Genomic DNA, 56,693 nt, shown 5'->3' with positions numbered 1-56,693 from the left:
TCCCAGTTGGATATTGGCATGGATACCAGTAGAGAAGCCTGAAGTAGATTCTTAGCCAGTTATCTAGGAATGGTTTGATCCTGTTGCTCTTGAGGAAGTTGGCAAGATCTTAGGAAACATGAGCTTGGCAGCTTGTGTTTTAGATCTATGTTCCCTCTGGTTGGTAAAAGCTTCCCAGGAGGCGACATGCAGTTGGGTACTGGTGGTATAGTCAATGCATCTTTGGATGAGGAGTGATGCTCCAGCCCTTTAAAGAAGACAGTGGTTTTGCTGTTTTCTTAAAGAGCCGTCAATAGATCTCACTGTGATGGACAATTTTTGTCCTAACTAAAACCTTCCCTTTTGAGGGAAGGTTATTGAGAAGATGGTTTGCTGCAGCTCCATAGGATCCTGGATGGAAAAAAAAATCTGGATCCCATTCAGTCAGATTTCTGGTCTGGATACAGAATGGAAACATTGGTTGCACTTTTTGATGACCTCTGGCAGGAGTGGAATGAGGTTAGTGAATCTGTCCTTGCATAACTTGATTCTCTGTAGCTTTTGATATCATCTGGGACAGCTTTGGAGGTGGAGTGGGGACGGAACTGTGTTGTCCTGGTTCATTTTCCCCATTAAAATCCATTTTCAGTTGGCTTGAATGAGAGCAAGAGGTCCAACTTGCAGCCCCTGCTTTGTAGTCTTTTGCAGGTCTCCAGTCCTGTTTAAATCGGTGAAACTTTAATGACCTGGAGGAGATTATCTGTCACTGTGGGGTGAGGTATCATCAGTATGCTGGTGATACTCACCTTTATATCTCTGCCTATGATGAGTTAAGTGATGCCGCAACTGCCCTTTCTTAGTCCCTGGAGGCTGTTGAGATCTGGAGATGCGGTGGAATGTAGACCAGATTCCCAGAAGAGGGGAAATGCATTCCAGAGAAGAAAAAGACAGCAGAGTTTAGGTAGTTTGAGTGGGAGGAGGATAGTTGGAATAACTCCTCCCTAGGAGCTCTCAGAGTATTGTTTCATGGTGTAAGTAGTTTGCTTTAGTTTAGCAAGATTTCTGTCAATACAAAGGAACAATAAATGAAATTGCTTAGAAGAAGCTCAGCAGAGGTGGTATTCAGCCAATTTGTACCGGTTCAGGTGAGCTGGTAGCGACGACTGTGGGTGGGCTGTGGGTGGGCCCCTGCCCACCTGCCCCAACATAATGCCGTCCTATTTAGCCACGTTTTCGAGGCCGGATGCATGCGCAGAAGACATGTGCGCATGAGCAAAGTGCATGCACAGAAGGCCAAGCACATGTGCAGAAGGTGTGCATGTGAAGCAAGCGCGTGTGGGTGGGGCGAACGGGTGGTAAGAATATTGGAAACCGACTGCTGAAGCTCAGCATGTCTTTCTTGGTTTTTGGACCTTCACAGGATAGGGAGGAATAGATAAAACTGAACACTAGCAACACAGAGTGGCTTTAGGTTTGGGGCTTCTTGATTCTTGGAGAATTAACATCTTTGGTTGTGGATGGGGTGGCACTGCCTGAGACCTGGTACATAATCTGAGAATTCTCCTGGACTTGCAACTCCTGTTCGAGGAACAGATGGCAGTTGTGGCCAGAAGGCCTTTGTACAACTGCAAGTTATGCATCAGTTATCCCCATTCCTGTACCACGCCCTTCTCATAATCACCAATGCCCTATTACCTCCCACTTGGAATATTGTAAGGCGCTGTATGTGGAACGAATATTGAAGAATATCCAGAAGCTTCAGTTGGTTCAAACTGCAGCAGCCTGCATGGTTTTACACAAATATAGATTTGCACATGCATCACCACTTTTGTGGGAGCTACATTGGTTGCCAGTTTATTCTGGGTTCAATTCTAGGTGCTGACTATCACCTTTAAAGCTTGGGGCCAGGTTATTTGAAGGACCACCTCTCCCCAGTTACTTCTACTCAACCTACCAGAACTGGAAGGCAGAATATGTTGTGGGTCCCATCTGTCAGAGAAGTGCATCTAGTGGGACCAAGAAAAAGGGTCCTCTCTGTGGTGCCTTTCTTCCTATGGAGTATTGTTTCCCTAAATATAAGATTAATCCTACCTTGATACTTTTCTGGAAGGCGCTGAAGATGTGGTTCTGTCAGCAGGCATAGGAGACCCCAGGTTGACACAGAGCCAACCAAGTAATTGGTTTGATTGTGTTTGATACTGCTGCAGGGAGTCAGGGAGGTTATGAGTTTCTATATTTTGGATTTTTAATTTTGTAAGGCACTCACAGTCACTCTGTGTGTGCAGCCATATAAATTTGTTAAACAAAAAACAGATAGACAGACACTGCATGGTATTGTTTTTGTACATACCAGTACCAAGAAATAAGTATTTCAGCTTAAGCATTGCCCTCATTTCTTTCTGTGATGTCTTAGCTCACTCTTTGTCCTGTCTGTAATTAATTATCTTAACTGATTGCATAATATTTTTGCACTCTCAGGTTTGAAAGCCAAAAAAAGCTGTAAGAGATGCATATCAGATAATTATCAACAATTCCTTAATGACTTGGCCTCAATTTTCAAGAGCCAGAATAATTCTAAGTACATTAGGCATCTGATCCAGATGTCCTGCATCCTGCTTAGTATCCTTACTTGAAAAATATCTTTTCTGAATGTTTTAAGGGAGGCAGCAGCTAGATGATACACACTATAAATGCTAATACATTATTTCAGTAAATGGAATATTGTACATAAGCAAACTCACAAAATTAGTGTAAACTCAAATTGCCCTATGCCAATGTGTGAACCCAGGCAATGGCATAGTGTTTCCAAGTTACTAGCCATCTAACCATTGTAAGTGGGTCACGTATTCTGCAAAAGCAGTGTTAGGTACCATTAAGTCCGGCTCAACAATTAGGACAAATGCCCTGCAGTTTGACTCATCTACACATTTCAACATGTGTCTTTCCTTCCTATTCTCTGAACCTCCCAAGCATATTTTTTAGTTCATCATCCACTCACATCACATGCCCAAATCAAATGAAGTTTTGCTTATTCATCATCCCTTGAAGGGAACATCCAGGGTTCATTTGGCCTAGGATTAGTTGATTGGTTTTCCATAGTCCAGGATAACTTTCATAAGCTTCTTAAAAGGCATCTATCATATATTACCTCCGGAAAAAAAAATGCTTTAACTATTCTGATCTTTGTTACTGGAGAAATATTTTTATTTTTCACAATTTTCTCTATCGCCGTCTTCCTTAAAATCAAACCTTTTTATTTCTCTATCACGCCATTCATCTTTATTCTTCAACTGAGCAAACCAAAACTACTTACCACCTTCATTTCTTTGCCAACAGTAGTACAGTCACTAGGCATGCAGAGTGACACTCGTCATGTCACTGTTTTAACATAAGATTAATCTATTTTTGCTTTCATAATGAGGCAGTAGTATTGCAAGCTCTTGCTGCTTTTGGCAAGAGTATCAAAAGCAACGTAGCACCACAAGATCAACTCCTCTTGAATATATGAGGGAGATGGGCAGTTCTTAAATATGGTTAAATAAATAAATATGGTAATGAGCATATTTTGCATCTTTCCTTGCGTCACTCCCCCTCTCCCACTAAGTCTATGTTTTCAATAAACAAAATGGTGTGTATCTCAAATTGTTAAGTATTATAGCTCCTGTTTTTGTCTTCTGTTATCATCTCTTCCAATTTCACCATTTTTATCATAATACTCAAAGAATTGGGAATCTTATACTTCCTTGTCTCACTCTGAATCATTCTATCTCCAAGCTCAGTTCTACAATATGTTCTCATAAAGATTCTTCAGAAGAATGATCAGATATTCTAGCAACCTTCATAAGCCTTATTATACTGCACATTTTGGCATGATCTACAAAGTCAAAGGCTCTGCTATATCTGATCAAGCAAAAACAAACCTCATTTGGGGAGGGGGGGGAAAGAGTGTTATTTCTCTTATCTGATTTACATTATCGGTCTTATCTTGGGTCCTCTGTGTCAGGTTTCAATGCACTGACACTCTGCTTTTTCTGAAATGTGTCTGCTCATTTGGCATTTCCCTTTTCATGTATGACTTTATTCTTTGTAAGTTGTAAAGCAAAATTTCATTTGCAATTGCAATTTGTGCAATAGTGTGATAATTTGCTTTCTCCTGTAACTCTCTTCTTTGCTTAGGTATCACCCATGTTTTCCAATATCTGGGCCATACAGTCTTGTTACATGTTTATAGGAGTCACTAACACTTTTACTGCATTTTCTTTGTGGCTTTAAATCTCTGTATTTGTTCTTCCCATTCTGCTTAATAGCAGCAACAATCCTGTAGGTAAAGCTCAACAGTCTCTGACATCATCTAGACAGTTCTTTCATTACTTTTGATGGTAGTTAGTAGTCATTATGAAAAGAATCTACAGTGTTCATACTAAATTTAAAATCTGTAAAAATAAAAAGTTTAAATCCTTAATTTGCATTTAATAATTTATTAATTTCTTAAATTATACATTCTATAGCATGATTCAAATAATTTTCTGGTAGTTTTAGAATTATAGTGTCTAAATTTTGCAAAACATAGAAATGGTTACAGACTAAAATGCACAATTTACATAAACATTTAAATAGAACATTTGTATTCAAAAGTCATTCTACACACATTTTCATAAAAATATAAAAAAATAGTTCAATCATTGATTCATACTTTAACTAGACTAGGATATTTAAGATGTCCCCTCCCACACATTCCTCATAAAAAGACTCCCATCAAAAAAGAAATTAAAAAGAAACTGTATTGATTAATGATTACTGCCAATAGCTATAATTCATCACAATAACCTGTTATGTCTTTTCTGTAACCTACAAGAAATGGACTGCAATCTTTCATAATATGCATCTTCCATTCAAATTCATTATATATAACTTGTGCTTTGCAAAAAATAAACATTTTAAAATAAGTGACACTAAATTAGAATATGACCAGATTAATCAAATGCATGTTATAGGCTAATAATTTTTATGCAAAAATATCACAAGGGGGAATATTTAAAGACATCTTTTTTTATCCAGCTCCACTGAAAATAAATATTTTTCTCATTGTAAGTATTTGTATTTTTCTTTTAGGTGCCCAAAATAGCGTGCAGACAACAAAGCAAACAACTCAAACTCTTCCATTTTACAATGCTTTCAGGGCATATTTAATATTAGGGAAAGGCACAAAGATGAAATGTTTCAGTTGCAGCACTGAAGACTACTCTCCATGCACAGTGCAAAAACAGCTTAAAGGGAAGTCTTTAAGCTTGAACAGGTCTGATTAAAAAGATCAAAGCATTTGGCCTTGTTTCAAAGATTCTGATGCATGGTGGAGAGAGACATGTATGTAGCTGCCTGCAAGGATTTGTATTACAAAACTGAAGGTGGTCTTTATTAGTACTGGATAGTGCTGTTTGTCTTTCAGTGGACAGAGGATCACGGTTCTGTTCCAAACCATGTAAAAAAGAGTACCCTAGCCTTGTAGATAAGAGGAGGCCATTGGGTACACTAAACCACTTAGATTTGGATGAGAAGAAAAATTGCTATTACAACAAATGTTAAGCCACTATTTAAAGAATGACAAAAGTGCAGAAACAAGTGTTGCTAAAAATAATAATAATAGTACTGTTGCTGCCATATGTTCTCATGTAGCAGGCTGCTCCCTCAATATTTCCTTTAAGGAGCAATTTGCTATTCATCCTGTGTTTAAATTTGAACATGGAGAACCTCTATCCAAGCCATATTCAGAGGGATGAGGGTGTCCCACATGGCCTTCAGGTTCAATCCAAGATCTCCCTCCTTCTAGAGGGCTGGAAGAAGCAGAGAAAAAATATCCACCTGTGTCAAGTGCTGATCAGAAATAAGACTAACCTAAAATTTGCACAATTTAAAAACAGTTTTGATATTAACAAACACAGTTTAAAAGCTTAATTACTACAGCGGGGAAAGGATGTGTTGATCTGCTTCCAGAAAAGTAATTTGGAGGCAGCAAACTTGAAGTGGCCCTATCGACTTTAAGTTGCAGCATTGTCAAATGTGGCCTTGAGTGAAATAAGTTTATCATCTCTGGCTTACATACTTTTTGCAAGGGAATGCCCAGGATTATTAATTGATTTTTGAGTTAAATGTTATAACTTTCTATTTTAGAAAATGCTACTTTTTGGATATTTCTTTACTCTGCTTTTCAGTGTCATTGTGTTCCCTTTCCAATCTGTAACAAACAGAAGTATGCTCTTTTTTAAACCTAATATAACTCTAATAATTTATTCTGAAATCATTACATGTCATCATAAACAAGGATTCAGCATTTAAAGAGACAACTTAAAATGATCTGGAAAAGTATTCACTCTGATTACCAATGACTTTTACATTCCACTAAATTACAACCATAACAGCTCAAGGATTTTGGGCAGGGGGGGCGGGGACAGTTAATAAATGGCAAAAGTTAAAAACAGAGGCTTAAAAGAATAGAAACACTGCTAACTCATGGCTAGCTGGCAATATTTTAGATTTTTGCCAAATGTAAAATATAGCATGAAGTCTTCCAATAATTTCTGGGCTGAAATGTTTATCCAGTGACCAGGTTGCCAAGTTAATGCTTTACACGAGAGTAAATTTAAACACATCCCTTTCTCTGAAAGGAAGAAAAATATGAAAGTCAATTATAAGAATAGGAGGAGTCAGGAAATACCCCAAACTCTTTCTTTCTCTAACCTCCTCTACACTGGAAATAATTAATTTTTAATTTTGAAACTATAGCATAAACTATATGTATTCCTTTTGGCCACTTCTTGCTTATAGAATTAATATCTATTTCTATTGGGAACACAGTAGAATACTGTAATGAAGTTTTCTTTGCCTGGAAGAGGGAATAGATCTTACCTTTCTCTTCCCCCAGCTATCATATCCTCTTCCACAAATTTGTGTACTGTGTAAGTAGAAGGAACTAGCCAGTAATTATTCTAACAAAAGAGCAAAAGGAAGTTGTACATGGCAGTCAATCAAAACCTAATGTTACAGGACAGCTTGCTACAAGACTTTAGAGAGAATGAGCTCAATTGTAGTAAGATACACACTCCTCAGTACAATGCGAAGATCTCTACCTAGCATCGTTTTTGCAAGTCTAGAAGTGTAATTGAGACAAGAGAGTCTGGTTTCAATAGACTCAACAATCCTACTGGACTGAGATGGTAATAAGATCGGTATATAAGATATTGATTACAAAAAAATTCAATTAATGTAAATTTGATACTGAACTATTGACTACAATATTGAACTATTTTTTTTTACTTTTTCAAACAAGCTTGCTTTTCCTGTACAAAATGCAATGTTGTTTTCTTTGTAACTGAGGAGGGACATTAAATATGGCTTTGGGTATCTTAGCCATCTGAAATCAAACTTCATATTCTCCTTCCATCTTACTTAGACTATAAAACTGATGTAAACACAAGATTGCTGTATGACTATAACACAGGATGATTCAGAAAATATATTCTGCTTTCTGGCATGTAAACATCAGGATGACTGGACCTTAATTCATATAAATATTAGATTTCTTTAAAAATTAAGAAAAAAGGTAGCATTCCCTATTAAACAGTAATCCACAAAAATACTCTTTCAGTATGTATTACTTGCCATTTAACAGCTTATGGCCTATCAACTACTATAAAAACACATACCGTTTTACAACTGTAAAAACAGACAACCGGTTAGTTTAGTTTGGCCATTATGCATTTCCGATGTGAGTTATTGTTTAATGCCACCATAGTCCTAGCATCGCACTAAATTGTTCTTCTTCTTTTTCTTTGGTGGTTCATCATCTGTGCTGCTGTCTGTGCTGCTGCTGCTGCTGCTGCTGCTGGAAGAACTTGACTCTGTTTCAAAGTCAGAAGAACTAGAAGAACTACTGGATGATGGAGAAGATGAAGAACTGGATGTGCTTTCATCACTATCACTGTCATCTGACGAGGAGGAGGAGTCATCACTCTCAGATGAAGACTCACTAGCTGAGGTGATGCTGCTGCTGCTGCTGGAACTTGTTACACTTTTAGACCTGGATAGAAGTTTTAAAAGGATCAGCAGACATTATTTAGCAATTTTATTAAAAGAATTTAGATTTTTAGTAGGAAAAACACAAGTATTAGGCGACAGCTTGCATTTTCTCCCCAAATATTCCGACATTCACTCAAGGGCTGACATTTCAGTTTCCTTTGCAGTAGAGGCTTATGCAAACCATTCTGTGAGATTTTGCCTCAGCATACATTCTCTCAAAGCAGAAGCGTCTGTTAACTGCTTCAAGGTACTCCTGAGACTGAAAGAGCAAATCCTTGCATGGGGGAGAAGCATGATGCAAAGGGACCCTTATCGAATGATTTGCACAGGCTTACCATGTAGTCATCAATATTCATAAAAGAACAACAAACACCAGAAAAACAACTTTCTTTTTTTTAATTAACACATTTAATTGATTCAAGGCATAGATATCAGCCCATGCAATGATATAGAAATTACTAGAAGATCATTTCCTACTATGTCAATGATTTACAGCAGGCATTAAGTTCATGCGTCTTCCCCTGTCTCCTCCTTCCTGATGATGATAAGGCAGGAAGTATTTGCAGATATTTAAGTAAAGCCAGGTTTTTTGCAGCAAGGTTTCTACAGTGCATTGTATAAGCATCTATCCATGTTACATGATCTGAATTTATTGTAAGCTGTTTCAGGCAAAGTTTAAGGTTCTTTTTCAGTGCTTAAGACCCTAAATAGCGTAGAACCTCGCTATCTCACAACCATTTATGCAAGGTTGACAAATGTATAACAACTGGCTCTGCCAGTTCAATTGCTACTGCTGTACTGCCAAATAGGTGACTGGCATGTCAACTGTTGCAGTTCAGCTCTGCTCTGGTCTGAACTGGCTCACAACATTCCAGAACATTTAACAATTGGCCCTCACAAGCTGACTCCAGTACACTATTAGAGCTTATTCCACAGGAAAGGCTCTCTTAAAGAAGCTCTCACATTTTAAGACCAGTTTGGCCAGCAAACAGAATGGCCTTCTATATTTTTCTCAAGCTACAGAATGTACTACCTCAGAAACTGAGTTTGGTCTCTGATTTTTAATTTTTTTTTTTTTTGCTTTAAGTACCCAGGAAAAGTCTTGAGCTATTGGGGGGACCTCAGTCATGTCAGAGAAAGTACTGAGTCATTGTGGAGCAGCTTTGAAAAAGGCAGAAATCCATGCTAGGAAAGGGACTAAAAATAAAATTGTCATCATTTTAATGGTCCTATAAAAATCTATAGTATATCCACACCCATAATACTGTAAACAGTATGCCAGTTAATGGAAGGGGGAGGCAGTATCGTCGAGATGGAAAACTACTGAAGATGAAACAAAAATATTTTACGAACTCAAAAGTTTCCCTCTTCACATTTTATTTATTCAGTCAGTCTGACAAAGAAGTTTCACCAAATGCCTCTAAGACAGCTAACAATATTTAAAATAAAGGTAAAAGAAGTACAATCACAGCTACAAAAATTAGAATACATAGTAGCTGAGACAAATACAGCAGTCACTAATATAGCTAGGAGACATTAGGAAAAAGTAATGCAAGGAATGAAAATTGTTGAGCTGGAAACCAGTAGAACCAGGCTAGGGAGCACTGTTATGTCAACACAAATCAGGTGCCTTTCGAGGCCTACAGAAGAACATCCAGGTATTTACTGACTTGGAAACATAAACAGAAGGGATTTGATTTATGTATAGTGCAGGGGACACATTTTCTAGGTATATGTGGCTTCTTGCTTGTCTGGTATAAAAAAAAAAAAGACTAATCAAACCGAGTTCTCTGAAAGCTTTCTACTAAGTAGACCAATTTCTGAAAAAAAAAGGTGCCTGGAGAGCTAAGAATTGCAGGGAGCCTACATAAAGTCTGACAATTGGGGATGGGGGAGGGAAACGTTCTTGTACATTTCTTTCGCAAAGTATAGAATCAGATTTTCATCCAGTGAAAATGGCTGAAAGGAAATTCAAAATCATAAAAAAAAAAATCTTCAGAGCATGTAACTAGCCTGTGAAATTCGTTACCAAATGTGGTGATGACCTAGATATGTCTTTAAAAGAGGATTACCGTATTTTTCAGACTATAAGACGCACCTAAATTTAGAATAGGAAAAGAACAAAAAAAAGTTTTTGGCCTACCTTTTTTCGCGTCTTTTCCAGTCTTATTTTGGCCTGTTTCTGGGGCTTTTTTCGGCCCATTTTTTCGGCTTTTTTTTGGCCCGTTTTGCGGGTTTTTTTCACCCCGTTTCTGAGGCTTTTATCAGCCCATTTTTGGGCCTTTTTCGGCCTGTTTTTGAGGCTTTTGGGGGCCGTTTTCGAGGCTTTTTTTGGCCGGTATTTTGGGGGTTTTTTTCTGAAAAAACGGGCCGAAAAAAGCCCCCAAAATAGGCTGTAATAAGCCTCAAAAACTTCCAAAATTGGCCCCCAAAGCCTCATAAACAGGCCGAAAAAAGCCTTGAAAATGGGGGGGGGGGGAGAAAAGGCCTGAAAAAGGCTGAAAAAACGTCCGAAAACAGGACGTGTTGAGGCAAAAAAAAAAAAAAGGCTGGTGGGTGGGCGGGGCTTCGGCAATATTCGTTCTTAAGACGCACAGAAATTTTTGCCCCCTTTTGGGAGGCAAAAAAGTGTGTCTTATAGTCCGAAAAATGCAGTAAAATAAGTATGTAGTCGATCAAGATTAAGACTTAAGTTGTGAAGACTCAAATGTTTCTCTTGGGTTGGTAGGGTGCCTCCAAATACCAGTTACAGAGCAACAATGACAGGAGGGATAAGGTCTCCAACCACTGCTTATGAACACCTCAGAGACATTTGGCTTGCCAATGTGAGAAACAGAATGCAGGGCCAGTGTGGTCTTAGGCCTGATTTATCAGTTATTCTCATGGTTTTTTTTAGCCAGACTTTTTCAATGTGAAAAAGTTCTGACATTTAAACCATTTTATTATATTTCTGTATTGGCATTTTTATTATTCTTAGCTTCCTTGAGTTCTTTAAGAACAGAAAGAAAGGATATAAATCAAAATAATGAATAATCATGTTAAAAAGAATATCTTCTTTCAAGCTGAGAAAGGATCTGAAGTGGAGGGCATGTCAGTATGAGTCCAAGTGAAAGATAACAATACTATGAAACTATTAATGCGATGAAATCTATTTAATTTTTTTAAAAAAATATTTCTTCACATACCTTTTTTTCTTGTTCTTCCTGTCTGTAGTACATTCACCAGAGCTGATTGGGAGGAAAGGGAATCAGGTGGAAGGAAGAAATTACTTGAATTAATATATTTTTTAAAAAAAGTTCAATCAGAAAACCTGCACTAACATTAGATCAAAATCAGTTTCTTAACAAATAAGAAAACATAAAGATAAAGGTGGAAATCTAAGATATAAAAAATAAACAAAACAATAAAAAGTACTAAATAAATATAACTGCATATTTAAACTATTTAAATAAATGCTGTTATTAATAAATCATTCAAAAATTTCATAATCAAATAGCATCTAAATATTGTTCCTATATGAAAAAAATATTTTGGTATATTTTGGTTTCTTTTGACTAAGTTCAACTTAAAAGAGTATCAGTTGTACATGTTTAATTGTAATGGATATCTTAATATAAGTACTTCAGATACCATAAAGCAAGTACACTGAACTTTTTTAAAAAAAGATGTTTTAAATATTATCCTTTAATCTTAACTAATTCTTTTCTATAATCTTAGTTTAAACCTATCTGCCTAGTAATTTGTTAAGAGTTGAGAATGCATAGGTTTTGACCTTTATGCATGAAGTAGGCAGATAAATTTAAACTAAGATTATAGAAAAGAATTAGTTAAGATTAAAGGATAATATTTAAAACATTTTAGCAGCAACAAAATAACAGAATGCAGAATAAACTATAAATTATGGTATTTAAATAGCCAATAAAACTTTCAATTTTTGAAAACAAGATCTTAGTCATATAAATAGGAATATAGACTGGGTACTTCTTTGGTTAATCTAGAATAGCTATTATTTCCTTCAACATATTTCTAAAAAAGAGTAACAATCCTGACTTATTTGCTAGACTGAAATGTCCAGCGATGTTCTCTTAAGGTAAGGAAATGTGTATTATATAGAAAAAGAAAGATTATAATGTCATCAAAACATAAGTGTTAGTAAAAATTAGTCTCTTATTTTAAAAAAATCACAATAGCAAAAAAAAAATAATCACATTTATAATATGTCCACTTTGAATAATATCATTTCAGGGACTATTTGGCTGTTTCATCTGGAATGCTGTGTCCAGAACACATTGGACTACTGCTAATTCACAGAATTTATTTCTTGAAAAGGCTGAATCTCCACCCAGAATAGCATGGTCCAAACTGCCTCCCTGGAATTTGGCACAGTCCGAAGGGAAACAGAACATTCCATCTCCATTTCATAATGCATAAGCCTGAATTACATGAATACTTTTAACTATGAGGGTAAATAGTAAGAGAGTGGGCAGGAAAACAATACTAGAAACAGAAACGGAGTGAAAGGACTAAAAAGCAAAGAAAAAATAAAATGCAGAATTGCAACAAAGGGAGGACTGAACTAGTAACAGAATAAGAGATAACAAAGGAAGGAAAAAAAGCGATCACATAATAGTTTCATAAAAGAAAATTGTTCAAAACTGAACTGGAGGAAAATATTTACTGCTGACTTAAATAGCTACTGCCAGAGTTCTGTTGATCATGATAGACAGAGATATTAAAAACAGACCCCACTGCAATTGTTTTACATACCGATTCATAAACTTGACAAAGGCTTGCTCAGACTTATTTTAATTTATGTCCAAACATACCATGTTTCCCTGAAAATAAGACAGAGTCTTATTTTTTCTGAACCCCCCAAATAAGGGCTTGGCCTTATTATCAGGGGGTCTTATTATTTTGGGGGTGCAGGAGGCGGCGAGCGTAGGACTGGATGTCCGTCACTGCCGTTGCCTCCCCTCCATATTCTTCGCGCCAGCCGAGTGGCACAACACGTCCCACTTCACCCCAATGGCAACAGCTGCTTCCCTTCCTCACCCTCTTTTTATCACGAGGGGTGGCAGGTGGGGCAGGGGAGAAGCGAGACGTGTGGAGCGAGATGTGGCTCCCCTTGCTGTCTCTTCTCCCCCACTCGCCAGGAATGACAGGGCTCTTGCCCATCGCTTAGCCACCCGCCCCCTTTAGGAATGCAATTTGGGGGTGGCAGGTAGGGTGGATAAGAAGCGGGATGCGCGTCTTACCTTTCCAGCTCTGTTGCATTCCTCGCCGTTGTGTCCAGGGAAACATGCTGTAAAAGAAAGCCTTCTCACGAGTTCAATCAAACTTCTTGAACTCACGAGAAGGCTTTCTTTTACAACGTGTTTCCCTGGACACAACGGCGAGGAAAGCGATGGAGCTTGAAAGGTAAGCCACATGTTCCGCTTCTCACCCGCCAAACCTGCCAGATACACGTTAAACAGAAGAGCAGCATTTTTGCCAATACAAGATTTCATCTCTGTTTTGGAAGCAGAGAGAGAATTAATGCTTTACTGACCTTGTCAATACTTGTCAATACCTCTACTAACAAGAGGCTGTTCATTTAACTCCTGATAACCTCAGCCAGGGTTCTCTCAAGCTAAAATGAACCCTCTGTAGCAGGGGTGTCAAACTCGCAGCATCATATGGCGTCACGTGACGTATCACAACTTTTGTGGGTAGTGGGTAGCGTGTGACGCATCCATAGTGCAGAACTTGTTAGAAGGTTTTCATTGTCTTTTCCTTGTACCTATATATTTTTCTATCATAAATGACATGTAATCTTTTACATAGTAAATCATACCTTTGTTGTAGTAGCTGGTTCTCTTTTTCTTTAAGTGCTTTTTTAAATTCTGCTGTTCGTGAGGGTCTATGCAGATATTTTCTTTTCCCTGTACATTCATATGTCCAGTGTCCAAATTCCAAACATTTCTGACACCTTACATGTTGTTTATTTGCCTCCCTGTAGAAATACACAAAAGTGATTCAGACCAGTTGTTTTTTATTTAAAAAGTCAGATAGAACAAAAGTTGATCCTACTTTGATTGAAACTTAGGTGGCAGTTTTAAATTAACTCCTGCTATAGTTACATTATTTATAACTTGATGATTATTCAAATCCTCACAGTTTAATACATTTCATTTATTTAATCAATTTATATTGCCATCCATCTTGCAAATGACTCTGAGTTGATAATTTAAAAACCAAAGAAATCAGCAATCAGCTTCATATCTGAGAAAATTGCCAGGTTTTAAACTAGTTCTGTAAAGCCAACTAGTTGAGGATAACCTAACGTTGGCTTGGATGGTGTTTCAGAGGGCAGTTACTCCAATAGAAAAATCATGCTTTCTGAGACCTGAAAGATGGCTTTCACTAATCAAAGAAACTCAGTATGTTCCTCCTGATAGATATGATGGGATGGATAGAGATAACTAAAGAAAGGTGATCCCTCAAATAACCAGTCCCCATGACTCAAAGGGTTTTATAGATACAACTATATCTATATCTATATACAAGTTAAATTGCCCCTGGAGGCATACTGAGAGCCAGGATAACTTGAGTAACAAAAGTTAACATGGGCATATCAGATGTAGCCAGAATACTATCTATGACTATCAGATTCTGCAACAACTAGTTGCCCGATGTCCTTCAAATCAGCCAATGTAGTAAATCCCATTTCAGTAGCCCAATGGAAAATAATGACAGAACAAGTTACCATGAACAGTGTGTTCTGTGGATGTCCAAGAAAAGGCATAACTAGTACGCAACATAAAGCTATTCCTGGCCATAGTTGCCACTTGTTCCTTAAACAGGAGCCATGAGTCTAGGAGGACCCCCAAACAGCACATTGATTCTGTCTATAATATATGCCTATCCAGAATTAAGGATAATAAATCACTGTCATAAGGTGGTCCTAGCACCCACAGCCACTCAAGTTTTGCTAGAGTTGAGCTGGAATCTATTCTTCTCCCTCCAGATCCCTGCAACCTCCAAACACCAAGACAGAAACTGCCTGGCACTTTAGTAGCAATGATTTTATTTATTTGTATTCCACATGATCTCTAGAGCCCAACTTTACAGAAGCTCATGTCCAGTCATTTTTGGGATAGCATCTCTAAATGTCACCAGAATGCCCTAGATTATAAAAGCTAGTCCTTGCTTCCACCTCCTGGCCTTAGCTAGATATTACAGCTGAACCCCAGGCAGATAGATTTCCAAGAAGGCAATCTTCTATGTTCATCCAAGTTTCAAAAATATTTGCCAGGACAGCCCTCTCATCCTTATCACAAGTGAGGGAGGTTTTATTATAGATTGACCTAGCATTTAGTAACAGCATCCAAAAACCTGGGCCTCTGACGATTCAATGATTAAGTGTGGTAGAGAGCAGGGGGATGAAACACAGCAATGGTACAAGACACCAGAAATATATTCCCTGGGTGAAGCCCATTTCCCACCTCCTGCCATATTTCCCACAACCCAACTCCGCCATGGCAAAGGCCAGATAGTTGTCATACCAAACCAGAAGCTGTTTAGCAACCATAAGGCCCAGGCTGGTTGATCCCGTCACCAGCCTTCAATTCCTGCTTCTACTGCCAATCAGCTCTTATCATCAGAGAGAATCTGCTGTGCCCAAACTCTTGCAGACCTAGCAGAATATCTAGACCATTTGCCAAGACTCTCCAGCACCTTTTTCTTCATCCTTGTCACTGTGCCATGCTGATGGCCCCAACATCTGATTGGAATTGTTGCGGCTAGCACACCAATCAACTGAGCTAAAACGGCTCCCCTCCTATAATCTGTTGATGGTTGCTACGATCTGTCACTTTTTAAATGCATGCTTATAATGCTCGGCACAAAGAACATTTTACATTATTTAAACAGTAGTCAAATTCAAAAGATGTCATTATTAAATGCTTTATACTTAAATATCATGATAGTTGGCACATTCATTTTTTAAAAAAAAAAATCACTTAACAGCTGTGTCTGAATTTTAAGATCTATCAGTAATTCATTTGTGCAATTCTGAAATTCATTGTTTGGAATGTTATCAAAGCATTTAAAACCAGCTTTGGAGCATATTTAATTAATAATATATGGTAAGTATAGAAAGCTGCTAGGTTGAGCCCACAGTGTTGGGTTCACAAAAACAAACTAAATATTTACTTTGAGTTCAGCATGCTATTCAAATTCAGTCACTGCACTTTATAAGTCACAGTTAATGGTTCAGGAAGTTCTGCAAATGCAGCAACTTATAAATTGAACAACTCATGGCTTAGTATGGTAGGTAAATAGTCACAATAAAACCAACAGTCACTGGTTACTTTGCTATTTAAATTTTGCTAAAATATTGCTGTGAATCACTGACCTAATTGGAATTTTTTTGATTGATCCAGATTACTTGACCTAAAGACACTTGAATTTCATCAATTTTTGAATACAAAGCAACTCAATGTATCTCAATATTCATTCAAAAGTGGGTATTGTATTGACTCAAATACAGTGTTTGCTTCCTTGGAATTTTATCTAAGGGCTTTTTTTCTAGTCTGTAAAGTCATCTTTTAGTCTCAATAATAGCTATTATTATTGCTAGATTTATGGTGTGTTGTGATACAATCTTTTTCACTTAGATACTTTCATGTGATATCAGGATGCAAGTTAAAAAAAAGTTAAGAGTTTTTGTTCTGAAAATTTTATATTATTAGAGCTCCTGTGCTTATTCAGGATGCACTGCAGGGGGCGAACTAGCTCCACACCAAATTTCAGGGATAAAATTAATGTGTTTAGCCTCTGCAAGGCTTAAATAACCTATTTTTCCATTCACCCCTCACTCCCATTCCAAACAATACAAAACTAGGGTTTGGGAGACTGTAAAAAATATTGCAGTTGGAAACATATATTTTAAAAATTATATCATGATACTATCAGAAATTTTGTTGTTGTTACTAAATATATTTAATCATTTTATGAATACATTATCAATTTTTTGTGTTCTGTATTGTGTCATTTATGCAGTCATATTCAGGTATAGAGTTGCCGCAACTGAAATGACCATTATTACTTGTTGCTTGAAAGAGTACAAATAGAACTGAAATAATATAAGGATCAGCATTGAAACTTCAGAACAGAGATAGGATTTTGCTAAAAAGATTACGGTAGGAAAGGGTGAGAATTAAGATTGAATACTTAAAATCCTTTAGACTCTATTTCTAACTGAACTGATTTGATTACTTTATTAAACATTGCTATTCGGTATATGGTTATGGAAAATTTGTTCTTTAATAATGTTCTAGGTTTTTAATACATTCATTAAAGCAATTTAGCAGATAAAGACATATAGCATATGGGTTGGGTTGTTCACTTCTTAGATTCATATCTTTCCAATTAACTGGATTAGAATAAATTTGTATACAGAACTAAAGAGATTATTTCCCTTGACAGGGTGATTTTTTAGGAATCTCAAAAATAACTCTATAATTCAACTCGCTGATGGTGAAGAATGTTGAAAATTATACTTCAGCAGCTGTAAGAGAGCCAGAAAGCTCTAAACAAACTGTAGATTGAAAAGTGTGGATCGAGGAATTAAAATACAGCTATAACATAGATAATATCTGAATGGGCCATCCAAACATTTACACAGAAATTTCACCATAAATTTGCAATAAGCTTCTCCTGATGAGGTAGTGGAAAATGGCAACAGACTGTCTGAAGACCAGTTCAGATGAAATGCAGCAAAGCATCAGAGAGAGAATGTATATAAATCAAACAGTCTATTCAAAAACATAAATCTTACTGCAAATTAATATCCCATGATATTATTCTCTTATCACAAAAAGATAACCCACCTTGATTTTACATCTAAGCAATGTTTACAGAGCATGATCAATTTTAGAAAATTAAGACACACAACTTCTGGGCTCCCATTTTATGTGGTTCATTTAACCATGGTTTATTGCTTCCTTAAAGCTACGAATGTCATCCAGTCCCAGAGCAGCTGCCATTGTCTGCTTGATAATTTCAAATTCTGATTATTGCTAACAGGAATTCCAACAATTGTGAGATTAGATGATATATCTGAAAATGTTATATATGTGTGTGCGTATGTATATATGTGTATATGTATATGTATGCAGATACATATATATATATATATATATATATACACACACACACACACACACACACACACACCCCGTTTCCCCCAAAATAAGACATCCCCTGATAATAAACCCAACTGGGCTTTTGAGAGCAGGCGATAAGGCCAAGTGCTTATTTCAAGGTTCAAAAAAATATAAGACAGGGTCTTATTTTTGGGGAAACACGGTATATGTAATATAGTATTTATATTAACTGTTGTGACTATGTATTTACCAGGTTTTCTGAAGATATTGTAATATTGTAAAACAAATTATACAATACAAATATTGTATAAATAATAGTTGGGACACGGTTGAAGATTTAGGACCCTTACATAATATTCAATTCTAAGAAGTTAAGAACCTCTTAACTAATTCCAGCATTGCAAAATATTTAGTTTTACAGAGAGAAAACACTGAGAAAACACTGAGTGCCAGAACTATTAATGAAAGCTCACTATAAAATGTTTAACACAAAATTAAGAGCTAATTAGAAGACATGCATTACATTTGATATATCTAAACAGCATTACTGAAGTCTTTAAAGTGTAAGCATGCATTTAATCGTTAATTTATGAAACCATAGTTTGATCAGTTCACACAGTATACTAAAATACACCAAACAAACTACATCTTAGCTCAGTACTGTACACCGTTGGCCACTGATTCTATTCTATTTAAGACTGTGTAGAATCACATGGCACATAACATTTTAGCAGTCCTGCACAGGAAACAACTACACTTTATTTCTAACAATGTTTGAACAAATAACATTTTGTGAGAAAGTTATGGAGGACGGCACTTGCAGGTGCACGCCACCAAGCAAAGCAAAATAAAACAGGGCAAGAAGTTACGACCATAACTGTCCAGATACCCGTTAAACCGCTTACTCTGCAGGTTTTTTCACAGCAAGCGATGCTGAAAGAAACATACCGCAACACACAATGGGCCAAAAGAGGCTCTCCTCCCGAGGTTACTTATCAAGGGGGCTAGGACATCTTTCTCACCTCTCTAGTCCCTGACCCCTGAAGCAGCAGAGGGGTTCTCAGGTACTTCAGCACCTGCCCCCTCGATTCGTACCCGCGAATCCAGCCTCCTTAAAAGACCAATGGTACACATGCAACTATTTCTCGCCCTTTTAAAAAGGTCTTCCCAATTCTTCCCTCTTAGCGCTGTCCTCCCCTAACAGCTGGGGAGCAAGTGGTTTGGATTCCCGGCGCTTCGCCCGCAGGACTGCCTCCAGCTCGCTTAACGCCCCTCTCTCGAGAAGCCTGGGGTGATAGCTTCCCTCTCCGAGCCCTTCTCTGCCCTCCACACACTCACGCTTGTCTCCGAGCAATCAAACGATGCATGGGAGTCGCCATCTTAGCCATCGGCCGGGCACGGACCCAAGAGGCATGCCGGGAATTCCACCCTCCCTTTTCCTGTTCTATCGGATGACGTATTTCGGCAGCCCGTGAAAGAAACGGGGAAGGGAAGGTCCGGACGGTACCATTGGGCATCGTAGGGGGGCATCTTTGCTCTCTTTTTCTTGCCCGCACTCTTTTTCTTTCAAGCATCTATCGCCTTCCTTAGCCTTTCCCCGAGCTATTAGTAATCCTTTTTTATTGAGGATTCTGCCGGAACAGAACGGTGTTTATTTAAGTACTTTTGCTGTCCAACCAGAATGGAATAAACCATTTCGAACTGCAAGTTCTTTCTTAAAAGAGAACATTAGCTGTTAAAAAGGAGGCGGGGGAGATGCTAGCCTCTGGCATGGAAACCCCCTCCCCCCCCCCGCGCCCTTAATTCTTTGAGTGTGGTAGAACATTCAAAATTATATATATCCTTCTGCAGTTTCGGATAACACTGCCAGAGTCATAACTTCAGACAATGAGGTTCTAAAATCCATAGGTGATAAAAATGGATTACTTGAGACTGTATGTGGCACGGTTTGTGAATGTTCTGTGCTCAACAAAAGAGGAAGAAGTCATAATTAAAAAAAATAATATTTATTGTACCGCTCTTCCCTTGTTATATTTTACATATATGGAAGTATTGTGGTTCATCACACAATCAGGCAGATGTTCAGACCAGATCTGGCATTTTTATCCACCTATCAAGTCTTTCCCAATCTGGGATAGGAAGATGTGGATGTTTCATGGTGTTAAATGTATTGTCCTTCTGCTATTTTCAGGTGTTTGTATTTTGTGATTATCTCAAGTTCTTTTTTGCTATTTCCAGGTACTGTTAAGTCAACTATCATTTATATAAATATAGAAAAGAAATATAACAGAATTAAACAGAATTTTATCCAAACTTATATTAAGCTGAACATTCCTTCTATAAGTGAAGAAAACTGAGATCTCGCATACACTGAGGAAATATGGAAGCTTCGATCTTTTCCAATTTCATCTTTTGCCATCTATGTCTAGTGCCTATCCATGTTGTCCTAGCAGAATTCGTACCTTCCAGAACACTGCAGGAGGTACTGAAAAATCCTCTTGGAAGAACAAAATTCATCTGAGTGCAATTCTTACTCCAATCCCTTTTTTTTTTTTAAATTTGATTTATATGCCGCCCTTCTCCGAAGACTCAGGGCGGCTTACAATGTGCTCAGCAATAGCCTTCATCCTTTTGTATATTTATACAAAGTCAGCTTATTGCCCCCACAACTGGGTCCTCAATTTACCTACCTTAGAAAGGATGGAAGGCTGAGTCAACCTTGAGCCTTGGCGAGATTCGAACCCTGCAGTAATTGCAGGCAGCTGGTCTTAATAACCAGCTTAATAACAGGGTGCCTTAAACCCCTGTACTACCAAGGCTCTTGCTTGTGTGAATCCCTTGTGTGAAGATAGATCACATTTTGGGCACTCAGCTACCAGCCTATATTTACAGCCATTTGTAATGCTTTGGAGTAACATCACCATGATTTGCAACTTTTTTTTTCCGCTAGAAACCAGTGTTTACTTTTGGCTTCCAGCAAAGAAAAACCCATTGTGAACTATGGGCTTGCTAAATGATCACTTAACAACTGCCACAAAAAAGTTGTAAAATTGGGTGTGGTTACAGGATGACCTGCTTAATGACTGGCTGGACTAAGGACTGGGTTCAATTACTGTTGTAAATCAAGACTACCTATAGACAGGTTCTTGCCAGACTAAACCTTTACTACTTTCTCCCTAATGGAGATCCCTAGGAGATTCTAGGGTGTGCTTGTCATTTTCTTCCTCTGTCTCCTATCCAGCTCTCAACTGCCTCGTCTCCCTCCTCTTTCTGGAATGTGCTCCGTCCTTCCTATACTTCACTATAGTCCAGGGTTGGTGAACCTTTTTGGCACCAAGTGCTGAACCGGGAGCACGTGCGCGTGCCAGAAACTGGAAGAGCAGCCACACGGTGCACATGCCCGCGCCAGGAAGATGATCTTCTGGTTTCCGGTGCATACATGTGCACTGAAAAACGGAAGAGCGAATGTGCATGCCGGGAAGATCTTTGCATGCACGCCAGAAAGCGGAAGACCAGGTGGCTGGCGTACATGCACGTGCCGGAAACGAAGATCATCTTCCCTGCATGTGCACCGGTGGCTGCTCTTCCAGTTTCCAGTGCTCCTGCCCACGTGAAGACCAACTGGCTGGCGTGCCGGAACCCAGAAGAACAACGGGCAACGGCTCTGCGTGCCATTTCCGGCACTTGTGCCATAGGTTCACCATCACGGCTATAGTCCATCATACTAGCTCTCCCTTCATGGGCACCATCTCTCACAGAATGTTGTATTTCTCTGACACTTCTTAAGCCACTTCTTAACACTATAGGGAACAAGTTTCCCATAGAATTTAAAAGAGCATTAAAGTGACCATCTGAGAAAATGCCAGTTTGCATTACATGCTTACTCATGAGTAGCTGAACCATTATTTGTTCAACTAACTCCTTTTTCTCTGATACACTGAACCCGTGGTGGGATTCAGCCAATTCCCACCACTTCGGGAGAACCAGTTGTTAACTTTCTGAGCAGTTTGGTGAACTGATTGTTGGAAGAAATCATTAAGGCAAAGAACCGGTTGTTAAATTATTTGAATCCCACCACTGCACTGAACCATAAATTAACTACATGGACTGAATTCACACAACATATAGGCTATGACAGTGATGGTGAACCTATGACATGCATGTCAAAGTTTTGGTGACTCAGCATTATTGCAGTTTCCCAACACCCAAAAACTATTCTTGAAAGCACACCTTATTCTCATGAGATTTTTGGAGGCTGTAGGGGAGAACTGGTCTCTCTGGAGCCTCCTGGAGGCTCCAGAGGTTGTGCAACATCACACCCTATTCTTGCCTAGCTTCTTTCAGGTCATTAATGAATTCTGTTTGTGTTTCTGCATGCATATACTTTGAATTCTCAGTGTGAATAGTCTATTGCACATTGTTCTGAACAGAAACAGAATAGCAGAGTTGGAAGGGACCTTGGAAGTCTTCTAGTCCAATCCCTGATCAAGCAGGACACCCCATCCAGAAAAGTGGCTGTCGAGTCTCTTCTTAAAAGCCTCCAGTGATGGAGCTTCTGAAGGTAAACCTGTGGTTAATTGTTCTCACCATTAGGCAATTTCTCCTTAGTTCTAGGTGGCTTCTCTCCTTAATTAGTTTCCATCCATTGTTTCTTGTCTTGCCTACTGGTGCTTTGGAAAATAGGATGACCACTTCCTTGTGGCAACCCTTCAAATATTGAAACACTGCTATCATGTCACCCATAGTCCTTTTTTTCACTAGACTAGACGTACCCAATTCATGCAATTTCTACTGCCTCCGAAAATTGCGTGAGAATGGGGCGTGCTTTCACATGGATTATTGGAGGCTGCAGAGGCTGCCAAAGAGCATTCCCCAAAGCTGCTTCAAGAATGAAGGTCTTATGTGAACTAGAGCAGTTTTGGGTAGCTGAAGAGGCCTAGCCAACAGAAAGAGATCATTGCCTGAAGGTAAGTGGCATGTGGCAGATCCTGGGGATCACACACAATTGGACTATATATTTTAAAAATATGAATGGATATGTAAAGAATTATTTCACTTTTGTTCGGGGGAGATGTATGACATGCCAGCAGATTTGGCATTTTCCGAACTTTTTGACAAATTGAGCTCAAAAGATTCATCATCACTGCCCTTAATAGTGTATTGTTTTTAGGATTAATGATATAATGGATTTGAACATAGCAATTATGCATGTTCCTATTATGAAGTATGAATAAATTAAGAATATTCATATTCAGAGACAAAACTGTTCTTCTGTTCATGGATTTAATATCTGTAAAAAAAATAAGCTGTTAAAATAACTAAGTTACATAACCATTATATTTATAATATGGAAATCTTTTCTGAAAAAAAATGGAGCTGAAAAAGTCTTAATATTGTAACTGTGTGAGATAATAGCTCAATATAAATTTTAATTCAACAGAGTTCTAAGAACCATGTAATATTATCTGCAGCGTAATTTGAATTTGGCATCTGAGAAACATGATATTCCCAAGTACCATATGTGCATTAAGATCCCAGAATAGAGAATGAGCAATGTGCTGCATGACATGTTGCACAGTGACATCAGAATTGCATGGGATTAGTATTAGCTGTAGCTCTTGTTATGATCACAATAAACAAAGCAGAATATGTAGACATAGAAAGGGATTTAATGAACAGGCAGGGCATATATATGAGTCCTTCGGGAGTAGGGCGGTATAGAAATTCAATAAATAAATAAATAAATAAATAAATATTTCTATTTTTTAATTTCTATAATTATACAACAAAGTGCATGGAGGGAAGAGTTAATAATATTCTGAGCTTATAATTCTATACATCAAACATCATTATAACCAGGGGTGGGTTCTACTTACCTTTATTACTGGTTCGCATCATGCGCGCGCAGAAGCTTCTGTGCATGCGCAGATCACCTATGATGACATCCGGGTCAGTGGGCGGAGCCTCCCGCTGGTTTTACTACCAGTTCTTGCGAACTGGTCCGAACCGGGGGCAACCCACCACTGATTATAACTGTCTAGGAGTTCAGAATGCTGACTTCCAGCTGCATCAGCCAATAGTAAATGAAGGTTCCTGTTTCCACATAGCCATTAATTGACTTTTAGCTCAGATGCATTGTAGCAAAAATCATAAACCTTCCAGTGTAGAGGAAGGTGGTTTTCTATTGGCAGAAGCTCACTCCTCATCTTGCTTCACAACTTGTCTCTCTTAAAATAATCACTTCTTGGTTTATTGTAACAGAACCAAAGCAAAGTGCTTTGGCAGCTTGTCCATTGCTAGATAAAAAAACCCTACTACTTATTTTCAGTACAGATAGTCCTTGAGTTTGGATCACAATTGGGGTCAGAGTTTCCACTGCTAAGCTGTAAAATGAGTGATGCCTGATTTTATGACCTTTTTTGCCATGGTTGTTAAGCAAATCACTGTTGTTAAGTGAATCAGTAAATTTGGCTTGTCAATCACATGACTCTGGTACACTATAACTATCATATCCCAGTTGCCAAGTGCCCTAATTTTAATCACATGACTCTGGGGATACTGTGATGGTCGCAAATACAAGGACTGGCCATGAGTCACATTATTTTTAGTGCTATTGTAATTTCAAATAGTCATTAAACAAATGGTTGAAAATCGTGGATTACATTAAAGTTGAACCAATTACCACAAAGTAGTTTTTTTTAAAACTTCATGGTACAGCCAAACTTTATGATGTGGCCTCCATACCATTGACTTGGTCTCTGTGTTGCTCCTAGAATGTATTACATGGCCATATGTTGAACTGGATACAGTCCTGTGGTAGCTTATGAGTGATAACATCAACAACATGTATTGGAAAAACATATAGTCTATTGTTGCTTTTTCCAGATCATCATTCAAACCAAACATTTGGCTTAACCATTTGCAATAAACTGCAAGATATTGTCATTCAAGATATTGACATTTTATTATATATTTATTATGCCTTTTGTGGGACTTAAATTTACAGTTTTGCAACCAAATTTGGAAGGTTTCTGAAGTTTCAGTCTGTAAAAAAGGTAAAAAAAATTCTTCATGTATAAATGTATTGGAAGATTAGAACAATTTACTCCAACAAGGTCTAGCTGTAGGATTATATTAATATTTCCCTCTTTGAATTCTTTTAAACCGGAAAGAGATACTGTATTGCAAGATGCACTGGATCAATCAGCAGTGTAAATTGCCATTGCCTTTAGCATCCTTAGATGTGTTAATGCATATTTATTTCATAATTACAGAACACAATTTGTTTATCTAAGTTTCCTAAAGTGCCATCTGTAACTAATAATGTCTTTATTAAACACACATATATAGTATGTGTGTCTCTTCAGAAAAATATATCAATAACCTCTTTTCCTTCCTGATTGATATGTGCAGTTGCATTCTCACAAGCAGTCTACTCAGAAGAGAAAAAGAAGAGGTAGAATTTGGGCTTAAGTGATATGCAGTACTGCAGGCTATTTCTGCTGACTGCTGGCTGCCAGCAGTTCACTTCTCACTGGCTCAAGGTTGACTCAGCCTTCCATTCTTCCAAGGTTGGCAAAATGAGGACCCAGGTTGTTGGGGCAATATGCTGACTCTGTAAACTACTTAGAGAGGGCTGTAAAGCACTGTGAAGCAATATGTAAGTAAATGCTATTGCTAGTGGGTGCTTAACACTAATTTGTATACTTGGGCTCTTCTTCATGGCAGAGTCATAGTGCCATCCACCAGTCCTTGAGGCAGCAAAAAAATCTTAACAAAATAAAATCTGCTGCTCCTTGTGACCCCCCCCCCCGCGTGCCATTTGCATTTATGGCAGGCGTACTGTGTACAGGGCATGTTAAGGACATGTTTGATCCCATGGCTTTGTTTCCTTCCCTTTCCACCAAACTTCATCAGTTGGCAGGAAAATGTATACCAAATATGCTGAGGTGGAATAGAGGTGAATCCGAGGTAAGTTTTTTACGGATTGCTGGAGTAGCAACCTTACCCATTTATCAAAGCCCACTCTGGTTTGGCACAGATTACTTGGGCATGCTCAAAGCTGATGATCAGGCTCCTTTTGAAAGGGGCCTAGCACTACTAATCCTGACAATTTGTCCAAGATAGTATGATTCGGAATAGCATTAAGCTGCTGTCCAAAAGAACACACCTCTTGTAGCAAAACTATGAGATTCCTTTTTGACACTAGTTTAACTTCATTCAGATGAGCGCTACATCCACTTTCAAGAAGTGTGCACAACAACTGACAGTAGCTAGGTAAATTGCATCATGAAGCAGCAGCAAAGAAAGAAACGGTCGTCTTCTATTTCAGTAAGGAGTCCTCGGCCACTCTGCTGTTTCAGGTCGATTCAGGTCTCCGAACTTGGAAGATGCAGCCAGGACAGGGCCCTGGAAAACAAGACTGACAGACACGAAAGGTGGGGATACGCCTGCCCCAGCCTAAAGTGGTGAATAGGGCAGGGATGATCCCATCCTGGGAGGGGGGGGGAGGTTTTACCTGCCTCTTAATACCGAGGTTGACGGAGTATGTCAAATTGCACAAAAGCCTAAACTGCTGCGGGTTGTTGCCTGCTTCATACGGTACATGTTTTTGGAGACGAGATCAAAACAGTGTCATGAGGGCACGGCAGAAAAGTTGCCCGGGCACGTTCTTGACGTGCATCGGAGAAAGCGGTGAAAAAGACCCGAGCTCTGAAATTGCAATGATCCGAGCATGCGCTTTGGAGCCCTTCTTGGGGTGCAAAATCTCCCATCCCCGATTCGCCGTCTTCATTTCCTCATCGGCATCCGGGCGCGAGGATACCGTAGCGAGATTTAACCAGACCCGTACGCGGGCGCGCGCGCGGGCTCGTCAGAGCGAAAGGGAGGGGGCGGCCCGCATCGCGGCTCGGAATCTCGCGAGAGAATCTCCCGCTTCCTCCCCCCCCACCCCACTTTCCTTTAGACGGATCAGGATTCTTCGAGATTTCTCTGCGCTGCCGCTTCGCCTGTCCCTTTCCCCCCGCCCCACCAGCGCGAGGAGGCATCCGGAGTCGCGTGCTGCGGCAACCCATTTAAACAGTCGGAGCGGCCGCTCCGGGTGAACTGCGAGAGGCTCCCACGGCGGTGAACTTGTTTCCTCCCCCTCAGGCGGCGGCCGCTCAGGATTCTTCTTTCTCCTCCGCTCGGCTCTAGTTTCTTCGTCTGCCCGGCCAGCCGGCCCCGTGTGATCTTCTTTTGAAGTAGGCCTCTCGGGCCTCTCTCCGGCATTTCTCTCCCTCGTCCCCGAAGGCACCATGTCCGTGCTGGGAATCGATCTGGGCTTCCAGAGCTGCTATGTGGCCGTGGCCCGCGCGGGGGGCATCGAAACGATCGCCAACGAGTACAGCGACCGCTGCACCCCGTGAGTAAACTTCTCCAGCGGGAAGCCGGGGATCAAATTTAAGGCGAAAGCTCCGGGATATGGGGTGGCGGGGGAGACGCCGCAGAGGGGGCCAGGAAACGCCGCAAACTTGTCAGAGGTGCGGTCACCCCCGAGCGCCGGTGGCCTAGAAAACGCCGCCATCCTCCCTTAAGCTCTACCTTCTCCTTAGAATTGGAAAGTGGTAAGAGGTGATTATCACCCGTAGCGGCCACACCTTTGGGTTTTCAAAGCAGAGGGAACGGGGGGGGGGAGGAGGGAAGTGCGCCCTTAATTCGTGAGTAATGCGAGGTGCTGCTGCGCCTAGGAGGAATACTTTCCCCCCCCTCCTCCTCCTGCTCTCTCCCCTCCGCTCCACATAGAGGTGTCCCTGGAAAAAGGGAAGGGAATGGGTTCGGCAACGGCCAGTGGAGGAGCTGGCTGCTTGGGCAGAGGAAGGGGAAAGTAACCCGGTTTAAATAAATGTTTCTGAAGCTGCCTTCCTTATAACTGCGGCATGCCTCGAGGGATCGGCGCTGTGATTTGAAAGATCATCCTAACCGACAGTGAAATTGTTGGGGAAAAATAAGCTAATCCACCAGGAGCTTTCACAGTTTATATATAAATCAATATGATTATTAAGTTTGTATTTTTATTTTTTATTTGCTCGGAGAAGGCGGTATTGTTCACATAATTGAAAATAGACGGGGGTGGGAGGATGTAGGTTTCATCTAGTCTGAAGGGAATTTCATGAGTGAATTTCATCTAGTGTAACTTCAGTGCTGTTCTAGAAAGATCCTAGCTAATACTATTTTAAAGATAACGTCCTGTACAGGGTAAGTAAAGTCAACTTGTAAAATATGTGCAGTGCATATACCCTAATGAAGTAATATGGTGAGGATAGGACTGGACTTTGGATCATCAATGGGTGATTTGCAGTAATGTTGTAAAATGTATTCATTGTTTAATACTAGCATCAACAGAATGTCTCTTTCCCTCCAATCTTTCATTGTACTTTGATATCTGTATACAATTCTAATTTACAATTTTTGTATGCTGCTTGGTTCTAAGTTGTTGCACTTAAATATTTTCTTTCCAATGCTGCTCTTTCCCTTCCAACTATTTTTAATATTTTGTATTGAAATGAAAAACTCCATTCTATTTAATTTTATTTAAACGAAGAATGTAAATTGGAAGTGATCCAAAGAAGTTCATTAAAGATAATCAGAGACTGGGAATTTGGTATCTTTACTTTTGAAGAGAAGGTTGAGGAGGGATGTGAGAGCTGTTTTCTTGTATTTGAAGGAGTGCCATACAAAAAAAGGCTGTGACAGACAAAGCATAATTGTATTACTGTTACAAGAAAAAAGGTGGTGATTGAATGTTATTTTTAAGTTTACAAAGGAACAGTTGACAATAGAATCAATAAGGAGAGGTGGTGGGCTTTTCCTTTACTGGATGTGTTTCTTTCTACACTGAACATGAGGTTGGATTCCATTATTTTACCTAAATTACCTCTTGCAAATCTCTGCTTTCTTGGGCAGAGGCTATTTGTCTTCATGGAAATAAATTTAGTTTAGTGTGATTTGTCAGATGGTAAACTATTCAGTGAGAAACGTAAGTGTTAGTATATCCTTCAGTTTAGTAGTGGGGAAACTTTAGCGTCCCTAATTCTTAATCAGCCCAACCAGCGTGCCCAGTTGGGGTGATATAAGTTGTAGTGTAGCAACATACAGAAAGCCAGAATTCTGCCATAAAAGCTTTGATTACATCAAGAAAATTAATTCAGACAGGTTAATGGAACCAGCCATAGTGTACTCTAGCTATCCACTTAGTTGGCTTATCATCTGATGTTGCTTCTACTTGCCTTAAAGATGCTAGAAACCCTTTTTTAAACTTCACATTAGAGAGCTCTGATCTAGCATTTTGGTGTGGGAAATTTTATAAACCTTGGAAATAGGATAATTGTAAAGTCTACATTTTAGAAAAGGTAATATTGTATTCTGGATTTATTTTAAATTATATTTATATAGTTTTCATATATATTCCATTTTGTAAATAAATTGCCTGTTATAGCTGCGCAGTATTTACATTTCTGATTTTTTTTTCTCAGTTTAATCTATTACATGCACATAGTATAGCCTTTATTGTCATTGTACATCATGTATACAACAAAATTGGTTATTTGCATATCCTTCATCCTTCCTTTATGTACTTATTTTGATCTGTGCATTTTTCTCTTCCTTACTGTGTCATGTTCAGTATGTATTTTTTATAAATTGAACTTGGTCATTTCTCAGACCAATTATATTGCAAACGTTTGTTTTTCCTAAGAAAAATTAATTATATCTCTGAAAATGAAGAAGTTTAGTTTTATGTTTCTTGATTCTTTGAATATGTTCAAATATGTCCATCTGTTTCAATGGTCTTGTACCATAAGTTTTGTTAAGACACATTATATTAGTAATAGTTTGCATTCTTGGCTGGTATTAACAGATTTGGAAAGAAGACATTTAAAATTTGATAGTGTAGAATATATTGCTGAGAAATATATGATGTAAGAGCCATTTGGTGTAGTGGTTAATGTGCTGGCCTAGAAACCAGGAGACTGAATTCTAGTCCCTCTTTAGGCATGAAAGTTAGCTGGGTGACTTTGGGCCAGTCATTCTCTTTCAGCCCACCTCACACAGTTGTTCTGGGGAAAATAGTATCATGTTGAGTTACTTATAAAGGCAGGATAAATAAATTATTTTTCAGTGTTAGGCAATGTGAGTTTGAGCAGCAATGCATACTGCTTTAAAATAAGTTATTCTGTACTGTATATCATTCTATCTGTAATTTATAAGTATTGAGTGCAGCAATAAAACAGGCATCTTTTTCAGTGCACCATGTTTTTCATGGGGCATACTTGTGGTTTTCAGTTTTTGAATGAATTCCATAACACACATCTTCTGTGGGATGAGATAGCATGTTTACCAAATTCATTTAATCAGACACAGAGGTTTTCTAACTATTGATATTATAGTGTCGCATAGTCACCTAAATGTTTAGACTGGATCTGGCATTTTTGTCCATCTATCAAGTCTGTCCCAAGGATTATTATTATTATCAAATTTTATGTGCTGCTTATCTCTTGGTTCAAGGCGACTCTGAAGATGACACTGAAAAGATAAAATATTACATATGTTGTCTCTTCAGGCTCCCTTGAAAATCAGTTTCTTAAAAATAGGAGACACTTGGGAAAGATTTAACTAATTCCTGTTAAATCTTAAATCCAAGTCAGTAACATGATGAATAATAATCATAAAATCATTTGCCTATAAATTTATCTATAAAAAGTTCATCCAACAAAAAAGCTAACTTTTTGGAGAAAATTAGGTGGACTGTGTTAAATGGATAACAAAAATGATTGATGTTCCATAGAAGAAATTTTAATTTACCAAGATTTATTTATTTATTAGATTTAAATCTCACCTTTCGTATTTTATCAGCATGGTAACTCAAAGCAGGAAACATACACAATATTCCTTTCCTCCTTCTCTTTTCCCCACAACAAGATGACACAAACCTATTAGGAAATTTGTTCTAATTTAAAAAAATGATCTTTGTTAATAAATTCATTGAGTGCACATCTTTATTAAGTTTCGTATCATTTAAGCTTACTAATAGTTTTATTTTTGAAACCTATATTGAAACTGAAGTACTGTGATCTAACTTTTCAAACTACTTTTTTATTTTATGTTAGGTCATGTATATCATTTGGACCCAAGAACCGTTCAATTGGAGCTGCAGCCAAGAGCCAGGTAAGGCTTTTATGTTAATCTTTTAATAATTACATAATTGCTAGAAAAACATGAAAACATTGAATCATATTAATTTTTTCTCTGTGTTAAAACAGTTGTGTTAAATATTTTGTATTCAGGCTTAATGAATTTGACTTCTTGAAACATTTATGTTTTCTATACTATGTTTGCTTATCCTATTAAAAATATCCTAACTTGGTGAATAATTTGAAGTATATTCTGGAATCCAAATGGGAAATTTTTATACTTGAGTAAACTAATGCCATACATCTCTCTTGTGCATTTCTTTCCTGTTCTGGTGGTTTCACTTTTCTCAGCAATTGAATTTAAGAAGGGATTTAGTTGCTAAAATGAGGCCACCACCCACCCACCCCATTCCTGATTCTCGATGAAAGACTTCCAGAAATATACAAACCACACTTGTAAAATTTCTATTGGCCCATTCGATGAAGAGAAAGTCCAGATCTGAATTGTTCCAACATAAAATTACAAGGGGGTTGTAATACCCCTCTTATTATATGTTCTTTATTTTATAGTTCTTGCATAAGTTTAGAAGTGGCATGATTTATCTATGATTATGAATTATAACTATCTTTTGCTTTAATATTTGAATACTATTATAAGACTGTTGTGTTTTAGCCAATTATGGTTGAATAGGGCCAGCTGCAGTGAGTATTTAAACGGACTTCATGGAAATTCCAAGGATGTAAACTAAAGTGGGAAATAAATAAACTATCCCCCACAAAGGTAGTAAGAAATAACCCCTATAAAAGTGCCAAGAAAATGATAAGAATACCAGGTGCCAGGAGCTGAGCTCAATTTGAGGAAATCTTTGTATTTTCATATAGATACTATACTATACTCAGATGTATTGGACGCCTTGTAGATGTCTGGAGCAGTCAAATGTTAACTCAATTTATATGTTAAAATAGAAAAAGTGCAAATTGTTAACGCAACGATGTTTCATTTTCTGTGTTGGGGTCGTTATGTTTTAAAATGGAAAGAATGACATGACCTGCATTATAGTAAGTGATTTATGAGAGGCTTGACTTGCAACACTCAGATCTGGTGGTTGCTAACAAATAGGACATAACAAAAATTGTTTAATCTTTATATGCCCTTAAAATATAAAGGAAATAGTAATTAATTTTTTATCTTCTAGATAAAGATCTTTCCTCTGTGTCATAATTTTACTCATCCACAATATCCTTCCACCTTAAATTCTGACTTGACAGTATGTTGACTGTATTTGCTTTACTAAGGCTTAAGCAAAGAAATATTTGATACCATCACTAGTTTTCATTTCATTAAGGTTGTATCACTTCTACACAAGAAAGAAATGCATTGAAAAACTTGCTTGTAGTTGAGTTAGTTAATTCGTTATAGCAAGAAAATTGGGGTGCCACTTTCAGATGGAGCTCGGATTGTTGAAGATTACTTAATTTTCTTGTGCAATAAACTCTTGCACAATTTGGGTGACTGAATTTCTTCTAACCTCATTTGCACATATGGGTAATCCTTGGCTTAAAACCATTTGTTTAGTGGCCATTCAAATTTATAATGGCACTGAAAATATGTGTGACCACTCCTCATGCTTACAACCATCACAATAGCCCAATGATCATGTGATCAAAATTCAGGTGCTTGGCAACAGGCATATATTTACAATGGTTGCAGTATCCTGAGGTCATGTGATTGCCATTTGCAACCTCCCTAGCTGGCTTCTGAAAACAAAGTAAATGGGGGAAACAACTGTGGCAAAAAGGTCATACAGTCAGGCAATACAGCAACTGCATTGCTTACCTCTGGAAATTCTGGTCTCAATGAGTTGTAAATTTAGGACTACTTGTAATTGGTTGGGTAAAGTTCCTGAAGTGCAAATCCCCAATATAAAATATGGAAGTATTATTTTGTATATGCTATTTCTGATATATGTTCAATACCTTAGTTGTTTTTCTGATTGTACCGTGTTTCCCCTAAAATAAGACCCATCCCAAAAAGAAGCCCTATGATATTTTTGACCGCATGCACTCAAATTAAACCCTACCCCCAAAATTAGCCCTAATTAGGACCACGCCCATCCTGGGGTGCAGGGGGTGGGGTGAGATAAAAATTAAGCTAGGGTGGGGATGGGGGGGGGTCTGTTATCGGCTTCAGAGGGCTTTCCGGAAGGCATCTGAAGGTGAAATGGAAGCCAGGGGGTGCCTTGCGTGTCAATCCGGAGCCTGTTTCTCAACGGCAGAGGGCTTTCCGGAAGGCTCTGACGGCAAAATGGAGGCCGGGGGTGATGCATACGAGCGATGGCAAGCGGCCACAGAAGAAATGGGCCAGCAGCGGGCTCCTGCTGGGCAGGGCTGTTGGTGCCATTGCCACGAGATGAGTCAATAATTAGACCCACCCGAAAAGAAGCCCTAGTTTGTTTTTTCGGAGGTCAAAAGAAAATAAGACCCGGTCTTATTTTCAGGGAAACATGGTATTGTGTAGCATACTTTGATACCTTACAAGAAAAATATGTAAGTTTCTGTACCATGAAAAAAATTATGAAATTCTATAAAAGTGTTGTACTTTTTCCTCAAAGTGTTTCTACAGCTTACTGCAAAAGTATTAATGTTTTGTTACATGAGGCTAAATTCTGTTCTCTTCTAGGTAATTTCAAATCCAAAGAATACAGTGCAAGGTTTTAAAAGATTTCATGGTCGTGCATTTTCGGATCCTTTTGTTCATGATGAAAAAGCTAAACTTGCTTATGAGCTTGTCCAGCTGCCCTCTCTTTCAGTTGGCATTAAGGTATGACCTTGAATGTGCACATATTAATGCTTGCTTACAAAATTAGAATACTGTTTGGCTATTTGGCAGAAGGGAAAAAAATAAAAGCAGAGAAATACAGATATTCAAATCTTAAGAATTCAACTGCTACTATTTCCTTAAAGAGATGGGAGTTGTGTGGCTTATAAATTATTGTTGGTTAGACAGTCAGCCAGATGTTTAGACTGGTTTTCTGTCTACTTATCAAGTCCTTCCCAAGGACATGAGATAAGCAGATGTTGTTTATTAATATTAAAGTTAAACAATATGGGATACAAGCTGTTCCCAGTAAAGTTATCTTTTGCGGTTGACTGAGATACATTCTTTGAGATAAAGTAAGTATGACCAGAATTTTTTCCCTTAAAAATATGAAAAATAAAGCATACTGTTGATTGCTCTTTTGTGCTTATTTGTGAAGCAAAGGGAGAAATATATTTAAACTTTAAACATGTTATTAAAGATTTAGTGGAGAAAATTACTCTGGAAAATTGCAAATTAAAATATTTTTTTTCTAACTAAGGTTAAATATATGGAAGAAGAACGAAACTTCACAGTTGAGCAGATTACAGGAATGCTTCTCACTAAACTAAAAGAAACTGCAGAGAATGCTCTTAAAAAACCTGTAGTTGACTGTGTTGTATCAGTAAGTAATCTGTATCTTTTTGATATTTTCTAAGTTTAATTTTTCTAAAGGTTATGAATGAAAATGAATGAAATTGATTCCAGCTTGTTGTCTAGCTTCCTTCATGATGGTTTATCATATTGGAAGGCTCTCAGGCTATATGGGGTGGCTGATATTCTTTACAGATAACTAAAGGAAAGATAGTATTTGGATTGTAAATGTGATTAGTCAAATGATTGAAGATTGATATTTTGGCATGTAAATATTGTGTCTGTATCACAGGTTTCTATAAAACTTACGAATATTAGGGTCTTAGTCAAAAATATTTTTCTTTGGCAGCTTAATATTTAGTCACCACAATATGCAAGTATCTTCTGATTACAATGGCAATTCTAGCCTGGTCCTGGTTGCTATCATTAAGCAAGGGCCATGTGGGTTGTTAAATGAGGCTCTTACCTGACTGTAACCTGTAACTTCCTGCCAACTTTGCTCGTGGGAAGCTTGCAGGGTATAACAGCTAGTTGCAATGGCCAGAATTCTTAAGTCCCCCATGTTTAGTGCTATTGCAAATTTGAACAATCATTAAATGAGTAATCATAACCTGAGGATGATCTGAAACAAAAACATTTAGGATCTTGGACTACCTTATTTTTATCTACCCAAGTAATGGTAGGTATGACAAACTTCAGGCTCTTTTCTAGCCTGGCAAAGTAGGATTATCTCTGTGCTCATCTTTCTTTTTTGTTGCTGACTTTATTCTGTTCAGTAAGAGTTTCTATTTTAACATAGATTATTTTGCTATTCTTGTATTAGTGTCTTGTACTAAACAATATGAATAGAATAGAATAGAATAGAATTCTTTATTGGCCAAGTGTGATTGGACACACAAGGAATTTGTCTTGGTGGATACGTTCTCAGTGTACATAAAAGAAAAGAACATTTGTCAAGAATCATAAGGTACAACGCTTAATGATAGTCATAGGGAACAAATAAGCAATCAAATCATATTAGGAAACAGTCAATATAAATCGTAAGGATACCAGCAACAAGGTTACAGTCATACAGTCATAAGTGGGAGGAGATGGGTGATAGGAACGATGAGAAGATTAATAGTAATGCAGACTTAGTAACTAGTTTGACAGTGCTGAGGGAATAATTTGTTTAGCAGAGTGATAGCGTTCGGGGGAAAAACTGTTCTTGTATCTAGTAGTTCTGGTGTGCAGTTCTCTATAGCGTCGTTTTGAGGGTAGGAGTTGAAACAGCTTATGTCCAGGATGCGAGGGGTCTGTAAGTATTTTCACAGCCCTCTTTTTGACTTGTGCAGTATGCAGGTCCTCAATGGAAGGCAGGTTAGTAGTAATTGTTTTTTCTGCAGTTCTAATTATCCTCTGAAGTCTGTCTGTCTTGTTGGTTGCAGAATCAAACCAGACAGTTATAGAGGTGCAGATGCAGATGATATGTTTATTTATTAACTATTAGCTGTTAACAATGTTAGTAGCCAGGTCATTTAACGTTTACTTCCCTATCCTATGTATGACTTGGGGTAAAACATAAGAAATGTGGATAAAAATCCAATTATTAAAAATCTTTTATTTGAAAGTATTCTTTTTAAAAATCAACTTTTAAATGTCTTGTAGGTTCCTTGCTTTTATACAGATGCAGAGCGGAGATCTCTCATGGATGCTACACAGATTGCTGGATTAAACTGCTTGAAGTTAATTAATGAAACTACCGCAGGTAGGTAGATAACTGCAAAGAATACTGAAGTATATATTTGCAAGTCTTGCACCCAAGTTTAAGTTTTGTTTTAGTCTTAATTTTATTACATTGAATAAAGGATAAATAATTAATGGTTTATTTCCATTCACTAAACTTTTTTTCTGTTACAGTCATTCAGATTTGTACATGAGTAGAGTAATTATTTTCACATTTTAATTACTTTTAAATGTGAAAGCACAGAAATTCACAAAAGAAATCTGGAAGAACAATAAAACATATCTGAAATATTTTCTCTTTTTAGTGTTTTCAAGCAAATTAATCTACAAATTTAAAAAGTTATTTTGCTACAGTAGTTTCCCTTTTTCTCCAATGGAATGACTTTTTTGTTATAATTGAGATAGGACCTGGCGTCTCTACATCCTCAGAAATTTTTAAAATACAGTATATTTTGGACAGTGGAAAGATTGAAGAAAATGAAGGAAAAGAACCATTACTACAAACTGTTTTGAGGTTTAGGGGTTTTTTTACAGGAAGCAGCTTAGAGATATAGCATTTTAGTAAATAACTTGTGGAAATTATTAAAATTGGATTTCAGCCAAAGTATTCTGGAGATAAATCCTGAAAAGGGAAAATGGTTTTTCTATATGGCTTCAGTGTTTCTAGAAATGTTCTCTCTATATATACTTAGTTTGTACACTGTTTATTTTCATTAGAAAGTTTGAGATTTATAGAGAGTGTTACGAAAGTTCTGTCTATAATAAAAAGGTAATTTATCATATAGACCTTAATCCATATTAAGAATATTTGTTTTCTGGTGGATGATTGCAATTGTGCACTAAATGTTTAAATGGTATTCTTAGCCAAAAATTAAAAGAATTCTTAAATAGAGGATAATGAAATTTCTGTATGTTTCTGTCTAGTTGCTCTGGCCTATGGGATCTATAAACAAGACCTGCCTGCATTAGAAGAAAAACCAAGAAATGTGGTATTTGTTGATATAGGACATTCAGCTTATCAAGTATCTGTATGTGCATTCAACAAGGGGAAATTGAAGGCAAGTATAAAGTCTATTCATGTTAACTACGATATTATTGCTACCATTTTAAGTTATTTATAGCTGAAAAATGTGGAAGTGTTGATGCATTTGACAAATAAAGCTAGCAATTAAAAAATAAAGTTAACCAGATGACTGCAAAGAAATACTATCCTTCCACCACCACCACCACCTGAATCCTCTGAGAACTAATCCTTCCATCACTCCCACCATCCTGCCAGAACTGATGAAGCTTCTTGGATAAGAAACAAAATGTTTTCCTCAAAGAAAAAAAAACCCAGTCCAGTTGCCTTTTGAAAAAGCACCTTTGAGACATAACGCTAATGGTATTACCTTTCTTGTAGATAGTTTTATTTAAAAGAAAGTTGTAGTAGAAACATCACAGTAACAGGGTTTGGACATTGCAGTAAGCCACTGCCCTAACTTACAATGTGGTTTGTGTTATTATGACATAGCAGTTTAATGTTATGGCACATTAAACATTTTTGTGTTTATGGCTGAATGTTTTGCATTATTCAGTATAGTATTAGTAATTCAGTAAATCATGACTTAATGTAATATATCAACTTGGAAATTGCCTCCTTATAAAAAGCAATATAATGAACTAAACTGCAGTGTTTGCTTTATGTGTGACTATGAGAGGGTCAAGTAGCAGAGGAGGTAATACTAAGATTTGTTCTATCCTTTAGTGTTCATAATGTCAAATTTCCTAGATTGATTGATTCAATTAATTTTTATCGTTGCCCGTCTCAGTCAATGGCTCTGGGCAGCTTATACAGTAATTAAAAAATATAATTAAAATACAGAAAACATTTTAAAACAATAGATTTGAAAAAATATTTGAAATCTTTCTGTTTTAACTCAATTATAGTAAAGAAAAGGCTCCTAGGCTAATATAAAACATGTTGAACAGCAAGTGCACATTCTGTCTCTGCCAGACGTGTGTGAGAGAACCAGTTATATATACAATATTGCCTGACTAGTTGTTTTTGATTTCTTTGCTATAAAGAAATTAAGTGCACAGGTTATATGAGAATGTAATTGTCCCTGTGTTTTTTGTGTGCTGTATTTTGGGCAGGTTGCCAGGTACATAAGTGTTATCGTTTGCTGCATTATAGATTATGTTTCCTCATAGCTGTTTATTTCAGGGGTGAAATCCAGCAGGTTCTGACAGGTTCTGGAGAACCGGTAGCGGAAATTTTGAGCAGTTCAGAGAACCGGCAAATACCACCTCTGGCTGGCCCCAGAGTGGAGTGGAAATGGAGATTTTGCAATATCCTTCCCCCAGGAGTGGGGAGGGAATGGGGATTTTGCAATATCCTTCCCCTGCCATGCCCACCAAGCCATACCCACAGAACTGGTAGTAAAAAAAAAATGGATTTCACCACTGGTTTATTTCATATACATGTATTCCTCAACTTATAACAGTTCATTTAGTGACCATTTAACGTTATAATCAGGGTGGATAAAAATCAATGATTTTTTTTAAAAAAATAAAAAAAAATCAGATTTTTTTGATTTAAATCGGATTTTTTTGATTTTTATCGAATTTATTTTAATAAAAAACTTTTGGGGTAAAAATCTATCGTAAGATAGTTTTCTATTTAAGATACATAAATAATTTAGTTTATTCAGCATGAAATGGAGCTTAGTTATGTAGCATGAGGCTGTATATTCTGCAACACTGGGACTATCGGTGAGTCAACAGTGGGTCAAAGGAGTAGCAGAGATGACAGTTGCTCTTGAAAAATTATGATTTAAATCGAGTTGATTGAAATCAAGCCTTTTTACTAGTGATTTAAATCATGATTTAAATCAAATCCACCCTGGTTATAATGGCATTGAAAAAGTAACTTATGACCATGTTTCATACTCATAACTGTTGCATCATTCCCATGATCACATGATTAAAATTCAGTTGTTGAGCAACTGATTCATATTTATGATGGTTGCAGTGTGCTGGAATCATGTGATCCCCTTTTGCAATCTTCTGACAAGCAAAATCAATGGGGAAGACAAATTCACAACTGTGGCAATAAAGGTAGTAAAATGGGGCAAAACTCACTTAACAACCATCTCACCCAGCAACAGAAATTTGGGTTTCAATTGTGGTCATAAGTCGAGGTATTGCTCACTTTAACCCTGAATGAAAACAAGTATTGATTGCCTGTATTGGAACTGAAATAAATAATAGCACTGTTTTGTGGTTTGTTGAATGAGTATGTCTCCATCTGGAACATAGATTCCCAAATTTTGAATTGAAAGAGTGAGTTTCATTTGCGATATCAACATTACAAAACAAATTATGTTTTTGAAAAGAAGAAATTCAGAATATGATCTATACATAAGCAAACATCCTGAAATTATTTACCATTGAATCACACTTGCAGTTAAATTTATGTTGATGTGAAAGATTGATCAGAAGTGAAAATAGATATGGCAAAAAGGACAATTACTGCAGAGTACAGTGTCTTTACTGCAAAAATTGAAAATTAGCACATCAAAAAGTCTCCCAACATTGTCACATAAACGGTTGCAAGAAAAAGTATGTGAACCCCTTGGGATTACGTGGAGTTTTGCATGAATTGGTTATAAAATGTGCTCTGAACTTCATCTAAGTCACAACAATAGAAAAACACAGTCTGCGTAAAATAATACTACACAAACATTAGATGTTGCCATGGTTTAATGGAACATAACATGTAAACATTCACAGTGCAGGGAGGAAAAAGTATGTGAACCTTTGGATTTAATAACTGGTTGACCCTCCTTTGGCAGCAATAACCTCAACCAAACGTTTCCTGTAGTTGCAGATCAGACCTGCACGATCTGGAGTAATTTTGGACCACTCCTCTTCACAAATCTGTTTCAGTGTAGCAATATTCTTGGAATCTCTGGTGTGAATCGCTCTCTTAAGGTCATGCCACAACATTTCAATCGGGTTGAGGTCAGGACTCTGACTGGGCCATTCCAGAAGGCATATTCTGTGCTGTTGAAGCCATTTTTTTGTTGAATTACTTGTATGTTTGGGTCATTGTCCTGTTGCATCACCCATCCTCTGCAGAGCTTCAGTTGGTGGACAGATGGTCGTACGTTTTCCTGCAAAATGTCTTGATAAACTCTGGAATTCATTTTCCCATCAATGACAACAATCTGTTCAGGCCCTGAGGCAGCAAAGCAGCCCCAAACCATGATGCTCCATCCGCCATGTTTTACAGTGGGGATGAGGTTTTGATGTTGGTGTGCTGTGCCTTTTTTTCTCCACACATAGTGTTGTGTGTTCTTCCCAAACAACTCAATTTTGGTTTCATCTGTCCACAGTATATTTTGCCAGTAGTGCTGTGGAACATCCAGGTGCTCTTTTGCAAACTTCAAACGTGCTGCAGTATTTTTTTTTGGACAGCAATGGCTTCCTCCGTGGTGTCCTCCCATGTACTCCATTCTTGTTTAATGTTTTCCTTATTGTAGATGTGTCAACAAAAATGTTAGTATGTGCCAGAGATTTCTGTAGGTCTTTAGCTGACACTCTAGGATTCTTCTTTACCTCATGAAGCATTCTGCGCTGTGCTCTTGCAGTCATTTTTACAGGACGACCATGCCTAGGGAGAGTAGCAACAGTGCTAAACTTTCTCCATTTGTAGACAGTCTGTCTTACCATGGACACATGACCATCAAGGCTTTTGGAGATACTTTTGTAACCCTTCCAGCTTCATGCAAGTCAACAATTCTTGATCGTAGGTCTTCTGAGAGCTCTTTTCTACGAGGCATGGTTCACATCAGACAGTGCTTCTTGAAACCAGTAAACCCAAAACAGGTGTGTGTTTTTAAAGGGCAGGACAGCTGTCAGCAACACATCCAATATCACACTGATTGGAGTCAAGGTTGGCTCACTCCTGGCTCCAATTAGCTCTTGGAGAAGTCATTAGGCTAGGGGCTCACATACTTTTTCCTCCCTGCACTGTGAATGTTATGTTCAATTAAACCATGGCAACATCTAATGTTTGTGTGGTATTATTTTAAGCAGACTGTGTTTTTCTATTGTTGTGACTTAGATGAAGTTCAGAGCACATTTTATGACCAATTCATGCAAAACTCCATGTAATCCCAAGGGGTTCACATACTTTTTCTAGCAACTGTATACCATGAACAATATAAAATTCACACTTCTTTTCCAATTACTAAATATGTGGCCCCATTTCAGGGATTCAGTAAAGAATCAAAGCAGCATTTCATTTAATGAAAATTTCATTTCATGAACAATATGACACAAAGGGACACAACAAATTAGAAGTTTAGCTAATAGATTCAACGTTGACTGTGACTGTTTATTCCCCCTGGAAAAGTGACAAGAACGGACAAAGTGACAAAAACTGAGTGGAGCTGACGGTAGCACATAATATCTGTGCAGGATGGAGGTGGCTAGTCCTTCTCTCAGTTGGCTTATTTAAATAAACTGTGTATGCTCATTAGAATGTAGTAAGTGGAAAGGAAATTGGAGTAAATTCACTTCACTCTCCAGGCAGGTTAATGGCTGCTTAACTATATTGTAGCCATTAATTTACATTTAGATAATACAGGAAGCTCTGAGTGTACCAGGTGGTTTAGCCATACTACAGCCATATGCCTCTGAATAATTTACTAAGGATAACTAGCATGGCTCAGTATATTATGAAAAAGCATTCTCTCTGCATAAATGATTCTGTAATTGACAGTTGCTAAGGACATTAAAGATACATAGTCTGGTACGATGTTTTCTACATTCTGGTAACTTTTCTTTCAGCTTGGAAGTGTCTTTTTATTGATGTTTAAGTAGGATTGGGAAGCGTGTGTGTGTTTGTGATTAAACATGCATTCTACAAGGCTGCTGTAATTTGTTAGATTAGTACTTTATATGACCCTAAACTGGATTCATTATTGGTGATTGAGTTAATCGGTTGATTAATAACTTGCCATCTGTTTAATACATAATATACTTTTTCTTTTTATTGTGAAGGTACTTGCAACAGCATTTGACACAATGCTCGGTGGCAGGAAATTTGATGAAGTATTAGTAAATTATTTTTGTGAAGAATTTGGGAAAAAATACAAACTAGACATAAAGTCCAAAATTCGGGCCCTGTTAAGATTATCTCAGGAATGTGAGAAGCTGAAGAAACTGATGAGTGCAAATGCTTCTGACCTGCCCATGAACATAGAATGCTTCATGAACGATATTGATGTCTCTGGGACTATGAACAGGTATTGCAGATTAATACACCTCAGTAATGAAGTTCTAAAAACTTTTTTTTTAATCAATGTTTTAAGTATGCGAGCACACTCCTTTGTTTATATCTTTATTTTACTTGTTTGGCTAAATGATATAAGTTTTTGCTTAATTTAAGAATGCTAATTGGGGACTGGAAACTCCATTATTAAGTGACACAATTGTTAATTGAAAAAAAAACCTCATGATTGTGCCACTTAGCCACATCAGTTCTAGCAGTTTTCAGTTGCCATTTCTAAGTGAGGAACGCGTTAAGCAAGGACCTCACTTGACCACCTCTTGTGACTTCCTGCCAGCTTCTCCATTGACTTTGCTTGTCAAAAACCAACAGGAAAGGTCACATTGTGATTGTGTGGCGGTCATAAGTACAAGGATTGGTCATAACTACTGCTTGTTCAGCATTGCTGTAAGTTCAAACTATTGATAGTTGGGTGGTTTAGGGGTGGGGAATTTTTGGTGGGTGGGGGTGTGTCTGGGGATTTTCAGGTGTGTTGGGCTTGGTCTCTAGGTGTTATGTGAATTTCGTTGTATGGGTATACTGTGTATATACGTACAATGACAATAAACTTTATGTATAAACTACCTGTAATGAAGGGAATGGAAAAGTGGACAGTTATATGTTAGAATTAGGGAAATTATTAACAATTTCTACTATAGGTTTTTTTATCTCTCAATTCTTTCCCCAGAGCTGGATCTGAGGTTTTGATAATGTGAATTAATGTGTTGTTTCTATCATCTTAGAGTGATGTGTAGGTGTAGATGTAATCTCCAATTTGCTGCCAAATTACAGCTTTAACATGGAAAAAGGAGAAGAGTATTAAATACACAAGGAATAATTGCATAATACATAATGTTTAATTAAGTTCATCTTAGCTTGTCCTCTCTGGCATAGGAGGTGGATAGGGAAGACTGTGTAACTCAGAGAAAGCAGGTTATGTACCCCAACTGAAAATAGTCATTGTATTTATAAATGTATATTTCTTTAAATAAATTAGTCTGCAAATGCTGTATTATTGCAATAGCACATCCAAAACTATAATACGAAATGTTTTAAACATTAATTCAAAACCCATTCCCATAATTCCATATTTGTGTGTATGTATCTAGCTATATCTTTATCCATGTCTGTCTGTCTATCTTATCCTATCTATCTATCTATCTATCTATCTATCTATCTATCTATCTATCTATCTATCATCTACTTGCTATGTATTTAATTCTTAATTTGTGCTCTATAACCTTGAAAACATAAGTGACAATTTTACTGTTAATTGGAATGAGAAAGAGAGGAATGCTTAATCTCTTAATATGAAGAAACTCCATTTCTGTGTGGCATGCTTTTATAGAAATTTGTTTTTATGGATTGTGGGAGTGAAATAAACAAAGAAGCATCTTACCTAAACAAAAAAGAGTTGAGGAATACAGCAGACTGAACTATCTTGAGTTTGGCTTATTATCTAAATATAACCTATTAAATGCAGCTTTGTGAATGTTGCCAATTTGGGGGATTATTTAAGAGACTGCCATTAATCTTTATGCTTTTTTTCATAAAAAATAATTTTCCATTTCTACCCATAGAGGTAAATTCTTAGAGATGTGTGATGATCTTTTGGCCAGAATAGAACCACCTCTTCGTAGCGTCTTAGATCAAGCTAGTAAGTATACATTTTGTTATTTGGAGTACAGTTCAGGACTAATAAATGTAACTGCACAAACACTAAAGTGCATAGTAGAGCAATTTATATTTTGTAACTGCTGGATAAAATAAAATGAGCATCATCAATAGTCAATGATGTAGAAGTTAGGATTAGAAAAGTTCAGATTCAAGCATCCAATCTGGGTAACTTTGATTACTTTCTATCGCTCAGTCCAATAACTTCACAAGGTTGAGAATAAAATTAAAGTACTAAGAATGTTTGCCCTAAGGCAAAAGATGGCACGGAAATCCAACAAATAAAAGATATTACTTGGAAGTATCACAATTCTCAGAGCACAATTGTATCTTCTCAAGTTTGTATTCATCATATTATATGTATGTATGTATGTATGTTTGTATTGTATTGTATTGTATTGTATTATATTTATTATATTATAATATAATATATTCATTATATTGATTCCAGACTACAAATACCTTTCTTTTCGTATAATTAGAATGCTAAATATAAAACAGTCTGGACTTTTGGTAGAAAAAAATACTGTTATTTGTAAGGACTGTGTTCTTTGACTGGAAATTTAGTTATGTTTTCATGTCTAGAAAATACTAGCCACATTATTATTCACGTATTATGTTGCCTAGTTACACATTCTATGTCAGTGGTGGGTTCCTCCCGGTTCGGTCTGGTTCGGCCAAGCCGGTAGCGGTGATGATATGACGTCACCGAACCGGTTCTCTCCCCCGCCCTCCCACCCACCCACGTTATTCTTACCTTTTATTTGGTCCCACCCCCAATCTATGGCTGCCTCCTGAGTCCCAGCTGATGACTAGAGGGAAAAAAAACTGTTTAAACTCTTGCCGCGGGGCTTCAAAGGGCCGTCCTACAGCTGATCAGTGTTAAAAGCAAACAAATGAGTCGGGTCGTAAGTGCGAGGACTGGTCGTAAGTGCGAGGACCTTCCAGAAATGACTCTGACCAGCTAGCCATGCCCACCTAGTCACATGACCTCTAAGCCACACCCACAAAATAAGCCACGCCCACAGAACCGGTAGTAAAAAAAATTAGAACCCACCCCTGTTCTATGTATGTACATAATACCAACCCTAAAATATTCCCCTTCCCAGTAAACGGCCCCTCAAGATATATGAATATTCAGTATCATCCAATCAAGATCAAAGACATATTTAAAAAGAAAAACACTCTCCTAAATATCTGGTAGATAGGTCCCAAGGATTGCTTTGAGGGCAGTATATTCCATAGTTTTGAGGCTACAACAGAGAAGACTTTACAGAATAACACAGTTAGAAGGGACCTTGGAGATTTTCTACTCCAACCCCTTGCTCAGACAGAAAACCCTATACCAGTGTTGGTTAACCTTTTTGGCACCGAGCGCCAGAACCCGGAAGAGGGCCAGCTGGTCTTTGTGCGAAGAACCCCGAAGAGAGCAGCTGGCTGATGTGCATGTGCGCTGGACCAGCTGGCTGGTGCGCATGTGTGCGACGGAACCCAGAAGAGCAGCGTGCGTGCCCACAGAGAGGGCTCTGAGTGCCATCTCTGGCATGCATGCCATAGATTTGCCATCACAGCCCTACACCATTTCAGACAGATGATTGCTTTTTAAAAAACCCTTTTCTATTTGAGAAAATAGATAGAAATACAGTTAAAAATTACAAGATATTTTCTTCATTCAAATCCAAATGGAATACTTCAAAAATGTTTCTTTCACTTTGAATTTGTTGTATGTGTATTCCCAGACTGATGTGCCAATGATGCTTGCATTGCTTAAAATGCCATTGTAGCACATGTTGAAACCTGTGGGATTCTACTAATGCAAATGAATTTAGATTTAGAATGACTCTACTATTTTTTTTTTCACAGAATTAAAGAAGGAGGATATCTGTGCAGTTGAAATAGTAGGAGGGACTACAAGAATACCTGCTGTGAAAGAGCGGATCAGTAAATTTTTTGGTAAAGAAGTCAGTACAACTTTGAATGCTGATGAAGCTGTCACACGAGGCTGTGCATTACAGGTAAGAATGGTGGCATGCTGAAAAAAATGTTTTCTGCTAAAAATGTGGTTTTTAATTAAACACTAGTTCACCTTTAGTTTCAAAGGAGCTACAAATAAACGTTATGGTTGAATTGGAAAGAAATGTTGAGTATTTGTTAGCAAATGCACTTTGCTCCAGCAGTAGTCAAATTAGTTTTTTAAAATGCAAATTTATATAGTCCAAACCCAAACAAAAGAGTTGCATGAACTAGGATGTGTACAGTGTAACATTTTTTTCCTTTCCACTCCTCTGCAGTCCCTTCCTATCCAAATATCAGGCACATTTTGGGGTCTTCCTTTCAGATGTGTGATCAACTCCATAAGAAAGAGAAATTGTGTCCTAAAATTTCAGTGGATGTTTGGATAGTATTGTCTCAGCATATTTGGCAATAGGGATGTGCAGCACTTCCAATCTGAAGCTAAGAAAGTGCTTTGGAGCAGGCTGTTTTGTAGTTTATTTACTCATTTATACAATGAACTTCTGAGATTCATAGTTTGTGAAAAGGATGGCTTTATAAATCTTAATAAATCAAGACTTCTGTATCTGATTAGACTTATAGCTTTTATTACTTATTGCCTTTTATTTTTTTCACGATATTTTAATAATATATTAAACATGTTAATCTTTTTAAAATAAAAGTGGGATTCATGACTTCATAAAATAACTCAATGACACTTTCACTTTCCTTCATTTGTTCATCCCTAATTATTTGTCTAATTACTATTTAACTAGAGATATACAAAGCTGGATTCTTGAATAAAAGCTTAATGGGGAATTGTAACCTGTTTCCAATTGAAAATGGCCATTTTTTTTTAATGGCTGCAAAAAACAAAAGGAAAGTGCATGATTCTGCAAGCACCTGGCAACCAATCGAGGCAGCCAAGAAATAAACTTTTCCATCTATAACTGAATTATATTTTCATAGCTTTAATTATTAAAAATTAAATTGAGATGATGAGATGAAGTCTGACAAGTGCAAGGAGATGGGACAGACAAAATGATAAAGCACTGCACTTTCGTACTCTTTACATCCAGAGTTTGACCCTATGACCATACATTAATTGAATAAACAAGAGTTTTTGAAATGGAAACCTATCAGCCTTTTGGTATACATGATGATATATGATTTAATGTTATACATTATTTGATGCTACTGAACTTTTTTTCCCCCTTACAGTGTGCTATTCTATCACCAGCTTTTAAAGTGAGAGAATTTTCTATCACAGATTTGGTGCCGTACCCCATTTCCTTAAAATGGAACTCCCCAGCAGAAGAGGGGATAAGGTAACTCCTAATAAAGCTGATTTGTATATCCTGTTATAATGAATATGCATATAAAACTCCATAAACATAGCATTAACAGTTTTTCTTATATTCGAACTATTGACATAATTTTTGTAGTGTAAGCCTTTTCTGTGCCTCAAAAATTGCTTATTTGAGCGAACAAGGATGTATTCTTTTTATAGTGATTGTGAAGTATTCCCAAAGAATCATGCTGCACCTTTCTCCAAAGTCCTTACATTTTACAGAAAGGAACCCTTTACTTTGGAAGCTTATTACAGTTCTCCTAAAGAATTGCCATACCCAAACTCTGCAATAGGTATGTAGCATAAGAGATACTGTTTCTTTCTGTGTATTTAATATATCGAAATCTAGGAACATATCTTCAGTTATTTTGTCATGAGATCGTGTGTTAGTGTTAATATCCATGCTAAGACAAGTAATGTAAGACAAAGCCTAGTTTTTAAGATTGAAGGCAATACTGTATTGTGTTATTAGTTATGCGTGAGATTGCTGGGCCCCATCATAAATCCTTCTTGGTCCATGACAAAATTAGAAGGGTAGCAGTACATGCTTGCATATAAGCTAGAAAGAATAGCATATAAGCTATTCATAGCACGGCTGCGAAGGAAGAATGCAGCTGGGGGTGAAAAATGATTTAGGCAGAAAAAAGGACAAGTGAGGTAAAGAAAACTAGACCAAAACTGAAAAGATGGGAGGCAAGATTTTTTTTTTTAAAAGAAAAGAGCAGAGTGTCAAGGGGCATTTTACCAATGCAGATGGCAACAAACTGGCAAGTTTTACCCAATGCAAGGGAACCTGAGATGCTTTTCCCAAATGAAAGAACCAAGTAACTGTCAATCTTGGAAGCCATCTTTACCGTTGGAGCTTCAGGGCTGCCATATCTACTTTCACATCCATAGAGCAGATTGTGCAACCAAGTCTTTAAAATGGCAGTGTTTCCATAATTTAAAATAATTCACTAGAGTATTAAGGAGTTGGGAACTTTGATTCGTCTGTCTACAACTATACTTGGGCTGTGGAATATGTGTGAAATGACTCCGTTTCAGAGGAAATGTTATCCTCATTTGAGGAACTCTTCTTGGTACTTAACCATTGAATTAAACAAATATCTTAGAGAGATATAGAAGCCCTTCAAATTCAGTTTATTTGCCCCTCCTTTACTTTCTGTTACTTAGACTGCTAGAGATCCAAGAGAAGAATGTATACTTGGGGAAGGAGCCTGTTTACCTTTGAACAGAGTAGTACTTCCAAGAAACAGAAACGATTAGCCTACATCTCTTTTAGAAATTTAAAGATATGATGATTAAATACTGTCTAGCAATTGTTTTAACCAATACACTGTTTAATTAATAATCAGGTTATAATAATTTAAATTCTAATTTTTATTGTTTTAAATAGTGAAAATGCAGGATAAACGTTTAGTAAAATAATGTGATCAATAAAGGAAAATCAAATATTTGCTGCTATATAGTATCTTTGGTTTTATGTATTTTGTAAATTCCATGATCTTTTAAATTAGCAAATTTTGCACTGCATTTATTAAAACACAATAAGGAAAATAATGGAAGCAGTAGAGATTTCAACTATTTTCTGTTAGCAATTCCAATTTAATTTTTACTTCAATGAAAATATTTTATATTTTCCATTTAGCTCAATTTTTAGTTCAGAAAGTAGTACCCCAAAAGGATGGATCCAGTTCCAAAGTGAAAGTTAAAGTCAGAGTAAACATCCATGGCATTTTCAGTGTTTCAAGTGCATCCCTTGTGGAGGTTCACAAATCAGAGGAAAATGAAGAGCCCATGGAAACAGATCAACATGCAAAAGATGAAGAGGTAATGGGTGGCTTTTTTTGTTGTTGTTGTTTTCTGCCTTAAATAACACCATCATCATAATGTGCTTTCCCTCTAAAAATAAAGGGATGGGATGGGATGGGATGGGATCCAGACAGTTGAGTTCCTTTTGGTATCTGAAATTCAGTGTTATAACAATCCCTTCAGTGATTAGTACTACAAGTGGGTAGGTATGGGATGTTGAATTCAAAGGACTTTCAGTTTCTCATATTCAATAACATGAGAGTTTCATGTAACCCAGCAATTTTGCTTTCTAATTTCAGAAGATGCAAATAGATCAGGAAGAACAACAGAAAAATGAGGAACAACAACAGCAAACACAAGCTGAAAATAAGACTGAGTCTGAGGAAATGGAGGTAAAAGTTATGTCTGAAAATAAAACATGTTCTAAAATTAGTTGAATAATAGAAAGAAAATGGCAAGATTGCTTTTCTGCTCTAAGGATGAGCCAAGATAAAATTATTAAACAGCCTATTTGTAAAACAATTTGATACTTTTTTCAGTACATGTTTCTTAAAGGCATATATCCCAGTTGATGGAACACTTTAGGGCAGAGTTGTTCATGAAATTGAATAGCCTAAAAACCAAAATCCGTTACATGTTTCTGTCCTGAATTCTATTTTAAAATACTGTTTTAATGCAGACATCTCAGGCTGGATCAAAAGAAAAGAAAACGGACCAGCCCCCTCAAGCTAAGAAAGCTAAAGTAAAGACAACGACAGTTGATCTTCCAATTGAGAATCATTTGGTGTGGCAGATAGGAAAGGATATGTTGAACTTGTTTATTGAGAATGAGGTAAGTTAGTTTAAAACACTTAACACGGGATTTCGGCCAGAATTGAAAACAAAAGGTGCAATGTAGCCTTGTAATCTCACTCTGTCATCCTGTAGTAAAGGAAGGTGTGATGAATCAGCAGTGGTAAATATTTATTGCTTACCTTAGAAGTGATAACAGTAGGCTGACTTGTTTGGGCTCAGAAGGTAAGCAGTGTTTGCATGAGATGCTAACAAAGAATATCAGGACACAGGCTAAATTGGAAAATTGAAAGACCCTTTGGAAGAAGGCAGTGTCCAACTAGTTGTTATCAAGAACACTGCATAGAGATCTCTGAATTTATCAGAAGTCAAGCTTGTTTCCATGGAGGATGCTTCAGGTGAGAGAATTGAATTGTACACAGTCACAGTAACCATTTTATATTTCCTGCAGGGTAAAATGATCATGCAGGATAAACTGGAGAAGGAGCGGAATGATGCCAAGAATGCAGTAGAGGAGTATGTTTATGAAATGAGAGACAAACTCTGTGGCGTGTATGAAAAATTTGTTAGTGATGAGGTAGGTATTTAACGATGTGCAACTAGGAAAAATAGGAACAGATCTGCTCAGAACAATCTAATATGAGTGTTGCTAGGGTCCAGCTTCTCTGACTAAATTTTCAAGCATTTCCACAGAAGTGCTTAATTTAATGAGGTAGCACATTTTTAGGCAATGTAAACTTCTGTGGAATTTGCTGCTACATCCTTTTTACAAATTTGTTTTCTAACTCTGTTAAGTTGCAAATCTCTTGAGAGCTTTGACCCACTGATCTCTTTTTAATTCCACAAATATTTACAATACAAATAGTCCTTGCTTAGTGACCATTTTTCAGAAACTGTTTGAAGTTACAACAATGCTGAATGAGGAGACTTACAAGACTGTCTTTGAAGTTGCAGCCATCACAATGTCCCTGCAATCATGTGATCACGATTCAGGCTTTTGACAACTGGTGCAGAATTACAGTACAGTAGTCCCAGCATTCCGCGGTCATATGATCACCACTGATGCTCACTGATGGAACGGTTGTCGTAAGTCAGCATGGTCTTGTGATTTTTTTCACTTTAAGACCATGCCACTTAGCAATCAAGTTCTGCTCCTGTTATGGTCATTAATTGAGGATTGTCTGTTCATTATATAACCTGGTAGCATATTTGATTCTCAAAATTAGGAAGCTGAGAATTCAGTTCTTCACTGAAGAATAACACTTCAATTTATTTGAATTATTTCCAGGATCGTAATAGCTTCATTTTGAAGTTGGAAGACACAGAGAATTGGCTGTATGAAGAGGGTGAAGATCAACCAAAGCAAGTTTATATTGATAAATTTGTTGAAATAAAAGTAAGTGGGACTGAAAACTGCCAGATTTTCTCTGACTATGAAGATTTTTTACTTATTAGGCAACAAAAAGAAACAATGAAATTAAACTAATCCATTTGATTCTGGTAGCAAGTAGCTATAATGTTTCTTTTTTTCATGAAAACATATGTAATGTTCTGCCTTTAGGATTCTTTAACACAGTGTTTCTCAACCTTGGTAGCTTGAAGATGGGTAGACCTCAACTCCCAGAATCCCCCAGCCAGCAACGCTGGCTGAGGGATTCTGGGAGTTGAAGTCCACCCATCTTCAAGCTACCAAGGTTGAGAAACACTGCTTTAACAAGTAGTGTTTGGACACTTTTAAACTAAGTACTTTAGTGAATCATCTTTCTGTAAAAAGAATTTCACATGTAATTCTTAGGAAACATTTGAATATGCTGGCCAGGTTCATGCATTAGGAATAAGCTAAGGTTATTCAGCTTTGGTCTTAGGTATGTTAGATGTCACAGTCCAAAAACAGATGAGGCTAGGAGCAAAATTAGATTTGATTCGCTTAATTAAAATTATGTGTTTAGTTTGATTTTGGCACATTACAATTGCATTGTCTTTTGGAGAGAGGCTAGAGGCTATACCCAAGGCTTTAAAGGGCTACAAGTTACAGCATACTTAATTTGAAATACTTTCAGCAATTTAAAGCAGTTTTTAATATGAGCACCATTCATCTCACAGGATACTAACTTCTTGATAAATTTTTCTCTTAATTCAGGCTGTGGGACAGCCCATTCAGGCACGATTTCAAGAATCTGAAGAAAGACCAAAAGCTTTTGAAGAGCTTGGAAAACATGTTCAACAATATATGAAAGCTGTTCATGCATTTAAAGAAAAGGTGTCTTTTTATATCTTTCTTAACCTTCAAAATAGATTTCAAAAGTCCCCATTCTTTTTTCAGCACTAAATTGTGAGAATGTTCTCCCCCTCCCCCAGGATGAGCAATATGACCACTTAGACCCTGCTGAAGTGGCGAAAGTGGAGAAGAGTACAAATGAAGCAATGGAATGGATGAACAACAAGCTTAATCTTCAGCATAAGCGAAGTCTTACTTTGGACCCTGTTATTACAGCAAAGGAAATTGAAGCAAAAACGAAAGTAAATAAGTTTTTAATCTTAATGCACTTAATGGTGGTATGATTTCTTTTAGACTTTTTCTGTAGAATTTACAGATGAAATTATCTCAGGCTGACAAAAAAAACAAACAAATATGATTTGATTTAAATCCTTTAAGCCAAGAATTAATAAAAGTGTTTTATACACATCTTCGAAAAAGGAGGCAGGAAGTACCATACTTTGATACTTTAAAGCTTGATACTTTTATACTTTTAGCTCTGATACTTTAAAGTACATTATTCCACTTGTTTTGAAAGATTTAACAAAGCAGTGAGTGGACATTTTTTTAAACAAAAATAGTGGTTGTCTTCCCAACCCATTTAATGGTCTTCTTTGGTTTTAGTATCAAGTTAAAAGAGTACAATTATTAGATAGGAAGAAATGGAATTATATCAAATTTTTACAAAGATTCTGCATCTATTCCAAGGATAGATTAGACAAGAAATAGAGCAACAATTAGGTCAAACATTATAGTGACTATGATTTCAAGTAAATTTATTCTGACAAACCTTCAGGATTAAATTTAGATTTAGCTAGCTACCCTCCTTCACACTAAGATTTTTTAAATTTCTTCTTGAGAACTTCAAAGGGATGTTTTTATGGTGTAAAAGATCTTACTACAAAGAAAAAAAAAACAATTTTGGATTGAACAAACAGTGAGAGACTTATGGATAGGAACCTAGATAAATGTTCCAATGTGATTGCCAAGGAAAATTCTTTCATTACTAAATATATCTTATTTACATTGTTGACATTTAGCCCAATTAAGAATATAATTTGCCATTGCATGTTAACTTTCATACATTTTGGGAGGCAACTTTGATATAATTTGTCATTCAGTGCTTCCAACTCTTTCATTTCAGGAACTGATAAACATCTGTAATCCTATTGTTACCAAACCCAAACCCAAAGTGGAACTGCCAAAAGAGGATCAAAAACCAGCAGAACAGAATGGTCCAGTAGAAGGCCAGGGTGATGCCACCAAGGCTTCTCAGACTGCTGAACAGCATACAGATTCAACAGCTCCAACATCTACAGAAAAGAAACTTCCGGAAATGGATATTGATTGAATTCCAGTTCTTTATATTACATACTATAATAAAGCTTTATGTTGTCTACTTTATGATCTGAATATAAATGGGAGCCAATTGAGAACTATTATTTTCTCACAGTACATTTTTGGATGGGATTAGTTGGTAGGGAGAAGCAAACTCTCAATTAGTTAAATCTTCAGCTGGATAAATTAAGTCTTTTGCCATATGATGCCAGAAATCCTTGATAGCTATTAGATTTGCACATCTGCTTTTTCAGTTTAATCCTGTTCATGTTGTGAATTCCATTATTTAAAGTGTGTAAGAGCAACTAGAACAGTTTGGTGGTTTGTTTTTAATCTACAATTAAATTACTATTGTGGATTGAAGCAACATTAGTTCATGGAAAATTACCAGAAGTATTTAAAGCTCTGGTTTTAACACAAAAGAGCATAATAAAGATATTAGATTGTGATCCCTTTGGAATTATGGAAGCAATAATAGCATGTTTTATACCTGCAAGTTTAATACATTTTTATTGTACCATTTTATGGTTATGTGAGATATAAGGCAACATGGCTCAGATGATTTATTCAGGTTAAATGTAAAGAAATGAAGTAGCTGGAGTGTTTTTTCTCGGTTCATGTTCACACTCTATTAATATTCATTATGTCCTAGGTGTTGTATCAAATTGTTTATCTGATATGCAGAATAGCATTTATCTAAAATATGCTATTAGATCCAATATGTATCCTCATGATAAATTTCTCCCCAGCTATAAGAAATGCTGTGTAAATTTCTGTCTCTAGCTTAGTTGTAGGGGAAAAAGGAGGGTATACTGCTAGCTGCCTCTGGATTACTCTGATTAGTAGCTAACATAGAAGATAGTATTTGTTTTCCTACACTTGAAAATGATTGTTTTATCTTCCAGCTAAAGAAGGAATCTGGCAGTTTGCTCTTGTGTTCATTTACACTTTGGCTGTGTTATTCTTCTAGTATTGATAATTGTCATTAACTTGTATGTGTTGAAATCAAATGAAAGCTTCCATACACATTACAAGAAATAAATGCACTGGATTCTATTGGATTTTTTTAAAACCGTTGATTATAAGAAAACTACATGAAACTCATAAAGATTAGAAAATAAGTAACATGAATTACATCTCTTTAAAATCAACTGTTAAGTAGTCATTGAAAATATATTGGACTTGAGAGCCATGTTTTACAATCATGAGGGTTATATACTAGTTTTAAATGTTTTTGCTTTTAACTTAGGTCTTAGTTCATACTTGAAATTCAGAGCGCTGTCAGCGTTCCAGAATTTCAAAGAAGAAAAATAAAAGTACTATTATATTTGTACAATAATATTTTTTATTTTTCTTCTTTGAACTTAGACAGAAATTAATATGTTTATAAAATATTCAAAACTAATTTATCTCCACATATTGCTGTTTTCTGCATTTTGATCTATTCATGGTAGTTGAAAACCTGTTGAAATACAGTACAACCTTTATCTTTATATATCCTATTGTCACATAAGCTTTTATTTCTTTGAAAATATTCATTACTTTTCTTTAAATGGCATTCAAGAAAGATAAAAAAACTACAAAGTGCTACAGAGGAGGCTGTATGCTATTTTAATATGCAGGGCATTATAAATAAATCACAAGGTGAGCATCATAAATTTTGATAAACTGATGTTCCTTATACATCAACTTTTTTGCTTAACATTAGAATTGAAGAGGGCAGGACATTGAGATTTTAAACTGGCTTTTCATTGCTCTATGCTGCCTGGAACCACTTTATGTGACAGCCATATACATTTCTTTAAAAAAAAAAGATTCCTACTGAGAATTCTCATAAGGACAAAAAGTCAGATTGAATAGTGTGTAAAGAAGGGAAGGACATGGATGAAGACTGAGTTCTAAGCCTCCCTTAGGCATGAAAGTTGCCCAGGTGACTTTGGACCAGTCTCTCAACCGAACCCTCCCCACAGGATGGTTATAATGAATGTAGATAGGGCTGGAAGAGATCTTGGAAGTCGTCTAGCCTGATCCCCTGTTCAAGGCCTCCTGCCTTATAACATCCCGATTAAGGTCTGTTCTGTTCCTGAAACCACTTGTGATGGACCACCCACAACTCTGTGACCCCTAATCCTCAATAGGCTAGACATACCTCTCTCAACCATTCATCATACAATTTAGCCTTCATATTCTCTTAGTATGTCCTTGCCTATTTTGACTTTTACACTTGTTTTCCTTAGTGCTACTTTTGATAGGTCGGGCTATTCCTTTTTTGTAAAAACAGATGCAAACAATTAAGCAGTTCTGCTTTCTCTCTTGCTTGTCATCTTGCCATCTGCTCCCATTAGTGGAGCTATCACTTCCTTGACTTGCACCTTACATATTGAAAAACTATTATTTTTGGCATTAGTTGCCAGCCTTAGCTCATTAGGTTTCCTGATTCCCTCCTTGCAAATTTGGGTTATTTGCTAGTATTCTGTTTTAGTTACCATATGTGCCCTTTCCATTTAAAAAAAAAATATTTTGACCCTCAATTTGTCAGCTCTTTTTGCAACCTTGCTTGTCTCCTCCGGTATCTTGTTTTTCTTTCACTGTGATATTGCCTTCATCTCATTT

At 37.1% G+C, this 56,693-nt stretch overlaps 2 protein-coding genes across 2 annotated transcripts; one reads left to right on the top strand and one right to left on the bottom strand.

The window, feature by feature from the left end:
• Positions 1–4,441: 4,441 nt before the first annotated feature.
• On the bottom strand, positions 4,442–19,658 carry ZCCHC10 (zinc finger CCHC-type containing 10). Its single transcript, XM_034404728.2, has 4 exons — positions 19,539–19,658; positions 13,886–14,044; positions 11,238–11,279; positions 4,442–8,053 (listed from the first exon to the last, which is right to left on the bottom strand). The coding sequence occupies exons 1-4, from the start codon at positions 19,586–19,588 to the stop codon at positions 7,771–7,773; spliced, it is 534 nt and encodes a 177-aa protein (XP_034260619.1). The 5' UTR covers positions 19,589–19,658; the 3' UTR covers positions 4,442–7,770.
• Positions 19,659–26,992: 7,334 nt separating this feature from the next.
• Positions 26,993–55,136, top strand: HSPA4 (heat shock protein family A (Hsp70) member 4). Its single transcript, XM_034404739.3, has 19 exons — positions 26,993–27,603; positions 31,346–31,403; positions 34,050–34,190; positions 34,729–34,851; positions 36,468–36,567; positions 37,470–37,603; positions 42,597–42,841; positions 44,445–44,521; positions 46,402–46,553; positions 47,752–47,858; positions 48,041–48,174; positions 49,530–49,711; positions 49,993–50,085; positions 50,373–50,525; positions 50,937–51,062; positions 51,774–51,881; positions 52,626–52,745; positions 52,844–53,005; positions 53,887–55,136. The coding sequence occupies exons 1-19, from the start codon at positions 27,497–27,499 to the stop codon at positions 54,091–54,093; spliced, it is 2,529 nt and encodes an 842-aa protein (XP_034260630.2). The 5' UTR covers positions 26,993–27,496; the 3' UTR covers positions 54,094–55,136.
• Positions 55,137–56,693: the final 1,557 nt, after the last annotated feature.

The sequence above is a fragment of the Pantherophis guttatus genome, chromosome 2, assembly GCF_059756535.1.
Source record: "Pantherophis guttatus breed Tessera chromosome 2, ASM5975653v1, whole genome shotgun sequence".
NCBI lineage: Eukaryota > Metazoa > Chordata > Lepidosauria > Squamata > Colubridae > Pantherophis > Pantherophis guttatus.
Note: the sequence above shows the minus strand (reverse complement) of the source record. Positions and strands in the feature narration are given on the sequence as shown.

Coding starts and splice junctions, on each gene's coding strand:
- ZCCHC10 (XM_034404728.2), bottom strand. CDS start 19,588: ATGGCTAAGATGGCGACTCCCATGCATCGTTTGATTGCTCGGAGACAA. Junction 11,280..13,885: donor AACCAGCTACTACAACAAAG/GTATGATTTACT, acceptor CCTCCCAATCAG/CTCTGGTGAATGTACTACAG. Junction 8,054..11,237: donor AGGAAGAACAAGAAAAAAAG/GTATGTGAAGAA, acceptor ACTTCTATCCAG/GTCTAAAAGTGTAACAAGTT.
- HSPA4 (XM_034404739.3), top strand. CDS start 27,497: ATGTCCGTGCTGGGAATCGATCTGGGCTTCCAGAGCTGCTATGTGGCC. Junction 34,191..34,728: donor CTCTTTCAGTTGGCATTAAG/GTATGACCTTGA, acceptor TTTCTAACTAAG/GTTAAATATATGGAAGAAGA. Junction 51,882..52,625: donor ATAAATTTGTTGAAATAAAA/GTAAGTGGGACT, acceptor CTCTTAATTCAG/GCTGTGGGACAGCCCATTCA.